Below are 72,089 nucleotides of genomic sequence, written 5' to 3' on the forward strand. Positions count from 1 at the left end.
TCTAGACATGATCAACAAAAATTTAAAACGTCTAAGTACAAAAATTGAGCGTTGGAATCGTAATTGGAGAGATAAGATTGATCAACCTCATCTTTGTGCAAATAATGCTCGATGTGTCTCTCGTGTAAATGATGAGACTTTGGTTAATAATGACTGTAGGCAACATTTTTTAGCTAAACCAAAGTTCAACATTCCATCATTTCGAGGGAAGTATGATCTCGAAGCATATTGTGAGTGGGAATTAAAAATTGACCTTATGTTTCATTATTATCAATGCCGAGAAGAGGAAAAAATCCAATTGGCGTCCCTTGGATTTTTAGGCTATGCGTTGAGTTGGTGGATTCAACTTGGAATTGATCGTCAAAGAAACCACGAAAGGGTAATTGAAACATGGGATGAGTTGAAGCAAGTAATGCGAAAGCGTTACATTCCTTCTCATTACTATAGAGAGGTCTCAACGAGACTTCAATGCCTTGCTCAAGGTAATCGATTTGTTGATGAATACTTTAAAGAGATAGAGATGCATATGGAAAGAGCAAATATACAAGAGAATAAAGAAACTACCATGGTGCGATTTGTAGATGGCTTGAACTTTTCGATAGCTAGTGCTCTTAATCTTCACACCTATATTGATCTTGAGAAGATGGTACACATGGTAATTGAGATTGAGCAACAATTTTAGCAACATCAATCTTATCCATTTGGCGCATCACACTATTATCGAGGTAAAAGTTCTAATTCTACTTTTAAGAATTCGAAACCTCCTTATGCTACTAATAAGTTGCTGCCAAAACATGTTGAGATTAAACCTTTTGAGTGGAAAGGTGGGGCTCCTACAAAACATTCTTCTAAATCTTTCAAGTAGCCCATTTCTACTAATTTTTCACCTAAACAACAAAGAGCTCGTGACATTGAATGTTTTACATGTAAAGGGTGTGAACACTATAGTAGTGATTGTGCCAACACGAGACTTTTGTTGATCAAAGAAGATGGCAAACTTTGGGAACCGAAAAAAAATGATAATGAGAATTCTTTCCTTGAATCTATAGAGTTAGATGAAATAGAAATGTCATCATGTTCTCCTACAGAGATATATTGTACTGAATTGAAAATTCATAATACTTGTGAAGGGAATATGGGAAGTGAGGAAAAATTATGTGAAAAGACAGAGAGAAAAGAGACCTTTAGTGATAAAAGTCTACTTATGGTCCAAAATTGGTGAGTGAAAATCTATATGAGGTAAAATTGGAGAGTTCTCAAGTGGAAAAAGAAAATGAAAAGCAAGAAAATACCCATACAAAAGTGAGGAATGATTATGTTTTAACTAACTCTAACTTAAATTTGTTTAGTGGTGTTTCTTCATTACAGGACTTCAAGGATCCATTGACGAACTTTCAATTATATTACTCTACCATCGATAGACGATTTTACTTGTAGGAAAAAGGGAATTTAAATATTCATAATTCCCTACAAGTGCTACAAGGTAAAGAATGTAAGGAAACAATAGAAATTAATTTAAGAAGGCATACCTTGAATGTTTTTGATAAGTATGCTACTGATTTTGTTTGTCAAATTTTTCCTTACAACATGTTTTCTCGTTGGTCAAATTTCATTAAACCCTGGTCTAAAAGTTTAACTGATTTGATGGGTTTATCTACCTTTGTAAAGGTTAAAAATAGTAAATCAGTTGCATCAGATAGTTTTTTTAAAGCATTTTATATATTTCCTCCTGCAATAAAATTTTCTTTCTTGACTAAAGGTGCTCATGGGCCGGGCCGAGCCGAGTTCGAGTCGGGCCCAGAAAAAAATTTTGGCCCGGGTCCTAGGCCCGGGCTCGGCCCGGCCCGAAATATGGGCCTTGAATTTTGCCCAGGCCTGGCCCGGGAAAAAAATCATAAGCCCAGGCCCAGCCCGGCCCATTTTTTAAATAAATACCAAAAATTTATTTTAAAAATTAAAACAAAAATTTTAAAAAAATATTTTAAAAATATTTTAAAATTAAAAAAATTAAAAGTATTTTAACAATATTTTAAAAATATTTTAAAAATATTTTAAAATTAAAAAATTTAAAAAAAGTATTTTAAAAGTATTTTAAAATTAAAAAAATTTAGAAATAAAAATAATTATTATATTCGGGCCGAGCCGGGCCCGGGCCAAAAAAGTGGTGCCCGAGGCCCGGCCTGTTTTTTAATCGGGCCTCGTTTTTTTGCCCAAGCCCATATTTCGGGCCTATATTTTTACCCAAACCCTCCCATATTTCGGGCGGGCCGTCGGGCCGGGCCGGGCCGCCCGGCCCATGAGCACCTCTAATCTTGACCTTGAACGATGAATTTTTACATAATAATATTAATTACTTTTACCTTTTATAATTATGTGAAATTCTTGACTTATCGTTTGAAATTCTTATAGATAACCATGTATATTCAAAAAAAAGTTATAGGTTATTTTTTACTTGAACACTCAGGTGCCCAATATATCTCTATCTAGTGTTGATGGTTTGTTTTTCAAGGAGAGATACTTGGTCCATACTGATTCGAGATATCAAAATAATATCTTTGATCCTGGAGATACTTTTGGCGCAGAAGAATACTTGATCCATACTGATTTGGGATATCAAAATCATATCTTTGATCTTAGAGATAGTTTTGGTGCACAAGAAAGCATAGGTAAGTATTTTATTCATTTTATTGTTATTTATTCTAATCCATTTTCTTTTTGTGCAACTAAAGATTCAGGGACGAATCTTATTGAGGAAGGGGGAATGATGCGAGTATTAAGGCACAGTTTCAGACCCATGTATGTGATGGGTTCACACTACCTCAAGGCCCAAAAAAAATGTCAAAAGCTAAGCAAATCAAATCAGGATTCAATCAAAGACAAGATTCGAGGATGAATTTTTTTGAGAAAAGGGAGAATGATACATGTACGAATGGTGTGAAATTTATTAGATTCCTATCACCAAAACTGCCAACTTTTAGGCTTGGGAAATCAGCAGACTTACGATGACTTTTTGGATGAGATTTTGGCATTTCTTGTAACGCCCCAAAATTCTAGTATTTAATTTTTGAATGTTTTGGCACTGATTGCTTGTTTGCTTTAATGGCTAAGTGATTTGGGTATGTTTGGGAGTGTTTGAGAAGCCTGGGTTAAAGTCTTGGCTCTTGCTAAAATTTTAAATTTTTCCCTTAAATGAACTTCGACACTAGCACTTAGGCTTTATTAAAATTAACGTTTGGTTTAAGACACAAAAAGATCTTGTGGTCTAGTGGCAACTGGTGTGTGGTGTACCTATGAGATCTGAGGTTCGAATCTTGGGATAAGCAATGAAGTGTTTATTTTGTAGATGAGCTAGGAAAGTGTAACACCCCTAACCCGTATCCATCTCCAGAATAGGGTTATAGAGCATTACCGAAGTTTACAAATTAATTTACGGACATTTCCTTTCATCAAACATTCATATTTAAAACCAATCAAAATCAAAACATTAATGAGCTAACGTTGGCCAATTTAACTCATACAAGTCATTATAACCAGAATCAGAACATCCAAAATTACCGATAGAATTAATGGATAGTGTGATAAACATTCATACATCTACTCAATGCATTATTCCCCTTTTTATCAAATATATCAATGTTTGATCAATTTTCATACAATGAACATTCAAATCATATTCACATCAATAAAATACATTTCAAGAATTTAAGAATATAATTCAAGTTACACGAACTTACAAGACTAAATTGCAGAAATACCAAAAATTCAGGGACATTTTGGTAATTTTCTATTTTCCTTGAATTTCCACCCAATAATGATCTAAATTAATATTTCATTCAATCTACTAATTTAAATAATAAATCAATTCATTTCATGCAATTTGGTCACTTTTTGACATTTTTACCAATTTACCCTTAAAATAATACTTTTATTCAATTTAGTCCTTGAACCTATGCAAATTGACCATTTTTAATGAAAACTCATTCTAGTTGAGTAATCATTTATTTTCCTCCTCCTCCTCTCCATTCCCCATCCTTAATGTATAATATGCTTATATGTAACATTATCTATAATTCCATCATTTATTTATATATTAATTCAAAGTTGTCCACTTGCGTTATAGTCACTAAATCATTTATATCTTGAGCTACGGAACTCCGTATTAAGATCCGCTCAATTCTTATGAAACTAGACTCATATATATTCTTACCATAAAATTTTCAAAATTTTTGGTTTAGCCAATAAGTACAGTTTATTCTTTAAAGTTTCTCCTGTTTCACTGTTTGACAGTTCCGACGCCTCTTCACTAAAAATTAATTATCTCTTTGTACAGAATTTGGATAATATTTTCCTTTGTTTCTATTAAAAGTAGACTCATTCAGGATTTTAAAAATATAAATTTAATCCTCTAATTATTTTTAATCAATTTTTGATGATTTTCCAAATTCATAGTAGGGGAACCCGAATTCATTCTGACCTTGTCTCACAAAATTTATTATATCTCATTTTTTAAAATTCCATTACTTACACAGTTTTTCTATGAGAAACTAGACTTAATAAGCTTTAATTCAATAGCTTTTTCATTCTCTAATTCGATTTCCACAATTTATGATGATTTTTCAAATTTAGCATACTGCTGCTGTCCAAAACTGTTTTAGTGCAAGATGTTGATTACTAAATTTATAACTCCCTTATTCCCTTTCTCTATAATATTTCCCATCATTTTCACTTATTTCCCTTCACTAATATATCAAGATCATAAGACTTTATTTAAGAAAACTATACTACAACATCATTTCCATACTTTTTGAACAATAACAAACTTAAAAATATATTGAAATCTTGATATTCTTACCTTAGGGCCTAAACATTAGGGCCGAATCTGGTGATGTCACATTGTAACACCTCTTACCCATATTCATCGTTGGAATAGGGAACGAGGCATTACCAGAATAAGTACACTTATAGACATATTAAACCGAGTTATAAAATTTCATCCAAATTAAAAACTTTCAAATTATTATCTTCGAGTCGCTAATTAGGGTATACGAGGCCCAATACATACCCATTCATATGCTCAACATATTCGTTAAATCAATCTAATATTGAAGAATCCACTTTATGTGAGAATCAATATTAATAACAATCATAAATCTTTTCATGTTAATTTCATATATCACTTACCGAACTTCGAATGTTAATTTACAAATATGTAATTCACTAACACATTCTGGTATACACAATGTTTAATTGAGCTAAATTTCATGTTCATTCCAAATTTTCTTCTAAATTTATAAATGCTTCCACTTACCATTTACCTAATTAATTTCTCGAACCAAGCTATCACACAACAATAATACATCACCTGCGCTTCATGAATTCAATATTCGATTCTTATCACCATCAAATCCATGTCATTCGAATACTTAAAGTTTATTCAAGCATATATTATTAGGTTTCATATACCAAGCATACGTCGAAATTACGAATACGCAATCAATTTTTTTGTCATTTATTTGACTAGCAAATGAACCTCAAAATTTATAACATTCCGTTACTTAAGATATGCCATAAAACACTCCGTTAACATAAACTAGCACCATGGCCGAATTTTCATTATGCTATTTATTACTCCTTTTCTGAATCACATAGCAAAATATTACAAATATATATATATATATTTGAATACTATAATTATGCATCAACTTACCAACATCAGTTAATTCATGAGTCACTCATGACAGCACTTCATGCCAAATATACCACACACATATGCTATGAAACTTTATTTTCTCTCATGAGCTTACCATGACCAGTAATGCACCAATATAAACATCACTTCTATTTCAACGTTTATCGATTATAATCAGGCATATAACCAATTATACACAATTCATTCATATACTTTATTGTCGTCCTCCTCCTCTCCATCCCACATCCTTTCTGTATATAACATGCTCAAATAACATTATACATAATATCGCTATTCACTTATATTTAAATTCAAAGTTGTCTATTTGAGTCATAGTCACTAAATCATTTTTATCCGGAGCTACATAGATCCAAATTAAGATCAGTTAATTTTCCCCAAAACTAGACTCACATATTTTCTTACCATAAAATTTTCAGAATTTTTGATTTTGCCAATTAGTACAGTTTATTCTTTAAAGTCACCCCTATTTCACTGCTCAACATCTCTGACCTCTCTTCACTAAAATTGAATTATCTCATCGTAAAGAATTCGGATGTTATTTCCATTTGTTTCCTTTGAAAATAGACTCATTAAGGATTCTAAGCATAAAAATTATAACTCATAATTATTTTTGTACAATTATCTTATTCACTCTCTAATTCAATTTTCACCATTTTTATGTAAAAATAGACTCATTAAGCTTTCATTTCATATCTTATTCACTCTCTAATTCAATTTTCACCATTTTTGGTGATTTTTCAAAGTCACACAACCGAAATGGGTTGTGTGGGCTCACTGGGCTTGTGGGCCCCACATGGATGAAACCCATGATTTATGGCAAATACTGGACGGGGCTTAGTAGATCTCATAGCCGTGGCAAAATTTGGGCTAAACAGGGCGCACAAGCGCGTGGGCCCACTTGGGCCGAGTAATAGGCCTGGGGTTCATTTTCACTGTTATGACCATTTAGGTTACCTAAGTCGCTCGAGGTGACTGCGGACCTTTCGAGATGTCAATATTTGCACCGAGACCCCAAAATAGGTAAAATGACCAAAATACCCCCATAGGGTAAAATGACCAAAATATCCCCAGAGGATAGAATGACCGAAATACCCCCATAGGGTAAAATAACCGAAATAGCCCCATAGGGTAGAATGACCGAAATACCCTCATAGTGTAATGACCAAAATACCCCCATAGGGTAAAATCACCGAAATACCCCCATAGGGTAGAATGACTGAAATACCCCCATAGGGTAGAATGATCGAAATACCCTCATAGGGTAAAATGATCGAAATACCCTCATAGGGTAAACTGATCGAAATACCCCCATAGGGTAGAATGATCGAAATACCCCCATAGGATAAAATGACCAAAATACCCGTATAGGGTAAAATAACCGAAATGCCCCCATAGGGTAAAATAACTAAAATACCCCCATAGGGTAAAATGATCGAAATACCCCCATAGGGTAGAACGACTGAAATACCTCATAGGGTAAACTGATCGAAATACCCTCATAGGATAGAATGACCGAAATACCCTCATAGGGTAAAATGACCAAAATACCCTTATAGGGTAAAATGACTAAAATACCCCTATAATGTAAAATGATTGAAATACACTTATAGGATAAAATGATCGAAATACCCCCATAGGGTAAAATGACTGAAATACCCCCATAAGGTAGAACGACTGAAATACCCCATAGGGTAAAATGATTGAAATACCCCCATAGGGTAAAATGACCAAATTACCCCTATAGGGTAGAATGATCGAAGTACCCTCATAGGGTAAAATGACCAAGATGCCCCCATAGGGAAAAATGATCGAATTACCCCCATAGGGTAAAATGACCAAAATGCCCCCATAGGGTAAAATAACCAAGATGCCCCATAGGGTAAAATGATTGTTATACCCCTAGGAGATGAAATGACTGTTATGGCTTTATGTTATGTATGATTGATTTGCTCTATGATATGTATGACTATGATTGAGCATGATATTTTGCATACACGTATGATATTATGTCACGATATATTGAATAGGGATGGGTTGTTATATTTGGAGGAAGTGTACTGTACTAATAAGGTTGCACGGGTCGCCTAAGACGACTGTGGACCTACTGATGGCTATATGCCGTTTATTTTACTGGCAATTTTGCTGCAATACTGTTTAGTGTCGTAACTGGTGCTAATCTTGGTGTGTCTGGCTGGGTGGGTCGATTTTATCCCCACATGGTGTGTTTGGCGGGACAGAGTAGTGTGTAGAGGATGGATTGGGTAGGATTTCTAACTACATATCTATAATGATTTTATGCTGTTATTGCATCAATTAATGATATTACATACTGTTCATTGCATGACTGATATCCTTTACAATTATGGGCTAAGGCCCTACTGATAATATTACTAAAATTGGGCAAAGGCCCTATTGATTACTGGCATTGTGATGGGTTCAAGTGCAACTGTTTACTGTTATGAGAAAGGGCTTAGGCCCACATTGAACTAGACTATTACTGTAATGGGCTTAGGCCCAAACTGCGTTTATCTATTGTTTAATTGACTGTTTGCTTATTAAGGGATTACAAACTGAGTTATTGTAAACTCACCCCTCTGTTTAACTGTACAGGTAATCCTCAGCCATAGGCGATTCAGTGCTGCGAGGGACTCGGAGGTGGCCACACAACTGCTGTTGTTTACACTTGCCTTCAATTTTATTTAAAGTTTGTGTTGCGTATGGTTTATGTAAAAAGGCCATTTATGTTTGTTAAAATTTTAATTGGGCGTTTGCTTACTTATTTTAAACTACTAGCTTAGGAGAAGACGTATTTTCAAAATAACTACTGTTTTCCAAGACATGAAATTTAAAATTTAGAGTATTCAAAAGCTTCCACGATTTTAGATCAACCTACTAAAATAGTATCAGATAACAAGACAAACGTTTTGACTAGTTGATTTGATAATTAATAATAAAGGGGTTTATTTTAAACTTAGAAACAAAATTTTACAACAAGTCCAATTTTCGAAAGACACTTCAATGTGACACGCCAGATCTGACCATAACGTCTAGGTCAGGTTTGGGGGTGTTACAGACATAGTCTACTCCTCTTGTAATTATTCAAATTCGATATAGTGAATTTTCTTCTCCTCTGCCCGTGGTTTTTTCTCTAAAGGGTTTCCACGTAAAAATCTGTGTGTTCTTTATTTTTATTTCTCTTTTCTTTACGATATATTGTCATTACCGAAGTTCTATTTTTACATTTGGTATATGTCCAAAATTGATATGTTTGATCTTTTTTATATATATATATTTGAATAATCATACTTATATTAATATCTGAATATATGTTGAAACGAAATAAAAATTCAGGTGATATAAAGGGTTAAATTGCTTTTTGAGATCTAAACTTGACAAATTTTCCCATCGTATGGAACTTTAAGTCTTAAAGTTGACAATTAATTCTACTTTAGCGCTTGGATTTTTTATATAAATTAAACCTTGAATTTTGCAATTGTTCTGACAATGAGGTTTAACTTTTTTTGTTCAAGTTAGTCCTTAAAAACCCTAGAGTTTAAGCTCCAATGTGAGAACAATTGTCAAGTTTAAGGACTAACTTGGACAAAAAAAATTTCAAGCCCCAAAGTGGGAACGATTACCTAATTCAAGTCTCAATCCGAGAACAATTTACTAAGCTCAAAACCTAACTTTGGCCAAAAAAAAGTTCAGACTCCAATGTAAAAAAGTTATTATATTAGATCCAAATAGTGATTTAATCTTAAAATATATGATACTTAGTGCAGGAAAATTTGGAGTAGTGTTTGCATCCATACCTTTCCCCATCTTTACAGCACTTTATTGTATACTTTTCGGCCTTATAGGTATGTATTAATTTTAACCATAGCTACCCATTTTTATCCCAACCTTAGACTGTTACTTCCTGGAAATCGGGTCGATAGTATTAACATTAAATTATAGATTAAAAAAAGAGTAAATAGAAATCACGTTACGAATTAGGACTAAATAGGAATAATAACGAAAGTAGAGAAATTAAATAGGTAAATTAGGACTAATGGTTAGTGGTGGATTTATTAAAACAAAGGTAGAGTTAGGTAGGATCTATAGGATAAATAAGCAAACTTTATAAATGAATTTAGCTATATAAGCCATCATTGCTCATTTGCTTCTTATGTTTTAATTTCTTTTTTTATTATTTTTTCCTTTTACACTTTCTTCATTTCAAAAGCTGTTGCATCTGGTAGTTAATTTTCCTTCAAAAAAATTTTTGTGCATTACATTTTCTAAGCAACCAAGCACTATTTTCTTCTTTAAATTCTCAAGTAAAACACCAACTTTTTCTTCTTAAACTTTGGTTCAGTTATTGGGCAAAATACTCAAGAGTCACGAAGGATAGCAAGATCGAAGGTAAACAATCTATTTTCATATCAAATCTGCATGAAATGCTTTTGATTAAAGTATCTACAGTTTATTTGTGGAATATAAATAATCTTTGTTGTTTTTATGATTTGGCTTCATGAAAATGGTGGATTGAAGTTCGCAAAGCTAAGAAATGTTGTTTAAAATGGTTTTGTTATTGAGGAAGAGGATAAACAGTGACTGATTCTTAAAGGAAAAAGTTAGGTGAGATTAACATTTAATTAACAGTCTAGATCTACAAAGAAATGTAAGTTAGGAGGGTTAAAAGTTAGGAAATAGGGTAAGTATTAGAACAATAAAAATCTGCAAGAGATAACGTAAGTAGTGGGTTGTTGAGTAGAGAATGAATTAAATTATTTTAGACAATATGTGATGTGTATTTGTTCATGAGAAGCTAAAAATACCAGACGAGCATTGACTAGCAGAGACAAAGGCAAGGAAAAGGTCACAGAATCGACATTGTGGTGAACAAGATGAGTACACTATATACTGTGCATGAAAACGGGGTCGCGCTTTACTAAAAGCAAGTAAGATGTGCGAACCCCATCTTCATGTTGTGAATTGAACATGTGCATGTGCGGATCTCTTTCATGCATTGTGCAAACCTAATTTATGCAGTGTGTGAACTCTTAGCATGAATCTATGTGTGTGTGTTTTTACATGCTATGCAAACTTTGAGTAAAATGTATACAAGCGTCCAGGGTTAGGTTAAATATATAATATATATATAGGCGTCTAAAGTTTGTTATACAATATAATTTGTGTGTATTGTTATATATTATATATAGGTTTGTGGCTTTTAATTTATGTAATATATATACATTGATGTAAAAGGGAATTGTTATATACAATGAATGCATGCGCCAAGGTTATTATAAATAATATATGTGCATATCTTTGCATTAAAAGGGTTTTCTATTATATGTATGCATGCATGGGTTTTAATATAATATATATACATACCTTTGCATTAAAATTTTTTGTTCTATCAATTATATATAAATGTGTATATATGTGGTGTGCGAACCCTAAGTCTACTATGATGTTGTTTTATGCATAATGTTCTATATATGCGAGCTTAATGGTTTGCAAGCTATTCTATGACGTGTTGTGGTATTGTGAGCTCTATTAAAAATTGTGAGCCTAAAATGACGTGATCTGTAAATGTGTATTACTATGATATGTAGGCATTGTGAATTTTTGGAACCATTGTGAGTGCTCACCTATGTAATGTAATAGGGCATTGTGGGCTGATGATTTGATGGACAAATAAAGGAATGTCAAGCAATGCTCCATTCACCGGGGATTGTAAGGGTGTGTTTTTTGGAGAGTGTGAGCATTCGTGCTACACTTATATGGCGATTTGAGTGACTCTATGATTCTTATGGTGTGTTTTAGGTGAACCGTTTGTCCAATGAGTATATTATTGAATTATGTTTCATTTTCACGAATTGTCTGTATATCACTAAACTAAACAGGGTTGATTATATGTGAATTAATGACATGCGAACTGATTATATGCAAACCACCTACTTGTAGAATTGTTTATGTGTGAACTGTTATATGCGATTTGTCTATAAATGAGTTGTTTAGTATGTGAATTATTAATCTGTTTTCTTGTGTTCTGTACATGTGTATTCACTGAGCTTTCCCAAGCTCATTCTCTTTTAGCAGCGGAAAAGTGATAATAGTATGTATTTTTAATAAAAACCAAGGGTTTATACTTGACTATATAGTGACATCCTTAAATTCAATTTAATTTTCATGCAATATAAAAAACAAAACCTAAAACCTAAATTCCATGCCATAGTTCAAAATAAAATATATTCAAACTTTGAATAATTAAATAAATTGAATAATAAGCCTAAATAATTCAATAAATAAAAATCGAGTCGAGACCCTCCAGATGCCGCGTCCACGTTCTAACTTGGTAGGTTATCTGTAAGGATAGAAATAAATAGGGGATTGAGCTATGACACTTAGTGTGAGTCACTTCATAAGAAAATTAGTGCAAACAATTGTTAAGACATATTAAATAATAACACATAAAATAATCGCATTCATCTAACAATTCCAAGTATCAAGTTTTCAAATTAACTATCAATAGGACAACATATTTCACACTAGCAATTTCAAAATATAAATATTAGAGTTTACTCATCCATATATATATGTATTTAAGTCATCTCAGACATTCCGATTGAGTATACACATACTTTCATAAATGTCTAACATTTCCTGTTTTAACATAAAAGATCCTACCCCACTGCTATACAGCATAATGGGAGTTTCCCAAAACTCCAACCACCAACACAATGGATTGTGGATTAACCATCGATGGTTTGCAGAATAACTGCCAATGGTTGTGGACACATATAGGTGTGGGTAGACAGCAAAATGATACAAGTAAAATCTACCAATGGCCATGGACGTACAACATGTTTGCAGGTAATAGTTGCCAAAGGGTTTTGGATGCACAAGAAAAACATCGCAGGTGGAATCTGTCTATGGCTGTGGGTACAAAACAAAATAAATGCAGATAAACTGTCAATATATCCTCTGTTCATAACGTCTCACCCTATACAATGCAATATGACATGCTCAACAAATCAATACAGTACCATTTAATATGCTTTTAGTAGAACAATACAGTAGCAAACATATGCTCATAATGGTTCGATTTAGTAGCAATTAATATGCTTGTGATAGATCAATTCGGTAGCAAAAATCATGATATTTATTTGTTCGATTTAACGGTGACATACGTCATACTTTACATACAATCACAAACTCTGAAGAAATAAACATATGTATTATTCACAAGTGAATCAAATTATAGATTCTAACATAATTCATACTATTAGGGGCTCAATTGAATAAATTAAATTACTAAAAATAGTTTGAAAATAATTTAGGGACTAAATTGATCAAATCTTAAAATATCTAGGCAAAACTATAGAATATGAGAAACAAGGGACACACGACCATGTGGCTAGGCCCTGTGACAAACTGTGGTCGTGTCGTATTTGCAAAATCAACCTACAAGGGAGACACAACCGTGTGGAAGGCCGTGTGAAAGGTTGTGTGAAAGGTCCTAGGCACAAAGGGGACATGGCCGTGTGGTCCACACATATGGCTCACACGGTAGTGTGGTAATTTGTGTGCCCTATCTTAGGCATGGTTATACCCCGATTCACTTGTAAAATAACACACACCTGTCACCAAGATCTTGAGCAATGTTCCTCACATTCAAATCTGATCCAAGATACCTAAATGGGTCTTTCAAACAAAATTTAGACAATAATTAATAATGAATTTGAATATTCTTCAATATTATCAAGAGTTTTGAGGAAAACTGAGAAAGATTGTTTAATAGATTGCAAGATTATCATCAGATAGAAAATCTACAAATTTTGCAGATCAACTTCAGGATTTAAAGCATACTTACCGCTTCTTGGCAAATATTGGGGGGTTTCTAAAAACGATTACGATTTTGGTTGAAAACAAGTTGAAATCAGGGACTGACCTTGATTCGAGAGCAAAAGTAAATTTCAACAATGGGGAAAAATTATTTGCAAAGAAGAGAATGGAAAAGAAAGGGGATAGAAACATGGGGAAGGGAAAAAGAATTCTAATTAATGTTTGGAAAGAAATAAAAAACTATGTCTAATTAAGAAAGACTGAACTAAATAGCTAGATTTTACAAACTTTAAATAGGTCCATTGGTAATTTACCCATGCTACCGAAATTAAAAGAAAAATGAAGATTGACATGACTTGAACTTAGGAATTTAAGAGGGAAATGAAAAGGCTTAACCATTGCGCTTCTACCCATACTTGTTAAGTTTTTGCTCTAATTAATATTTATTTTAGAGTGAATTTCATCCTAGTTTGCTAAAAATAAAAAGAAAAGAAATGAGAAAGGAGTGGATAGAACCGAGGACCTTTAGGGAGTGCATTAACTACATAACCACCAAGGCTAAGTCATTTCTTGCATATTTATTTCATCTAACACTATATATTTTAAGGTGTTACAGTCCTCAAATTTTACCTGGTTCAAATAGGTGAGGATATTATTGACGAAATACGTCTTTTGATTCTCATGTGGTGTCCTCCGTGCTATGGTTTCGCCACAGTACTTTCACTAGAGGGATTCATTTCCTTCCTAGATTCTTTATAGCATGATCTAGAATTTGCACAAGTTCCCGTCAAATGAAAAATCTGGTGGTACCTCATTCTCTTCGATTGGAACAATGTGGGAAGGGTCGGATCTGTATTGTCTCAACATAGAGACATGGAAGATGTCATGTACTCGATCTAGCTCCAGCGGTGATTCTAAATGATAAGCAACTGAACCGACTCTTTTAAGGATTTTATAAAGTCCTATGAACCTAGGACTTAACTTGCCATTTCTTTAGAATCTTAGCACCTTTCGCAATGTGACAACTTTTTGGAAAACTTAATTACCGACACTGTACTCAATGTCTTTCCTTTTAAATCCGCATATGATTTCTGTCTATCTTAAACCACTTTTAGTCTATCCTGAATCAGTTTGATTTTCCCCTCAGACTTTTGCACTAACTCAGGACCCAAAACTTTCCTTTCACCCAATTCGGTCCAACACAAAGGTGTTTGGCATTTATGACCATATAAGGCCTTATAAGGTGCCATTTGGATACTCAATTGGAAACTATTATTGTAGGAAAATTCGGCTAAATTCAAATTCTCTTCCTAACTGCTTCGAAATTCGATAATGTAGCCTCTTAACATATCTTCGAATATTTGTATAACACATTCAGATTACCTGTCAGCTTGTCGGTGGAAAGCAGTACTAAAATCCAAATGAGTACCTAGTAATTCTTGTAGCTTATTCAAGAATTGAAATGTAAAATAAGGATCTCGATCGGAGATAATCGATATGGGCACCCCATGAAACCTCACTATCTCAGAAATATAGAACTTAACCAGGTTATTCAATAAGTAATCTTTACGGATAGGTAAAAAGTGTGTTGACTTAGTTAATCGGTCTACTATTATCCAAATTGAATCTTTCTAAGTGGGTGTTAAAGGTAACCAACTAATAAAGTCCATCGTTATTCACTCTCACTTCCACTAAGGTATTTTGATAGGTTGTAACAACCCAGAAGGGAACTGGTGTTCTGATAACCAATCCATAGCTACAATTAAATTAAACTCCCCAAAAGGTAACTCCATAAGGTGTCTTGAAAACACTACCCCTTAAACCTCCAATGGACACCTCCTGCAAATTTTATTTACAATAACTAACTATCTTAAGGGCTTGCTACGGTTATATCAATAGTGGTTTCCTCTACCACAACACCTAATTTATCAAACATATTACAAGCGATATATGAATGGGTGGATCCTATTTCAATTAAGGCAAAGTATGAGATTGAATTAATGGTAAAAATACTTGTGATGACATCAGGTGCATCCCTTTCCTCACGACATTAAAAAAGAGTTGGTTGCTGTAATGCTGGGGTTTGTGCAAATGTACACAGTCGTTATCAAGTAATAAGTACGTATAGACTTATCGTCTCCACAAGGATTGTATTTGTGCTAAGTCACTTAATTTGTAAAATCATTTTAACAATTTGATAAATAAAAACAAATTATAGTTGAGAAGTGGTGATTAAAATATATTAAACTGAATGCAATGATGCCTAATGCAAATTATCCTAAGTATGCAATCTATATGAATGAAATAGATTTTAGTAAAATTAAACACAATTTGTAACAATTATAACATAAATAAACTAGGACAATTACTTTAATTAAACTTAATTTATTATCATCATGCTTAATAACATTCGGAAAAACATTCCATAGTAACTCAATCTTTCATGAGTTTTGGAAACCAAATTAGGTTTTTTTGGAATCATTTACTTAGTAAATACACATTTTACTTATCCTTATTTACTAAGGGTTTCTTAGCATTCGTGTGAGGTAACAGGGACGTGTTAGATTTGAAACAATTTAATCACACAAATCTAAAAACTATGCAAATAATAGAGCCTGGTTAAGGTTGTTATGCAACCTATAATTTAATCGGGTTAGGATCTAAATTGAGCATGCACATTTGAATTATGTGTCCATTAGCCATTGTTTGGTTAGGATCACTCAGCTAATTCAGGTGCATTTCAATCACGTATGAATGAAATACAGATTTGGTATTAACTGAAACATGATCGATTGAGGCACAAACATTATAAGCATGAATCACACAAATATTATTTAATCAAAATAATCATCCTAGCTTAAATAAAATTTAAGCTATCATTGTTGTAAACAAGAACATAGAACACATAGCAAACATCTTTAAATTAAATTAAAGAAAAGAAAGATTAAACCGAATTCAGAGTGGCTGTCACCCAAGACTCTGACTGACGAGGCTCTTTCGCTTCTTTGCTTTGCTCCTTTGCTAATGGCTCTCCAAGGTGGCCTGGCCAACCAAGGGCCTTTTAAGAGGCTAATTTGCGAAAATCCTTATGCAAGGAGGGTGATAGGCGTGAGTGATAAGAGAGTTGAGAGAGAGGATGAGAGATGAGATAGATGAGGGATGAGGGATGAGGGATGCTTGAAAAAGTGAGAAATGAGCTCTTATTTGTATGTAAGGTAAGGGAGCTAGTTTTCTAAAATTAGGAGTGTCCATCCTTTGAAACCTCCTCCAAGAGTGGTCGGCCATTGATTGAGGAAATCTGGCTGATTTTTCCTTGATTTTTGGTCAATTTGAATGCCACAACAACTAAGGACTAAGACTCAGTCTCCAGCAAATCTTCAGGTAAATCTTTGATTTCTTTAACTCTTCAAGGGCCTTATGTAATTAAAGCAAAAATTGGTTTATAATCAGCCATGTGAAGCCAAAAATTGGGTTGACTTGGTCCCCCTTTGGACAGTTTTGCAATTAGAAGAAAACTCTCAGACCTATCAAAAATAACAGATAGTTTAGAGGACCAAATGAATTAATTTAACCACTTTAATTAATCAATTTACTTAGTTAATTAAACCCAATTTTATTAATAAAATATTTAAATGAATTATTAAAATATAACATTATATTTTATTATTTAATTTAATCATGCATGACCCATTTCATAGCTTAAAGAAATAATATGCTTAAATTAATATAAAATAAGTCATTTTATGCATGAAAACTGTATAATAAAACATAAAATCTTATTTTAATAATTTCTATGTCCTAATTTCATGTTTTCACATATTTCATTAATTTATTAAATAATTACTTGGTTTTAACAACAATTTTATTTAAAAAGGTGATGAATTATATAGGAAAAATCCTATATATTTTTCTGTTTACACACCCCCAAACTTAACTCATTGCTCGTCCCGAGTAATGTTCATACACAACACAAGGTCTTGCTAAGGAAAATTTTTGCTAAGAGTGTAAGTAGGATCAATCTTCGTCTCATAATTATGCATCAACAAATTCATGCTCATAGATCTTCTTTATTAACAAGTAACTCATATACAAACATTTTGAAAATTTTATTCTAAGGCTCAAGATATGCCAACATGAATCATAGTTTGCATGTATGTCACAGCCATAGATAATATTCTTCATTCAACACAATTTCTCATTATCTCCTAAAATCGCTCCCTATTAACCCACTAAAACACGACTACTCAGAATTTTTCCCCAACACAACTCTTAGCCGAAATTGGAGGAAAAATACTGTCTCCACGCCATCATAGAGAATTGAACACAGGACCTCCGTCACACCAACACTTCACTTATCCACCAGACCAGTAGGCCCATTTTGTTAATTATTTTCCAACTTTTACTTAAAAGCCTACTGACCAAAGATAAGGTTTATTCATAAAAATACCAAAATTTGCCCAAGTATTGGCTTGAACTTGGGACCTCTCACACACCCAGAACACTTAACCACTAAAGCAGATACACACTTGTGTCACACATTTGCAAGAACAAAAATAAAAATTCTGGGGCGTTACAAGATAGGTTAGGTAGCATACCAGTTTCATCAAAAACAACAACTCTACTAATCACAACTTTTTTAATGGATCTTGGTTCCAATTTTTCATTATTAACATGAGCATACGTAGGACACCCAAAAATATTTAAATTAGAATAGTCAGCACGATTACCAGACTATACCTCTTGTGGAGTATTTTTCTCAATGGCAACGGATGGAGGTCGGTTGATCAAAAAACATGCAGTAGAGGTTGCTTCAGCCCAAAATGACTTTGGTAAGTTAGCAGTCGACAACATACATCAAACTTTCTCCATGATTGTTCTGTTCATTCATTCTGTAATGTGTTTTGTTGTGGAGTATGGCGAACTGTCAAGTGTCTCACAATCCCTTCTGACTTGCATAGGTCATTAAACTCATCAGAACAGAACTCTAAGCCCTTGTCTGTGCGGAGGTGTTTTATTTGTTTTCTTGTCTTTTTTTTCAATCATAGTTTTCCAAGACTTAAATGCAGAAAACTGATAACACTCTAGAATAACGTATTTTTATATATTTATTCTGAGTATGATCCTACTAATTTGAGCTATTTATGATCTTTTATCTCATAGGGACTAAATTTGAGGCAAAAGTAAAGTTAAGGGCCAAAAGCGTGAATTTAGATATAAAATGGGTCAATGTACGACACAAGGAAAAGTTGGTGTCAAAAGTGCAAGCATGGTGGACACAAGGCTTGAAATGCAAAAAGAAGAGATTTTATTCTATTAAACTCTATTTTAATTATATTAGGATAATTAATATTGAGATAATTATTAAGGATTATTTTTTAGGATTTTATTTTATCTTTATTTATCTTCAATTAAATGTATTTATCTTTTAGGAATTTAAGTAGGATTAGACTATCTCCCCTGGCCCTATAAATAGGGGTGAAGTAACTCAAAAAGGGATCCCATCTTTTTACTGTAAACACTCTCTCCCCAAAAGTCTAGGCTTTTGTTCTTCTCATATTTCTTTTTAATAAAATTATAATTTTTATTTTATTTATTTTCTTTTCTACCACAACCATGAGCCACTAAACCCATCTAGCCGAAGGTTGTGGAAAATCCCCAAAAGGGTTCTTGAGGCTTAGAATCTGTACTTAGCCTTCTCAACTAGTATTCATTGTTTCTCCACACTACGGGATGACGCTTCCGTCCATGTCCCTTAAGAAGCAAGCTTTTCAACGTATGCAAAGGCGGGCGCTTTGTATGTTTTGGAAAGGTTGCACATTTGGTTCGTTAGCTTACTACGTCAGAGGTTGGCGAGCCCAAGAGACAAAATGGCGTGGGATTCGCCATTGAGAAGCATTGATCTAGCATAAGACGATCCCACAGAAGCGATTGTTGGCTAAAGTCAGGTTCCACCAAATCTTAAGTCTAAATCATTGGAGCTGGTGGTCGTAGGCGTCCTCTTCCACTATAACTGGCTTATTCGGTTTGGGAAGGATCATCTAAAAGCTGAGGATTGAACCCAAGGTGGAACAAGACAACTTAAGGCTGGAATCTCCCATAAGAAATTCCTTTCTCTCAATTCTATTTTTAATTTCTCTAATTTTCAATTCAATATTCTTAAATTTGTTTTTATTTTATTTTTCATTTTCAAATCCAAACATTTAATTCTATTTTTTTTATTTTTTCAGGCACGCAAGTTTTCTTAGGTAAGATTTTGCTTAGGATTTCACAGAACAAGATATTTTACAAGTCCAGTCCCTGAGGATTTGGCCCTACTTCCCTTTTACTATTCTTTTTCATTATTTATTAGGGATATGATATTTTTGGTGCTTTCAATGACCGCTTCAAATTTTGGCGCCGTTGCCGGGGACTGGTAACGTACTAATCTTGTTTTTGGTTTCTTATGACCAGATCTGCTCCAGGTACTCTTGCGTTCGATTTAGAAATTGAGAAGACTGCTAGAGTCAATCCAAAGGAGACAAAGTTACGGAAAAAGTAGTCAGCGGTGGTTGGAACTCAAAGTAATCCACCGCTAGAAATTGAAGTCGATGACAAAGCTGAGTTTAGGGTTAACGAAAACCCTACTCGAACACTTAAAAGCGAAAAAGTAGAAGTCGACTCACCAGAAGAAGTGCTTAACACTAGGGTTAACGAAAACCCGAATCTAGTACACCAACCAATGGCTCAAACGATTCTGCAACTGGCCCAAGCTCTGACAGAACAACTGCCATTGTGCATCGCGTTTCTACTATGGATATTGATTTTGAGTTGAAGTCAGGTTTAATCCAATTACTGCCAACTTATCGTGGGTTGAAAATGAATATCCCCACAAGCATCTGAAAGAATTTATATGGTTTGTCTTAGCATGAAACCTCAGGGGGTAATTGAGGATTAGATTAAATTGCGTGCTTTCCCTTTCTCCCTAGTAGATTCTGCTAAGGAATGGTTATTTTATTTACCCCCTGGATCTATTACAACTTGGGCTGACCTATCTCATTTGTTTCTGAATAGATTTTTTCCAGCATCTCTAGCAGCTAAGCTAAGAAGAGAGATCATTGGAATAAGGCAAAAAGAAGCTGAGTCCCTTTACGATTATTGGGAGCAGTTTAAGAAGTTGTGTGCAAGCTGCCCACAACATGGTATAACAGAGCAATCTCTCCTCCAATATTTTTACGAAGGTTTGAAGCCCATGGAGATGAATATGGTAGACGCTGCTAGTGGAGGAGCATTGGTCAATTTGACTCCCCAACAAGCGAGAGACTTGATCTCCACGATGGCTGCAAATTCTCAGTAGTTTCGAACTAATACTGAACCCCCTAGAAGGGTTCACCAGTTAAGTAATTCAACCTTAGAGGATAAAGTTGATAGACTTACTAATATGATGAACTCTCTTATTGTAGAAAAAACGAAGACAGCTCGGTTATGCAGAATATGTGCTACACCTGATCACGCAACTGATGCATGTCCCAGTTTGTATGATGATACCATGGCCCATCTGGATGCTGTTGGAAATTTCCCTGGGCCGCCACAAAGGCAGTACAACCCCTACTCTAATACCTACAACCCAGGGTGGAGGGACCATCCTAACTTAAGCTATAGGGCCAATCCACGAAGTAACCAGCCATACCAAAACTGATTTTCGCAACAGCCGCAAGGTTTAGGTAATTTTCTAGAAACCGTGGTCAATAAGTTAGCAGCTAATGTTCTTGATTTTCAACAACAAAATCTTAATTTCCAAAAAGAGATGAAGGATTGCCAACAGAAAATCGAGGCGTCCATCAGAGTGTTTACCACATCGATCGAGAAATTGACCTCTCAAGGGAAGCTACCATCACAAACAGAACAAAACCCTAGACAAAATGCAAATGCAGTGACGTTGTGAAGCTAAAAGGTACTGGAACCAATTCCTGACAGGAATTTTGCCCAAGAAATCGCCCAAGAAAAACTCGAGAAAGACGAACAGGTCCGACCAAAGCCTCCATTGCCTAAAATTCAACCTCCATTTCTAGAACAATTCAACCAGTGTCGAAGAGGTAAAGAGGACAAAGAAATCCTCGAAACATTTAGGAATGTCGAGATCAACATTCCGCTGTTGGACGCCATCAAGCAAATACTGCGGTATGCTAAATTTCTTAAAGAGCTTTGCACCAACAAGCAAAAATTAACAGGTAATGAAAGGGTGAATGTTGGTGAGAATGTATCTACAGTGTTACAGCGGAAAATGCTGGCAAAATGCAAGGATAGGGGCATGTTTGCAATACCATGCAAAATAGGCCATCTGGGAATTAAGAAGGCTATGTGTGATATAGGGGCTTCTATAAATGTAATGCCGTATTCTATTTATGAATCACTTAACGCGGGTTTTTGACAAAAACAGGTGTTATCATTCAATTGGCGGACAGGTCTGTTGTGCATCCAGAAGGAGTCCTCGAGGATGTTCTGGTAAAATTTAATGAGCTTATTTTCCCTGTAGATTTTTATGTGATCAAAATGGAGGAGGATAGCACTCCTGGATCTTCAGATCTCCTACTGGGTTGACCATTCCTTAGTATAGCTAGTACTAAAATTGATGTTCGAAGTGGAACTCTTACGATGGAGTTTGATGGGGAGATTGTAAAGTTTAATGTCTACGACGCAATTAGCCATCCAAGCGAAATATTGAGCGTAAATTGCATCGACATAATTGACTCTTTGGTGGAAGAGAATTTTGAGACAATTTATGGAGATAATTCTGAACTTAATGAAATTGAATTTGTTAATAAGTTATTATCTCCAAATACTAAACTGTTACCTTCTGTTATACAGGCACCAGAGTTGGAGTTAGAACCCACCGGAAAGACAAGGAAATTAGACATCCAAGAGTTAGAAGAAATTCGCAATGATGCCTACGAAAATGCTCACATTTATAAAGACAAGACAAAGTTGTTTCACGATAAGAGAATAGGTCAGAAGCATTTTTTGGTAGGACAAACAGTTTTACTTTATAATTGTGTTAAAGTTATTCCTAGGTAAGCTTCGATCACGATGGCAGGGACCTTTTATTGTTACTAAAGTGTTCACACATGGAGCGATTGAAATAGAGAGTGAAGAATCTAGAAAGCGGTTCGTAGTCAATGGCCAGCGGTTGAAGCCATTTTTTGAGAATTTTCAAGCCCACATGATTAAGAAAATCCATTTGGAACCACAATAGAACCAATAACGGCATCGAGCTAACGACGTTAAACAAGCGCTTGTTGGGAGGCAACCCAAATTGTTTTCTTTACTATATTTATTATTTTATTTTATTTTATTTTACTTATTTTGATATTAATAATTTTTTCTTCTTTTTCTTAGATAAAATAGAGCGAAAATGCGAAGAAAACCGTTAAGCAACGCTTAGAGCGCATTAAGGCCTGACTTGAAACCTTTGGCAAGCAACTGACCAAGCTCATTGCCATAATTTGTGATCGACAGTAACAACACGGGGAGTTTTTCTAAACTTTTCTACCTATTTATTTCTTTTCGTCCACATTGAGAACAATGTGCTTTCAGTAGGGGGGAGGTACTCTTCGTTATTACTATCATTTTCTGCTGTGATTTTGGTTATTATTGCTGGTGTTGCTGCTTGAGGCTTTATTTTGTCCATATTTTTTTTGGAATCTCCTACCTCTTTTCATGCCCAAGATTTTTACCAAGAATTGCCTACTGTTTGACCTACAAGCATGATTCTTGTTTTCTGAGAAAATTACGAATTTTCCATAATTGATGCCATCTCCATTGTTTTATTCTTATTAGACTAAAAATAATTGTGATTCATAAAGTTAACTTTATCTTTCTTTTCGTAAAATTGATCAAGTTTAAATACAGAGTGGACACTTAATATGTTTGCATGCTAAAATATGTTGATGACTATTAAGTTAATTACTGAAACTTATTTTTGACACTTGATTATTATTTTTTCTCTAAAGTCCTCATAAAAAATTATTATTAAATGTTGTTTAATGTGTCCGTGGTTATGAGTGCAGCTTAAAAACGTGACTGACTGAGTAACTAGGGTAGGCTGCTTGGGTTGTCATCCTATTTCGCGTCAAAAGGTTGTGACGTAAAACTCCACTAACCGGAATTAAATTTTAAGAACATGTTGGGCTGAGTAACCGGGGTGGGGTGTCAAAAGGTTTGATGTGTTCTTAAGAAAAATTATAATAAATTAGGAGTTTGCTGGGCAGAGTAACCGGGGTGGGGTACTTGGCTGTCATCTCTCTTCACGTCAAAAGGTTCAGTATATTCCTAAAGCATAATAATAAAAAGAAAAAAACAAAAAAAAATATAATTTGAGGACTAAAGGAGGAAACAAATAGTGTGTCTTGGTCGGTTTGGTAATTTACCTAATTTTCATCAAATAATTCAAGTTGATTCTAATTTTTGTGTTTATTAATTGGAAAACTTTTTCTGTTTTACTTAAAGCAAGCTTAGGGTTCTCTTTATTTTTCATATGCATTTTTGACTGATTTTTATAAAACTTTGGAGTTGTATTTCTTTTATGGCAAAATCTAACTTTCACAGTAGATAGGAATCATACTTGAGGGCAAGCATGGGCTAAGTAGGGGGATTTGATAACACTCTAAAATAACGTATTTTTATATATTAATTATGTATTTATTCTGAGTATGATCCTACTAATTTGAGCTATTTATGATCTTTTATCTCATAGGGACTAAATTTGAGGCAAAAGCAAAGTTAAGGGCCAAAAGCGTGAATTTAGAGATAAAATGGGCCAATGTGCGACACAAGGAAAAGTTGGTGTCAAAAGTGCAAGCATGGTGGACACAAGGGTTGAAATGCAAAAAGAAGAGATTTTATTCTATTAAACTATATTTTAATTATATTAGGATAATTAATATTGAGATAATTATTAAGGATTACTTTTAGGATTTTATTTTATCTTTATTTATCTTCAATTAAATGTATTTATCTTTTAGGAATTTAAGTAGGATTAGACTATCTCCCCTAGCACTATAAATAGGGGGTGAAGTAACTCAAAAGGGGATCCCATCTTTTTCCTGTAAACACTCTCTCCCCAAAAGTCTAGGCTTTTGTTCTTCTCATATTTCTTTTCAATAAAATCTTTATTTTTATTTTATTTATTTTCCTTTCTACCACAACCATGAGCCACTAAACCTATCTAGCCGAAGGTTGTCGAAAATCCCCAAAAGGGTTCTTGAGGCTTAGAATCCATACTTAGCCTTCTCAACGAGTATTCATCGTTTCTCCGCACTACAGGGCTGACACTTCCGTCCATGTCCCTTAAGAAGTAAGCTTTTCAACGTATGCAAAGGCGGGCGCTTTGTATGTTTTGGGAAGGTTGCACAGTCGGTTCGTTAGCTTACTGGGTCAGAGGTTGGCGAGCCCAAGAGACAAAATGGCATGGGATTCGCCATTGAGAAGCATTGATCTAGCATAAGACGATCACATAGAAACGATTGTTGGCTAGAGTCAAGTTCCACCAAATCGTAAGTCTAAATCATTGTATTTGGTGGTCGTAGGCATCCTCTTCCACTATAACTGGCTTATTCGGTTTGGGTAGGATCATCTAAAAGCCGAGGATTGAACCCAAGGCAGAACGAGACAATTAGAGGTTGGAATCTCCCATAAGAATTTCCTTTCTCTCAATTCTATTTTTAATTTCTCTAATTTTCGATTCAATATTCTTTAATTTGTTTTTATTTTATTTTTCATTTTCAAATCTAAACATTTAATTCTATTATTTTTTTATTTTATTTTTTTCAGGCACGCAAGTTTTCTTGGGCAAGATTCTACCTAGGATTTCACGGAACAAGATATTTTGCAAGTCTAGTCCCTGAGGATTTGACCCTACTTCCCTTTTACTATTCTTTTTCATTATTTATTAGGGATAGGATATTTTTGGTGCTTTCAACCATCGCATCAAAAACACGTCACTTCTCTTCTTCAGGAAGAACGCCCAAAGTTTTCTAGAAAAATCATCAATAAAAGTTAGCATATAATTAGCTCCACCTCTCAAAGGCACTCTGGATGGCCCCCACAGATCAGAATGAATACACTCCAACGTTCCCTTCATGTTATGGATTCCTCTGGTGAATCTAACTCTCTTTTGCTTCCCAAAAACGCAACGCTCAAAGAACTTTAGTTTACAAATTCCTTACCCATCAATAAGTCCTTTTTTGGTCAATTCTGCCATGCCATTCTCACTCAAATGCCCTAGACGCATATGCCAACGTTTAGTAATATCATCATCTGATAAGGAAGAGGAAGCAATAGCTGCATCACCAATAATAGTAGAACCCTACAAAACATATAACTTGATAGTTTTTCTTTGCCCTTTCATCACAACAAGGGGACCTTTGGAAATCTTCAAAACCTCTCTTATAGATGTGTATTTCTACACTTTTGAATCAAGAGTACTCAATGAAATTAAATTTCTCTTCAATTCTGGAACATGTCGCACGTCACTAAGTGTTTTGACAACTCCATCAAACATCTTAACTTTAATCGTTCCAACACTTGCAATTTTACACGAAGTATTATTTCACATCAAAACAACACCTTCAGACACTGTTTCGTAAGTTGTAAATTGATCCCGATTGGAGAATATAAAGGGTAATATAAAGGGTTAAATTACTTTTTGAGATCTGAACTTGACAAATTTTCCCATATTGTGGAACCCTAAACCTTAAATTTGACAATTGATTCTACTTTGGGGCTTAGATTTTTTATCTAAATTAAACCTTGAATTTTGCAGTTGTTCTCACAATGGGGTTTAAAATTTTCTGTTCAAGTTAGTCCTTAAAAACCCTAGAGTTTAGGCCCCAATGTGGGAACAATTATCAAGTTCAACGACTAGCATGGACAAAAAAATGTTCAAGCCGCAAAGCATCCATACCTTTCCCCATCTTTGCAGCACTTTATTGTATGCTTTTCGGCCTTGTAGGCATGTATTAATTTTAACAATACCTGCCCCTTTTTATCCTAACCCTAGATTGCCACATCCTAGAAACTAGGCTGATGGTATTGACATTAAATTATAGATTAAAATAGAGCAAATAGAAATCACATTAGTAATTAGGACTAAATAGGAATAATAGCAAAGTAGAGAACTTAAATAGGTAAAATAGGACTAATTGTTAGTGGGGGATTTATTAAACAAGAGTAGAATTAGGAGGGATCTATAGGATAAATAAACCAAGTTTATAAATGAATTTAACTATATAAGCCGTCACTACTCATTTGCTTCTCATGTTTTAATTTCCTTTGTTATTATTTTCTTTCTTTTTACACTTTCTTCATTTCAAAAGCTGTTGCATCTGGTAGTTAATTTTCCTTCAAATTTTTCTTACGCATTACATTTTCTAAGCAACCAAGCACCATTTTCTTCTTCAAATTCTCAAGTAAACACCAACTTTTTCTTTTTAAACTTTGGTTCGGTTATTAAGCGGACCACTCGAGAGTCACGAAGGATAGCAAGAACAAAGGTAAACAATCTATTTTCATGTCAAATATGCATGAAATGCTTTTGACTAACGTATCTACGGTTTAGATAGAAGATATAAATAATCTTTGTTTTTTTTATGATTTAGCTTCATGAAAATGGTGGATTGAAGCTGGTGAAGCTAAGAAAAGTTGTTTAAAATGGTTTTGTTCTTGAGGAGGACGATTCTACAGTGATTGATTCTTAAAGAAAAGAGTTAGGTGAGATTAATTTTTAATTAATAGTCTAGATCTACAAATATATGTACGTTAGGAGGGTTAATAGTTAGGAAATGGGGTAAGTATTAGAACAATAAAAATCTGCAATTGATAATGTAAGTAGTGGGTTGTTGTTGAGTAGAGAATGAATTAAATTGTTTTAGAGAATATGTAATGTGTATTTTTTCATGCAAATCTGAAAATACAGGAGGAGCATCGACTAGCAGAGACAAAGGGAAGGAAATGGTCAAATAATAGACATTGTGGTGAACAAGGTGAGTACACTATGTACTACACTTGAAAACTAGGTCGCACTCTACTGAAAGTAAGTAAGACGTGCGAACCCTATCTTCATGTTGTGAATTGAACATGTTCATGTTATGCGAACCTTGAGTAAAATGAATACATGCGTCCAGGGGTAGGTTAAATATATAATGTATATAGGAGTCTAAAGTCTTTTCTATAGTATAATTTGTGTGCATTTTTATATGTTAGATATAGGTTTGTGGCTTTTAATTTATGTAATATATATAAATTGATGTAAAAGGGAATTGTTATATACAATGAATGCATGCGCAAAGGTTATTATAAATAATATATGTACATAACTTTTCATTAAAAGGGTTTTGTATTATATGTATGCATGCGTGGGTTTTAATATAAAAAATATATATACATACCTTTATATTAAAAAATTTTGTTCTATATATTATACATAAATGTATATATATGCGGTGTGCGAACCCTTAGTCTACTATGTTGTTATTTTATGCTTAATGTTCTGTATATGCGAGCTTAATGCTTTGCAAGCTATTCTATGACATATTGTTGTACTGTGAGCTCTATTACAAATTGTGAGCCTAAAATGACTTTATCTATAAATGTGTATTACTACGATATGTTGGCATTGTGAATTTTTGGAACCATTGGATGTAGTTGGCATGCTATAGGATTATGAGTGCTCACCTATGTAATGTGATAGGGCATTGTGGCCCAATTATTTGATGGAGAACTAAGGGAATGTCGAGCAATGTTCCATTCACCGGGGATTATAAGGGTGTGTTTTTCAGAGAGTGTGAGCATTCATGCTACAGTTATATAGCGATTTGAGTGACTCTATGAGTCTTAGGGTGTGTTTTAGGAGAACTGTTTATCCAATGAGTATATTATTTAGATATGTTTCATTTTCACGAATTTCCAATATATCACTAAACTAAACGGGGTTGATTATATGTGAATTAGTGACATATGAACCGATTGTATGCAAACCACGTACGTGTAGAACTGCTTATGTGCCAACTGTTTTATGCGATTTGTCTGTAAGTGAGTTGTATGTGCATTATTGATATGTTTTCTTATGTTGTGTACATGTGTATACACTGAGCTTTCCCAAGCTCATTTCTTTTAGCAGTGGAAAAGTGATAATAGTATGTATTTTTAATAAAAACTGGGGGTTTATACTTAACTATATAGTGACATCCTTAAATTCAATTTAAGTGTCATGCAATATAAAAAATAAAACCTAAACCTTAAATTCCATGCCATAGTTCAAAATAAAATATATTCAAACTTTGAATAATTAAATAAATTGAATAATAAGCCTAAAGAATTTAATAAATAAAAATTGAGCCAAGACCCTCTAGATGTCGTGTCCGCATTCTAACTTGGTGGGTTATCTTTAGAGGTGGAAATAAATGAGGGATTGAGAGATGATGCTTAGTGTAAGTCACTTCACAAGAAAATCTGTGCAAACAGTCGTTAAGGCATATTAAATAATAACACCTAGAATAATCGCATTAAACTAACAATTCCAAGTATCGATTTTTTAAATTAACCATAAATAATACCACAGGTTTCACATTAGCAAACTATCAATATCAATATCACAGCTTACTCATCCATATATATATATGTTTTTAAGTCATCTTAGACATTCTGGTTGAGTATGCACATGCTTTCATAAATGTCATACATTTTTGGTTTTAACATAAAAGATCCTACCCCACCGCTACAGACCACAATGGGAGTTCCCCAAAACTCCAACCACCAACAGACTGGATTGTGGATTAACCACCAATGGTTAGCAAAATAACTGCCAATGGCTATGGACACATAGCAAAAACACCACAGATGGAATTTGCATATGGCTGTGGGTAGATAGGAAAATGATATAGGTAAAATCTGCCAATGGCCATGGACACGCAACATGTTTGCAGGTAATAGTTGCCAAATGGTTGTGGATGAACAACAAAAACATTGCAGGTAGAATCTGTCTATGGCTGTAAGTACACAGTAAAATAAATGCAGATAAACTATTAATACAATATCATTTAATATACTTTTAGCAGAATAATACAGTAGGAAACAATATAATTATAATGATTCGATTTAGTAGCAATTAATATGCTTCTGACAGATCAATTTGGTAGCAAAAAATTATGACATTTATGTGTCCGCTTTAAAGGTGACATATGTAGTACTATACATACAATCACAAACTCCAAAATAATAAACATATGTATTGTTAACAATTCATGCAAATATATATAGATATCATATTAAATCAGTCCATGAAATAATTGATTCTAACATAATTCATACTATTAGGGGCTCAATTGAATAAATTAAAGTACTAAAAATAGTTTGAAAATAATTCAGGGACTAAATTGATCAAATCTTCAAATTTTTGGTCAAAACAGTAGAATCTGTGAAGCAAGGGACACACGTCCCTGTGGAAAGCCCTAGACCATGTGGCTAGGCCATGTGACAGACTGTGGTCGTGTGGTATTTGCAAAATCAACCTACATGGGAGACACAATTGTTTGGAAGGCCGTGTGGAAGGTCCTAGGTCGTGTGAGAATCGAAATAACAATGGGGACATGGCCGTGTTGTCAACACATATGGCCCACATGCCAGTATGGAAATCCATGTACCTTATCTTAGGCGCGATTTTAAACCGATTCACTTGTAAAATAACACACACCTATCACCAAGATCTCAAGCAACGTTCCTCACATTCAAATCTGATCCGAGGTACAAATGGGTCCTTCAAACAAAATTTACATGGTAATTAATATTGAATTTCAATATTCTTCAATATTATCGAGAGTTTTGAAGAAAAACTTAGAAAGATCATTTAATAGATAACAAGATTATCGTTAGATAGAAAATCTATAAAGTTTGCATATCAACTTTGGGATTTAAAGCATACTTGTAGCTTCTTGGAAATATATTGGGGGGTTTCTAACAATGATTACGATCTAGAATTTGCATAGGTTCCTCCTCAACTGAAAATTTTGGTTGTACCTCATTCTCTTCGATTGAAACAATGTGGGAAGGGTCATATCTGTATTGTCTCAACATAAAAACATGGAAGACATCATGAATTTGATCTAGCTCTGGGGGTAATTATAAATGGTACGCAACTGAACTGACTCTTTTAAGGATTTTATAAAGTTCGATGAACCTAGGACTTAACTTGCCCTTTCTTTAGAATCTTAGCACCTTTCACCATGGGGCCACTTTCAGGAAGACTTGATCGTCGGCACTGTACTCAATGTCTTTCCTTTTAAATCTGCGTATGACTTCTGTCTATCTTAAACCACTTTTAGTCTATCTTGAATCAGCTTGATTTTCCCCACAAACTCTTGCACTAACTCGGGACCCAAAACTTTTCTTCAACTTAGTTCGGTCCAACACAAAGGTGTTCAAATTTTACGACCATACAATGCCTCATAAGGTGCCATAAGGATACTCGATTGGAAGCTATTATTATAGTAAAATTTAGCTAAAGCCAAATGCTCTTCCTAACTATCTTGAAATTTGATAGTGTAGCCTCTTAACATATCTTTGAATATTTGTATAACCTATTTGGATTGCCTGACAGTTTGCCAGTGGAAAGCAATACTAAAATCCAAATAAGTACCTAATGACTCTTATAGCTTATTCAAGAATCAAGATGTAAAATTGGGATATTGATTGGAGATAATCGATATGGGCACCCCATGCAACCTCACTATCTCAGAATAGAACATAACTAGGTTTTTCAATGACTAATATTTCAGACAGGTATGAAGTGTGTTAACTTAGTCAATCGGTCTACTATTACCTAAATTGAATCTTTCTTAGTGGGTGTTAAGGGTAACCTACTAACAAAGTCCATCGCTATTCGCTTCCACTTCCACTAAGGTATTTTGATAGCTTGTAACAACCCAGAAGGGAACTAGTGTTCTGATAACCAATCTATACCTATAATTAAATCAAACTCCTTAAAAGGTAACTCTATAAGGTCTACTAGAAACACTACCCTTTAAACCTCTAATGGATATCTCCTATAGATTTTATTTACAATAACTGACTATCCCAATAGGCTTAATATGGTTACATCAATAGTGGTTTCATCAAATGCTCCATTAATCCGCAATTCAAACAAGCACCCATTTTCTTCCAACAGTCTCCCGGGTGGCACTTTCCATAATATTTACAGTGGTAAACCTTACCCCTAGAGTTAGTTATCACACCCTTTGTCTGCAGTCTACCCTCTCTAGCTCGTTTTATAGGATGAGAGTTTGAACTAGTGGAACCCAAATCTATTTTAATCAGGACCTTACTTTTCTCCCGTTGTTCGTGATTCACTAGTTTAATCTCTTCCACTATTTTGGCTTTCTCCACTAGGGTCTAAAACACCTATTGTTAGTGTGGAGCAAATTGAATCTTGAGGTCTAAACACATCCTATTTTCAAACCTCAAGCATTTATCCTGCTTCGTAGTGACCATACCTTGAGCATATTAGTTGAGCCTTAGGAATTCAGCCTCATATTCTGCCAAGGACTTGCCTCCTTGTTTTAGCTCAATAAGTATGAGCCTACGAGCCTCCGCATACCTAGTGCCCACATACTTTTTTTGGAAGGCCTCTTGAAAGTATTCTCAATTTATGCAGTCAACTTGCATACCTCTTAGGACAAACTGCCACCAACAATATGCCTCCTCTTTTAGCGAAGACATAGTGCTCTTCAACTTTTGCTCCGGAGTATAGTCTAAATCCTTCACAATTCTTTCCGTCGACTCCATCCAGTACTCAGCCACCGTTGGATTCATTACAACAAAACCTTTGAACATTTCTAACCCATTTGATCGGAGCCTCTTCGCAACAGATCCTTGATCCAGTTTGGGTCCAAAAACCCTTTGTTAAACCCTCAACTTCACCTGGTCATCGTGTCGTCACTATTTTCTTTCTCAACATAGTCCTCCTCTAGTATTGACTTTTCTCCCTAGACAATGGGTCACTCTATAGGTGGAGCCCTACGTGGCCTACCCCTACCACGTCTGCCTTAGGTGTTCATAGTGATCTTTTGAAAGTTTGAAATCTAAAGAATATCTACAATTTTCAAACAAAAGTTCAAGCATTATTTATCCTCCTAAATGCTCACAATCTAAAGTTTACAAATTATCTAAAGTTTTAACAGTAATCTCAGATTTAATTTCCTACAGAAAAATATTTTTTTAAAAAATCTTGTGGCATAGTAGTTTGCAGGATAACGAGGAGGGTTGTAGTTCAATGATCAATCGCACAAGCTTTCTTTCTATAGTATGTGTGTCGAGCTTATAAAACCCCATTAAGGCAATGTGGGACATTTCCAGGCTAGAGACTTGGAATGGGACTTAGATAATTTTAGACAATGTAAAAACTATTTTTTAAAGGGTTGTAATTGGATATTTTGGTCTATTTTAAAATTTAGGATTTTTTTAATCTTTGTGCTTGCTTGTTTGGCTGAATTTGCTATTTGAATTATATGATACTGCCCATATGAGCTAACAAGACATTTTGCAACTAGTAGAGCTTGCCAAAATCCAGGTACGCCTTATTCCGCTTATTATATGACTTATAGTTTGATTTAGAAAAGCATGCTCTTACGAGTAAATGCTTGTATCAAATATTTTATATATGCATGGTGAGTATGGATGGCTGGTGTGATTTATGGTAGTTTTTTAGAGAGTCACCTCGGTGGCTAATGTGTCGCTCGAAATTCGGGTTGGACCACTTCGACCGTGTTTGGGGTGTCATACAGACATTTACTTGACTAATCCAAATTCGAGCCTGATTTATTTATTTTACCATAAAATGCCATATTAGTTTAAGAAATAGCTTTTCTCAATTTAATCCTTAAATTTAGATTCCATTAAAGTATACTAATATGTATTAAATTCTTCTATGCCATCACCTAATTTTTTAATTAATATTTTAATATATTTATTGTATTTTTAAGATTTTAAAATTTTAGGTGATGGAGTCGTAGATTAAAAGTGTTACATCATTCGAATCCAAGTTCCTGACAAAATTTCCCAATTTTGCCAAAGACAAATGTGGACCAAGATGAAGAAAATTTATTTCATTTAGAACTAAATATTGGGTTATACCATCTTAGATTATCGTGTCTACAATTCAGAAAGATGAATTGCATGAGAAACCTTATCATAATAGGATCATCACTCTTCTTAGGGATTTCCATCCCACAATTCTTCAACCAATATTGGAACTTATCCCATCATGGCCTCGCTCACACTGATGCATCCTGAGTAAGTGTTTTTATTTAAAAAAAACTCCAATCCCATAATCTTCAATGATAAAATAGGGTAAAACAAAGTGAATGAGTTTTGTAGTTCAATGCATTTGTGAACACAGTGTTCTCATCACCGATAATGGTGGGATTTACGGTGCCGGTGATCTTAGACAACTCGATAAAAGTGGAGAAATCAAAGAAAGATAGAGGGATGCATTATAACTACACTTGTAGACCATTGCTAGTACATGAAATAATTATATGAAACTGCAATGAGACTTTGAATTCAAGTAATCTACCCATCTAAGTTGGTGCCCCTTGGCTTGTGCAACCAACTCAGTCAAGGCAGGCTTTGTTTGTTTCATTGAAAATGGTTTTCAAAAAATATTTTCTACATTTTCCTCTGTTTGTTTCATGGAAAACAATTTGGTTAATGGAAAATAACTTAGAAGTCAACGACAAATAAGCCCACTTTTTCCTCTAGAATGACTTACCCTTTACAGGTGATTTTATTTTTATATAAAAATTAACTTAAGTCAAGCTTAATATTATTACATTATTAATAAATTTTTATTTTTAAAAATAATAAAATATTATAATTTTCAATATTATTAAACATACATATTTAATTATCTATTTGTAACCATATAATAAATTATTAATATAATAAAGAAAATAAATTAATAATGGATAATTTTATTCATCGTTTTTGTATACAATGCCTAGAACTACTCATAACTCTACCCCAACCCTTAATATAGGAGAGCATTAATGCCCTTCAACATGCTCGAACCCACGGTCTCCTGCATGTGCAACAATGTCAATGCCAATTGAGCTAAGTCGAAAATTTTATTCGTCATTTTCATTTATATATAGAAACCTTAAATAGATATATTAAGTCATGTGTTAGTTAATTATTTTTACCATATCAAGTTTGTTGGCAAAGAACGAGCAAATTCCCTTCCAAAAAGAAAAAAAAGTGCTAATTATAGTAACTAAAACTTGCTCATATTACTTACCCATGCTAGTTAAAATAGAAAATGTTTATTTGGTTGTAATTCGACCTTACTATCTTTATATAAGATGGTTTGAAACAAAATAAAAGACAGAAATCATTCTCTCTTTGAAGTAAATAAAAATAAAGTATGGCTATTCAATTTAATTGTGTTTCATCCATGTTAATACTAGTACTTTTATCCATATCATCCGTTGAAGGTCAAGGAGGAGGAGGTGGTGGTGTTATTGATGTTGTTGCAAAGTTTGGTGCAAAGGCAGACTAGAAAACATATTTGAGTAAGGTAAGCAAAATATCATATAATTTTATAGTCAGTGGATAAAAGTATGCACAACTATTTTTCAAATCTCTTATATTTATATGTATCTTTTTTATTTTTTTTATTTTGTTTTAGCCATTGTTGGATGCTTGGAAAGAAGCATGTGCCTCGACACCTCCGGCAAAAATTGTGATTCCTAAAGGGATATATTTTTTAAGTACAGCTACCTTAGATTGTCCTTGCAAGGCTCCTATTGAGCTTCAAGTTGAAGGTATTGTGAAGGCTCCAGCAGACCCTGGTGCTTTTAAGGAGCCTAACTGGATTGCCTTCAATAGAATTGAAAATTTCAAATTGTCTGGCAGAGGACTTTTCGACGGCCAGGGAACCACTACTTACAAAAGGGAAGGCTGCAAAAACCATGATTATTGTGGTTCACTTCCAATTTTAAGTAATTTTCTTATTGAGAAGTTATGACTTTTGTTTTTATAAATAGAATTAAGTAATAATAATTTTTTGTTTCATTCTGGAGTTAAACAGAACCTAAGGTTTGATTTTTTAACCAACGCAATGATACAAGATATAACTACCAAAGACAGCAAGCAGTTCCATGTTAATGTTCTAGGATGCAAAAACATTACTTTTGAACATTTTACTGTATCTGCACCTGATGAAAGCCCAAACACAGATGGGATTCACATCGGGAGATCAGATGGGGTAAATGTTCTTAACTCGGAGATAAAAACTGGTGATGATTTTGTTTCAATTGGGGATGGTTCCAAAAATTTGGTTATCAATGGAGTAACTTGTGGACCTGGACCTGGACCTGGACCTGGACCTGAACTGGACTTGCAGGATCACAATGTTTGAATGTGAAGCCTAAAGTTACTGGCAAACAAAATCCAGCTCCATGTTCCGCCCCTATCCCAGCAAAACCTACCCTGACCGCTTAATCAATAGCATAGTTATAAATTTTTTTGGTGAGGTTGTAACTACTATAATTATATTTATTTTGCAAATAAATTTTGTTTTGTTTTACATTCTATGTTATTAAGAATATTTTTCTGAAACCTAATTATTTTTAAAAATAGACTTCAACAAAAAAATATTGCAATTTGATAACATTTTGTGCATTTAGGCTTATGATATAATTATTTTTAAAATACTATTGAACCAGATACTATTTAATTATTTTGTTATTTACTTATATAAATTTGTTTTTTTCTTTATAAATTAGCATAATAAAAATGTTAATAACCAATATTTATACATTGTATCAATTTAGTTTTGATTCTAAAAATAACCTTTGACTTTGACACCTTTATAATTTGATTTTTTTATAGTTCTATTTTTTTATGACTCTTTCACCTTAAAAGCTAAAAAATAAATTTATCAATTAAATTTTGATCCAAAATATATTAAAAAATAAAATCTAAAAATTTAATATGATAATTTTATCTTTTCTTTTTGTTTTAAATTTAACCTTGAATGTTACAAATACAAACAAAACTGTAAAAGAATACAAAATTGCACTATATAAATGTTAGGGGGTTGAATTTTTTAGAATGAAGATTAAACTGACATAATGTATAAACGATGAGAGCTAAAATTACTATTATGTCAATATTAAAAGCTGTCAAAGTTTTATAAAATGTTTGGTGATGCAATCCATCAAACTGGTTGAATCAAAAATTGATGGTTTAACATGTTCAACCACTTGTTCAATTATTGACACTGAATGTAATCATCGCTTGAAAATTTATATAAAACTTTTAAATTTTAAATGATAATACCTTAAATTCAAAGACAAAAAGGAATTTAATTGTTAGATTCAAGTGACGAAGTGGATAAAAAAATAAACCTAATAGCCAAATTTTTAAATGATACCACGATTCTCCAAGCACTTTTTGGAACAAGGTTGCCAACAGTTATTGGAGGGTCTTATGCTTATTTTATCCCAATAGCCTATATAAAAAATGACCCATCATTTCAACGAATTAGTGACTCCTCCTCTGGCTTACGTACTAAGCCGTGGCATTGGCTGGTAGGTACAATAGTTTAACATAACTATCAATCAAACAAGCCCTTCTCGAGGAAAAACCGAGAACAAGTTACCCAAAAACCATCGTTTAACCGAAGAAAATCCTCCCTAGATTAAACTCAAATATTATGAAACTCCAACTTAAGGCCTCGTTGGCCTTACAATAAAGACCAATCCCTCATTGGCAATATCATAGTTATGTTTCAGGGAAAACGTTAGACTCCTAGGATTGCCCGGATTGGAAGTCACTATAACGCCCCGAAATTTGGGCCGAAAATTATTGGGCCTTGAGCAAGGGAATGGTTTGGAAACTATGTACCAAAGTATGTCAGCTTTAGTGGTAAAGGGTCTTGAGAGGAGTTGGAATAGTCCTGGGTTCAAACTTGGGCTTTAGTAAAAATTTTGGTTTTAAGTGGATAAAAACCTGGATGCTTGGATGTAGGCCTTTTAAATTGTTGTGTTAAAAAAATATCATAAGGAAGCATGTGGTCTAGTGGTTGTGGCATTATTAAGGTTGCAAGGGAGTCTGGGTTCAAGTCTTGGCTCTTGTAATTTATTTTTGTTTTTCTTTTAAAGGAACCTAGACTTTGTCCTTTAGACCTTTTAGGTAATTGAGGACAAAATGTAACACAAAAGAGTTTGTGGCAAGGAGGCAAGTGGCATGTTGAGATATTGAGGGGGGCTTGGGTTTGAATCTTATTGCAAGCAAAAAAGATATTTATTTTGCTAGCATGAGGCGGCAGGAGTTTGAGGTGGTTTCGAACACTGTTGGGTGAGAGTTTGAATGGGTCTTGGAGAGATTTGAGGAGAGAATATTGGGGATTTGTGGAGGTTGTTGTGGAGAGCTAAATATCCATCTCATTTGTTCCTTGTAGGGTAAAATGACCGTAACACCCTTGTAGGGTAAAATAATTGTAATGCCCCTGGTGGGTAAATGACTATTTTTGCCCCTCTTGGTTAAATGATTGTTTTGTCTGTGGTTGAATGACTGATTTGTCTGTGTTTGGTATGACTGATTTGTCTGTGATTTGAATGACTAATTCTGAGCATGGCATTCTCCATACACGACTGGTGGGTAAATGACTGCATGGGGTTGGGATACTGTTATGGAGGAAGTACTGTATTGGTGGCTCTGCGACAATCACTGTTACTGGTGGCTTGGCCATATATACTATTATTGGCAGCTTTGCTGCGATGCTACTGATGGCTTTGTGCTAATCATAGTACCATTATTGATGGATTTGTCCCGATCATATTACCATTATCGATGGTTGTGTGCCGGTAATGTTACCGTTATTGATGGCTTTGTGCCGATCATATCACTGCTACTGATAGCTTTGTGCCAATGACATTATTGTACTTATGGCTTGTAGCCATTTTGTTTATAGCTTATAACTATCCTGTTTATAGCTCTTAGCCATTCTAATTACTGGCAGCTCTACTGCATTATTACTACTGGTAGCTATGCTGCGATATTGGTGTAAGGGTTGGGTGGGTTGAATCTGTCCCCACATGGTGTGTTGGGTTGGTACGGGTGGTGTGTTGGCTGGATTGGGATGGTTTTGCATACTTGCACCACATTGATACTGTATCGAGCTTAAGCCCACACTGTTTTTGTATTGGACTAAGGCCCACACTGTACTGTTACTGTTAAAGGACCCTGGCCTAAACTGATTCTGTTTCTTTAATAAGGGGATTACACACTGAGTTTTCGTAAACTCACCCCATATTTAACCTTTCAGGTAATCCCCAATGTTAGACGGTTCAAAACTGCGAGGGACTCGAAGAAGGCTACAGAACTGCATTTTTTATTCTATTTTGCTCATTTATTCAAGAAATTTGATTTTGATTCGGGTTGTAATGAAGCCTTTATAATCTCTAGATTTTAAAATTTGAGATTTGATGTGATTGTGATTTAAATCTGCTAGAAGTAGAACACGATTTTCCAAAACAATAACTATTTTCAAACGCTACGTTTTCGCAACTCAATTTTTAAATAAGGTTTTTGAAGGTAACAATGTTCTTTAATAAACCTCGATTGAAAATAAATAAATGCAAACTGAGGTTTTGTACAAGTTTTAAATGGTAAGAAGTTTGAAATTTCAAATAAAACCATGATTTTCGAAAAACACTTCAATGTGACACGCCAAATTCGGTAATAACGTCTAGGCTGGGTTTGGGGTGTTACAGCCACAAAGTTGATCAGATAACTGCTGGCTTCATGATGTTTTTCTCTATATTTGGTATATGTCCAACATTGACACGCTAGATCTTTTTATACATATATTTTAATAATCATGTTGTGAGAAAAATGTCGGTAATGACAATATATTGCAACGAAAAGAGAAATAAAAAATAAAGAACATACAGATTTTTACGTAGAAACCCTTTCAGGAAAAAACCACGGGCAAAGGAGAAGAAAATTCACTATGTCAAATTTGAATGATTACAAGAGGTGTAGACTATATCTATTTATAGGTTTGTAAAACCATATTCTAATAGGAGTGTAGTAAGATTGAAGCACCTTATTCTAATCAATATCAAATAGATGAAGTTTAATAAGGTTTAAAAAACCTTATTCTAAAGTAAAATAAAAGGAGTGTAGTTCTATTGGGATTTTACTTTTATTTTATTTTACCACTGTTTTTTATTTAAATAAGGATTCGGGTCACTTAATTCTAACAATCTCCACCTTGACCCAAATTCTCAATGAACAAGTTCTTTATCCCGAACTCTCAACGAACAAGTTCTCCACCTCTCCCATAAAACCCTTTAAGGGTTTAAATTCAACAATGAACACAAACCAAGTCTAAGAAAAGCTCAAACTTGGTTATAGGAAGTGACATAGTCATCATATCTGCAGGATTTTCATGAGTACTAATTTTTCTCCAAATAATATCACCACGAGCAATAATATCACGAACAAAATGATACCGAACATCAATGTATCTTGTTCTCTCATGAAACATTTGATCTTTTGTAAGGAAGATGACACTCTGACTGTCACAAAATACTGTATTGATTTGAAGGTCTTCATTGAGTTCATTAAAGAGTCCCTTCAAGCAAGTAGCTTCTTTACAAGCCTCAGTAATTGCCATGTACTCAGCTTTAGTGGTAGACAAAGCGATTGTAGTTTGCAAAGTGGCTTTCCAACTGATTGCACAACCTCCAATCGTAAAGACATAACCTGTAAGAGATCTTCTTCTATCAAGGTCTCTAGCAAAATCAGCATCAACGTACCTAATGACTCCAACTCTAGTTCTTCCAAACTGTAAGCAAAAATCAGTAGTACCTCGTAAGTATCTTAAAATCCACTGAACTGCTTTCCAATGTTCTTTACCAAGATTTGTCATGTATCTGCTAACTGCACTGATTGCATATGACTTGTACTAAATCTCATCATCTGCTTGTGGAGACAAAGTAGATTAAAGTCTAAAATGGGTTGCTAAAGGAGTACTAACTAGCTTAGCACTCTGCATATTAAACCTATAATGAACTTTCTCAATGTACCCCTTTTTAATTCGGTACAATTTACTTATTTTTCTATCTCTGAGAATCTCCATACAAAGTATATTCTTTACAAGTCCCAAATCATTCATCTCAAATTCTTTACTTAGTTGGGCTTTGACCTTTCTTATCTCTCATTTATCTTTCGCTGCTATCAACATGTCATCAACATAAAGGAGTAGATATACAAAAGAACCATCGCTATTTTTCTTAAAGTACATACAACTGTCAAAGCTACTTCTTTTGAAATCATGAGAAGTCATAAAGGAATCAAACCTCTTGTACCATTGTCTTGGTAACTGTTTCAAACCGTAAAGGGACTATTTCAGCAAGCAAACATAGTCCTCTTTTTCTGAGACTGTAAACCCTCTGGTTGTTGTATGTAAATATCCTCCTCAACACCTCAACATGTCCTTCAAAATTTGAATCTCCCTCTCAGACTGACCATCTGTCTGGGGATGAAATGCAGTACTAAAGTCCAGTCTAGAACCCAAAGCCTCATGTAATTTCTTCCAAAATGAGACGTAAAGCGAGGATCTCTATCCGATATTATGGAAAACAGTACCCCATGTAGTCTTACGATCTCAGCCACATACAGCTTAGCCAACTTCTGCAAAGAGTAATCAATACGGACTGGTATGAAATGGGAAGATTTAGTCAGTTGGTCTAAAATAACCCATGTCGAATCCTTCTTGGTAGGTGTTAAGGGCAGCCCACTCACAAAATCCATGGTCACTCTCTCCCACTTCCAAAATGGAATCTTAACTGGCTGTGGTAACCCTGAAGGTAACTGATGTTCAGCCTTCACCTGCTGGCAAGTTAAACACTTACCCACAAAATCAGTTCCTTCACGTTTCAAACTTGGCCACCAGTATAACTCATGCAGATCTCAATACATTTTATTCCCACCTAGATGCATAGCATAAGGACTACTATGCGCCTCTCGCAGTATAGACTATCTCAAATCATTATCCCTCGGTACACAGATTCTTCCACGGAAACACAACACTCCTTCATTATTCAACCCAAAATCTGAGGTTTCCCCATTCTCAACCTGTCGAAAACGAGAAACCAGTGACTCATCCATCAACTGTTTACCCTTAATCTACTCAGTCTACATCGATCTAACTTCCAACTCAACCAACAAGCTACCATCATCAAATAGGTTGAGACGAACAAACATCGCTTTCAATTCAGATACAGCCCTATGGCTCAAAGCGTCAGCTACCACGTTAGCCTTACAAGGATGGTATTTAGTCGAGCAATCACAATCATTAAGTAGCTCTATCCATCTTCGCTACGTAAGATTCAACTCTTTCTGAGTGAGGAGGTACATAAGACTTGTGATTTATGTAGATAGTACACTTTTCACCGTAGAGATAGTCCCTCAAAATTTTAAGTGCGAATACCACCACCGCTAACTCCAAGTCATGTATAAAATAATTTGCCTCATGAGGCTTAAGCTAACGAGGCGCATAAGCAACCACCTTACCCTCCTGCATCAGCACACAACCCAAATCGACGTGTGATGCATCACTATAGATAGTGAATTCCTTTCCAAACTCTGGTTGTATTAAGACAGGGGCCTCAGTTAAAACTTTCTTCAGTTTCTCAAAACTTTCTTGCTGCCTATCACTTCAGTTAAACGGTATCCCTTCACACAACAACTTAGTCAGAGGTGCAGCAATTAAGGAAAACCCCTCAACAAAATGTCTGTGATACCCTGCTAGACCCAGAAAGCTTCGAATCTCAAATATGGTCTTAGGTGGTTTCAAATCCAGTACAGTTTCAAATTTTCAAGGATCAACCCTAATCCCCTCAACAGACACCATGTGACCTAGAAAAGTCACTTCTCGCAGCCAGAACTCACACTTGCTAAACTTAGCATACAGTTGTTTCTCCCTTAAAATCTGCAGAATAGTTCAGAGATGTGCATCATGTTGGTCCTCGGTTCTCGAATACACCAAGATATCGTCTATGAATACCACTACGAACCGATACAAGTAAGGCTAGAATACTCGATTCATTAGGTCCATGAAGGCAGCTGGTGCATTAGTCAGCCAAATGGCATCACTAGGAACTCGTAATGACCATAATGAGTCTTAAATGCAATCTTATACACATCAGCCTCCTTAACTCTCAACTTATGGTACCCAGAACAAAGATCTATTTTAGAGAAAACCAAAGCTCCTTGCAACTGATCAAATAAATCATCTATTTTCAGTAAGGGATACTTATTCTTGACAGTCAATTTATTCAATTGTCGATAATCGATACACATACGCATAGTCCCATCATTTTTCTTTACGAACAACACTGGTGCTCCCTACGGAGACACACTAGGTTGAATGAATCCTTGATCCAACAGTTCTTGGATTTAAGCTTTTAACTCCACCAACTCCTTCGGTGTCATCCTATAAGGGTCGATGGACACTAGAGCCGTTCCTAGCAAAAGCTCAATTCCAAATTCAATTTCATGGCTCAGAAGTAAACCTGGGAGCTCATTAGGAAATACATCTGAAAAATCCCTAACCATTTTGATATCTCCAACAGAAGGACCCAAGAATCAGATACACTAACATAGGCTAGAAACGCCTCACAACCCTTGCGAACCAGTTTTTTAGCCCTTAATGCCGAGATCACATTAGAAAGAAAATCTCTTCGCTCCCCAATCATAGCAATCTTATCATCCCCATTAGTCTTTAATACCATCCGCTTAATAGCACAATCTAAATTTGCACGATGCTTAACCAACCAATTCTTCCCCAAGATTAGGTCAAATTCACCAAACGGTAGCTCCATCAAATCTGCTAAAAATATAACTCCTTGAACCTCTAGGGGCACATCTCTAAACAACTTGTCTACTCTTACTGATTGTCCTAGTGGACTTAACACAATCATCTCATTAGCAGTACTTTCACACATGATACCCAAGGTGCTAGACACAGTGCATGCAATGTATGAATGTGTAGACCCTATATCAATTAAAGCAGTGTAAGGTATATTATAAATTAGGAACATACCAGTTATAACATATGGAGCGTCACAATCCTCACGGCGATGAGCAGTATAGACCAGTGCTGGCTGTCTTACCTCACTATTACAAACCAATCTACCATATGTTCCATGACCTCGTCCCACACCATTTCCACCTTTAACTGGCCCACGACCCCTTGGTGGCTGCTGACCACCTGTCACTGGTTGAACAAAACCCTAACCTGCAGCTTGCCTCTGAGGACAATCCTTAACTTGATGCTTTTTTGACCCACATCTGAAACATGCCCCAATCTTCTTCCAACACTCACCCAGATGATGTCTGTAACACCCTCTGGCGTGTCACATTGAAGTGTCTTTCAAAATATTAGACTCGTTGGTAAAAATTTGTTTCCAGGTTTAAAAACCCCTTTATTATTATTTAACAAATCATCTAGTCAAAAATGTTTACCTTGTTATCTGCTATTGTTATAAAAGGTTGATCAAAAATGGCGAAAGCTTTTGAAAACTCTAATGTTTAAATTTTGTGTCTTTGAGAATAGTTACTATTTTGAATCCTCTCCTAAACTAGCAGTTTAAAATAAGTAAGTAAAAACCCAATTAAAAATTTAGACAAAATTAAAGGCCTTATTAAATAGACAAAACCCAATATAAACTTTAATTTTAAATAAAAGTAAGGGTAGCGCTGTTGCTGTTCTGTGGCCACCTCTAAGTCCCTTGCAGCACCGACCCGCTTACAACTAGAGATTACCTGTACAGTTAAATAGAGGGGTGAGTTTACGAAAACTCAGTGTGTAATCCTCTATCAGTCAATCAAAATGCAACAAGCAGTGACAGTATTGGCCTGAGCCCTATTCAGTAACAGTATAGTGTGGGCCTTAGCCCAATACAGTAACAATGTGGGCCTTAGCCCAATACAGTAACAATGTGAGCCTTAGCTCCCAATACAGTATCAGTACAGTGCAATAATGAAACCCATCCCAATCCAACCAACACGCCACTCTGTACCACCAACACACCATGTGGGGATAAAATTGACCCACCCAGCCAACACACCAATATCGCAGCAAAGCTGCCAGTAAAATAAACGGCATATAGTCATCAGTAGGTCCACAGTCGTCTTGGGCGACCCGTGCAACCTTATCAGTACAGTACACTTCCTCCAAATATAACATCCCATCCCTATGCAATATGTTGTGACATAATATCGTACGTGTATGCAAAATGTCATGCTCAATCACAGTCATACATATCATAGAGCAAATCAATCATAACATAAGGCCATAACAGTCATTTCATCTCCTAGGGGTATAACAGTCATTTTATCCTATGGGGGTAATTCGGTCATTTTACCCTGTGGGGGTAATTCGATTATTTTACCCTGTGGGGGTAATTCGATCATTTTACCCTATGGGGGTAATTCGATCATTTTACCCTGTGGGGTTAATTCAGTCATCTTACACTGTGGGGGTAATTCGATCATTTTACCCTATGAGGGTAATTCAATCATTTTACCCTGTGGGGCTAATTCGATCATTTATTAACCTCTCGAAAGGTCCGTAGTCACCTCGAGTGACTCAGGTAACCTAAATGGTCAGAACAGTGTAAATGGGCCCAAGGCCTAGTACTCAGCCCAAGTGGGCCCACACACTTGTATTTTCCACAAATCGTGGATTTCATCTCTATGGGGCCTACAAGCCCAATAAGCCCACACAGCCTATTTCGACCCAACGTGGCCTATTACGGCCTAAGCCCATGGAAATGCTCATGCATGCCTCTACAGCTTATCGCCCATGATTCGTAGGTTTGGCTTTCCACACGAGCGATCGCACACTTGTTTGGTCTCAATGCCGTATTTTGACTTTTTTCGTTCTACAATTACAGTGGGGTGGTTACACACTTGATGCGATTTGTAGATTCCATTTGTTCCGAACACTCTTATTCTGAAAATCAATGATCATCGTACATTTGGTTCCAAGGCAATGTGTCAATCAAACTCGACCACCACCAGTTAGGAATGGAAGCAATGCAGGTTGGAGAAAGTGACAAAAACCTTGAAAAGCTCGCCGATCTCCTAGATGATATATATCTCTTCACAGTAACAACCTCCCCAAATCCCAATATTCTCTCCTCAAATCTCTCCAAATATCCTTCCTCAATTCTCTCTATGATCAGTTCAAACTCCATTTAGCAGTATTTCAATCCAACTCTACCACCCACACGAATTAGGCAGCAAAATAAATGCTCCCTTTTTGATGTGCCACCACTCGAACCTTACACCCCATGTACACTCCACACGCTCCTTACCACTAGTCCAACAACTCCTTTATATCATATTTTAACCACAATAATTTAATAACCTACTATCTAGATCCAAGGATTTTATTCATTTAAAATAAAAACTATGCATAAGCCAAGGCTTGAACCCCTCACTTGTTAAAGACTTCCAAGCACTCCTAAATTACTTAACCACTAAAGTAGACATTCACTTATGTCACTTCCTAGCACAACTAAATATTTATGTGCAGTCTCCTAACTGTTCCCTTGTTAAAAACATATTTCTTCTAGGCCCAAAATTTGAGGTGTTACAATGTCTCCCACAATCAGCACAAGACTGTGGTCTTGCCATAGAAACCACAGCTCGGATTGGCCCATCAAACTTGGCCTTCTTTATAGGCCTTCCTAAAGAACTTGAGGGCTTTGGATCCCTCCTAAACCTACCCCTATCTTTCTCACAGTTTTGGCACTCAAAGCGATTCACATCCTCGGCTATTTTTGCCTTTTCAACTAGGGCAGCAAAATCTCGCTCCCTCTGCGGAGCTATCAATACTCGCAACTCATCCCAGAGGCCGTCCTCAAACTGTACATAGCATTCATACTCAGTTGCCACTATTCCATGAGCATAATGACTCAATTGCAGAAACTCTGCCTCATATTTAGCCACAGTTTTATTCCCCTAGGCCAAACTTAAAAATTCCTTTCTTCGAGCGTCCACTAACTTGCCCCCACATACTTTCCTTCAAATGCCGACTTAATGAAGTCCCACGTTAATCGATCGGCCTAAGTACATTCTCTTACAGTAAGCCACCACTGATAGGCTTCATCTCGCAGTAAAGACACTGTACCTTTTAGTTTTTGCTCAGAAGTGCAATCAAGGTCATCTATTATTCTTTCTGTGGCTTCCAACCAGTATTCAATTACATTAGGGGCTACTCCAAAAATACCCCTAAAAATTTTTGTTCCATTCGACCAGAGTCGTTCTGAAATTGACCCACGGCCTATAGCACTTGTACTGGTCCCTGCGACCCTTTCCAAAATACGGAGCATAGCTTGGGATAGTGCATCATCCCCAGTTGCTCGATCATATGATCTTGACTTAGTCACCGGTGAAGGTGGTGCCTCCCTAACCTCAGCATTAGGCATGTGGCCTGATGCCGAAGACCCAGCTTTAGCACTTTATCGGCCTCTACCACGACCTCATGTACCCCTTCTGCGAGTACCCCTTCCATCGAGTACTTGTGTACCTCATCTACCACGGTCTCTACCACGGCCCCGTGCACCCCTTCCATCCAGTACTTAGCCACCGTTGGATTCGTTACAACAACACCTTTGAACATTTCCAACCCATTCGATCGGAACCTCTCCGCAATGGATCCCCAGTCTAGTTTGGGCTCCATGTAACACCCCAAACCCGGCCTCGACATTATGGTCGTATCTGGTGTGTCACATTAAAGTGACTCCCAAATCTTAGACTTGTTGATAAAACTTGTTTCTTAAGTTTGGAAACCTCTTTAGTAATGTTTAACGGAACACTTAACCAACTGTTTGCCTTATTAACTGCTATTATTATATTAAGTTGATTTAAAACAAAGAAGCATTTGAAAACTCTAATGTTTAAAGTTCGTGTCTTTAAAAATCATAATTATTTTGAAAATTCATTTTCACCTAACTACCAGTAAAGGAAGATGTAAGCAAATCCCAACTAAAGTTAAAAACCCAATTAAAAGCCTTATTACAAAAACAAACCCCAACAAATTATTAAAATTAAAATAAAGGCAAATGTAAACATCAGCAATAGTTGTGTGGCCACCTCTGAGTCCCCCGCAGCCCCGAATCATCTATGGCTGAGGATTACCTACACAGTTAAAGGAGAGGGTGAGTTTATGAAACTCAGTGTGTAATCCATTTCTAAACAATCACTAAGCAACATTCAAAATCAGTCTGGGCCTGAGCCCTATACAGTATCAGTATAGTGTGGTCCATAACCCAATACAATAATAGTGTGGGCCTTAGCCCAAAATAGTAATCAGTACAAATGCAGTAATGGAACCCATCCCAATCCAGCCAACACACCACTCCGTACCACCAACACACCATGTGGGGATAAAATCGACCCACCCAGCCAACTCACCAATATCGCAGCAAAGCTACTAGTAATAACAAACGCAGCAAGGCTGCTAGTAACATTATCACAGTATAGCTGCCAGTACCAGCATATGTGGCATAGCCACTAGTACAGTACACTTCCCTTATATCGAAATCCCAACCCCATGTAGTATGTCATGTCATAAATAATACGTGTATGCAGTATGTCATACTCAGTAACAGTCATATATACCATAAAGCAACGCAATCATACATAGTATAAGGCCATAACAACCATTTCATCTCCTAGGGGTATAACGGTCATTTTACGCTATAGGGGTATTTCAGTCATTTTACCCTTTCAGAGTATTTCGGTAATTTTATCCTTCTAGGGTATTTCGATAATTTTACCTTTCAGGGGTATTTTGATAATTTTACCCTTTAAGGTTATTTCAGTAATTTTAACCTTCGACAGTATTTAAGTAATTTTACCCTTCGAGGGTATTTCGATAATTTTACCCTTCGAGGGTAATTCGGTAATTTTACCCTTCGACAATATTTCAGTTATTTTTTGGCCCAAGCCCATGGAAATGCCCATGGAAGCCTCTACAGTCCAACACCCAATTTCATGGGCTCGATTTTCTGCACGAGCGATCGCACACTCATATGGCATCGATTGTCGTGCTTCATCTTTTCGGCTTTTACCGATTTGCGGTAGAGGTGGTGTGGATACACACCTGATTGTGAAGACGCGTAAAATCCACAGATGCCGAACCTATATTTGGCAATCAAACTTCGTTAATCGATTACACAGTTATACAACTATTTAAACTTAAGCGAAGAAGAACGGTTCGCTTACTCAAGTATTCGCCAACCCTCGTCCCTTCATGAGATTCTTAGGCACCAACTATAATTGGTAAGCAGTTAAGTTGATTTGTTAAGGGGGAATCACTTAATTTGCTATACTTACCCAACGAGCGAGAGTACGACGACGAGAAGTAGCCTGACGATTGGCCCCATAAAGGACGGGGAATTCGGCGATCAAAGGAAATAAGAGGGGGAGGAGTTAATTAGGGAGAAACCAAATAAGTGAGGAGGAAAAAGAAAAAGGAAGGTGGGGGAGGATAGTTGTGAAATTTGGCCACAAAGAGAGAGAAGGGTTCGGTCAAAAGGGAAGAAAGAATCGGGTTGGGAAGGAAGGATGAGAGAAGAAGAACAACTAAATGAATAGGGGAGGAGAAGAGGAGCTTTTAGCTGCATAAAAAGAGAAAAGAGATGAGAGTTTTGTCTAAAACCAAGAAAAAGTGGAGATGAGCAGAAACGAGTTTGATACTTGCCAAAATGTACACTTAATGCGAAAAGAGAGTAACACGAAGTTTACGAAAACTTCCACAGAAAAAGGCAAACACTCCCGAAACCGAAAGCTTCTACTGGCCAGTGACAAATTCGGCACAAGCCTAGCTGAAACCTTGAGTACTAGTGCCCCAAATCGGTACAAATCTCCCTCTCAACCACCTCTCGATTTTCTCCACAATTCTCTCCGCTTATCACTCCACCGTTTTCTCCTCAACTTCCTCCATAACCAATTCAAACTTCCTTCGACAGTATTTCACTCCAACTTTGCCACTTGCACAGCTCAAGTAGCAAAATAATAATTCATTGCGCACCCCAAGACTTGAACTTGAGACTTTAAGAATACTTTACACGCCACCTACCACTAGACCACAGGCTCATTTTGTGTCATAAAACAAACAATATTATTTTTAAAACCTATCTCCTAGCGTCCAGGTTCATTAAAGAGAAAAAAATTAAAATTCTGCAAAAGCCACAACTTGAACCTAAGCTTCTCAAACACTCCCATACACACCCAAATCACTTAACCATTGAAGCAAACAAGCAATTGCAACAGAACATGAAAAAATTAAAACTTGAATTTTTGGGGCATTACACTCCAACAACCCTTTATAAAACCCTCAACATCATCTGGGTCATCGTGTCGTCATCGTTTTTTTCTCAACATAGTCCTCCTCTGGTATTGGGTTTTCTCCCTGGACAATGGGTAACTCTTTAGGTGCAGCTCTACGTGGCCTACCCCTACCACGTCTGCCTTGAGTGTTCATAGTAATCTTTCGAAAGTTTGAAATCTACAGTATATCTGTAGTTTTCAAACAAAAGTTCAAGCATTATTTATCCTCCTAAATGTTCACAATCTAAAGTAAACAAATTATCTAAAGTTTTAACAGTAATCTCGAATTTAATTTCCTACAGAAAAATAAAATTTTCAAAAATCTCGTGGCATCATTTTTCCCAAAATACCCCCTTTTTAATGCATGCATGCAAACATATTTCAAAATTTTACGGTCCAAGTTTAGAAAACCTACTTGAAATGGGACTTAGATAATTTTAGAAAATTTAAAAACAATTTTTTAGAGGGTTGTAATTGGATATTTTGCTCGATTTTAAAATTTGGAATTTTTTTAATCTATGTGTTTGCTTGTTTGGCTGAATTTGCTATTTGAATTATATGACACTGCCCATATGAACTAACGAGACATTTTGCAGCTAGTAGAGCTTGCCGAAATCCATGTACGCTTTATTCCGCTTATTATATGACTTATAGTTTGGTTTAGAAAAGCATGCTCTTAGGAGTAAATGCTTGTATGAAATATTTTGTATATGTATGGTGAGTATGGATGGTTAGTGTGATTTGTGGTAGTTTGCAGAGAGTCACCTTGGTGGCTAATGTGTCACTTGAAATTTGGGTCGGACCGCCTCGACCGTGTTTGGGGTGTCATACAGACATTTACTCAACTAATCCAAATACAAGCCCGAGTTAACTTTTTTTTACCATAAAAGGTCATATTAGTTTAAGAAATAACTTTTCTCAATTTAATCCTTAAATTTAGATTCCATTAAAGTATACTAAAATGATATTATTAAATTCTTCTATGCCATCACCTAATTTTTTAATTAATATTTTAATATATTTATTGTATTTTTAAGATTTTAAAATTTTAGGTGATGGCGTCATAGATTAAAAGTGTTACATCATTCGAATCCAAGTTCCTGACAAAATTTCCCAATTTTGTCAAAGAAAAATCTAGACCAAGATGAAGAAAATTTATTTCATTTAGGACGAAATATCGGTTTATCCCATTTTAGTAACCTTAATGAAAATATTGTTGCTTTGTTGATTGCAGGTTCCGTTAGATTATCGTGTCTACAATTCTGAAACATAAATTGCATAAGAAACCTTATCATAACAGGATTATCACACTTCTTAGGGATTTCTATCCATCAATTCTTCAACCAATATTGGAAACTATCCCATCAAGGCCTCGCTCACACCAATGCATCCTGAGTAAGTGTTTTTATTTAAAGAAAACTCCAATCCCATAATCTTCAATGATAAAAGAGGGTAAAACAAAGTGAATGATTTTTGCAGTTCAATGCAGTCGTGAACACCGTGTTCTCATCATTGATAATGGTGGGATTTATGGTGGCGGTGATCTTAGACAACACAATAGAAGTGGAGAAATCGAAGAATGATAGAGGGATGCCATGGTGGGTTAAGTTTAGATCATTTAGAGGAGATAATATGATTTAATAATTTTATACTTTGCCTTTTAATCTTAATAGGTTTTTTCCACCAACCTAAATTTTCCAAAATTAGGCTTGGTAAATGCATATATTTTACTAGTTTTTCCTTTGATAAATATGGGTAGCAGTAGACGACAATTCGTGTAATTTTTCAAAATAATTTATTTATTAATTTATATTATTTAAATTATCTTTTTATAAATATTTTTGTCTTAGTGGCAAGAGTAATTTAAATATGAATTTTTAAAGTTGTCAAAATTGGTATTAAAGTAAGGCCTTAACCTTTCGGCTGGCAGTGTGGTTGTTGACAATTATATGGCTAAAAATCAACCCTCTCTTCTCGATTTATCTTCCTTCTCATTAAATTTTATATTAGCCGACATAGTACCAACCTGTGGACGCCAATGAGACGCGAATGAGCATCCTCTTTTCTGACATAATAATGGATTGCTTGGCTCCTCTGCTAAGGGTTCGATTTCCCATTTTTTGGAGCTTTTGGGCATCTTTAGTTTGCCTATTTTTGCTCAAGCTTTTCACATTTATTGGGTGCTTGAGTTGTGTCCATTGTAACAGCAGTGAGGGCATGACAAAACTCTCCACATCAAGGTCTAACCTTCTTAGCCCTAATGGCTAAACACCAACATATGATAGAGTTTTCAACTCGATTCAAACAGAGTATGATTTTCTTTTGGAATTCATTTTTTATTTACATCTTATTTTGTACATTTATCCGAGATTTCATCCTCACTTGTAATTTCTTTCGTTGAATGGATATTATTTTTTTTAAAAACCTTACCATTGAATTGAAATAAAATAAAAGCATACTTGCATATTATGTTTATTCTTTAAAAAATGAAAAACAAAGGTACTTAATAGCATTATAACTACACTTGTAGACCATTGCGGGTACATGAAATAATTATATGAAATTGCAATGAGACTTTGAATTCAAGTAATCTATCCAACAGAGCTGGTGCCCCTTGGCTTGTGACACTTTTGTTTCATTGAAAATGGTTTCAGAAAAATATTTTCTACATTTTCCTGTGTTTGTTTCATGGAAAACAGTTTGGTCAATTGAAAATAACTTAGAAGTCAACGAAAAATAAGCCCTCTTTTCCTCTAGAGTAACTTACCCTTTACGGGTGATTTTATTTTTATATAAAAATTAACTTAAGTAAAGCTTAATATTATTATATTATTAATAAATTTTTATTTTTAAAATTAATAAAATATTATAATTTTCAATATTATTAAACATACATATTTAATTATCTATTTCTAACCATTTAATAAATTATTAATATAATATAGAAAATAAATTAATAATGGATAATTTTATTCATCGGTTTTTTATACAATGCCTAGAACTACTCATAACTCCTCCCCAACCCTTAATATAGGAGAGCATTAATGCCCTTCAGCATGCTCGAACCCACGGTCTCCTGCATGTGCAACAAAGTCGATGCCAATCGAGCTAAGTCGACAACTTTATTCGTCATTTTCATTTATATATAGAAACCTTAAATAGATATATTAAGTCACGTGTTAGTTAATTATTTTTACTATATCAAGTTTGTTGGCAAATGAACAAGCAAATTCCCTTCCAAAAAGAAAAAGAAGTGCTAATTATAGTAAGTAAAACTTGGTCATATTATTTATCCACGCTAGTTAAAATAGAAAATGTTTATTTGGTTGTAATTCGGCCTTACTATCTCTATATAAGACGGTTTGAAACAAAACAAAAGACATAAATCATTCTCTCTTTGAAGTAAATAAAAATAAAGTATGGCTATTCAATTTCAATTGTGTTTCATCCATGTTAATACTAGTACTTTAATCAATATCATCCGTTGAAGGTCCAGGAGGAGGAGGTGGTAGTGTTATTGATGTTGTTGCAAAGTTTGGTGCAAAGGCAGACGAGAAAATAGATTTGAGTAAGGTAAGAAAAATATCATATAATTTTATAGTTAGCAGATAAAAGTATGCATAACTATTTTTCAAATCTCTTATCTTTATATGTATCTTTTCTATTTTTTTTATTTTTTTTAGCCATTGTTAGATGCTTGGAAAGAAGCATGTGCCTCGACATCTCCAGCAAAAATTGTTATTCCTAATGGGATATATTTTTTATGAACAGCTACCTTAGATGGTCCTCGCAAGGCTCCTATTGAGATTCAAGTTGAAGGCACTGTGAAGGCTCCGGCAGACCCTGGTGCTTTCAAGGAGCCTAAATGGATTACCTTCAATAGAATTGAAAATTTCAAATTGTCTGGCGGAGGTCTTTTCGACGACCACGGAACCACTGCTTATAAAAGGGAAGGCTGCAAAAACCATGATTATTGTGGTTCACTTCCTATTGTAAGTTATTTTCTTATTGAGAAGTTATGACTTTTGTTTTTTATAAATAGAATTAAGTAATAATAATTTTTTGTTTCATTCTAGAATTAAACAGAACCTAAGGTTTGATTTTTTAACCAACGCAATGATACAAGATATAACTACCAAAGACAGAAAGCAGTTCCACGTTAATGTTCTAGGATACAAAAACATTACTTTCGAACATTTCACTGTATCTGCACCTGATGAAAGCCCAAACACAGATGGGATTCACATCGGGAGATCAGATGGGGTAAATGTTCTTAACTCGGAGATAAAAACTGGTGATGATTGTGTTTCAATTGGGGATGGTTCCAAAAATTTGGTTAGCAATGGAGTAACTTGTGGACCAGGACATGGTACCAGTATTGGCAGTCTCGAATTGTTTAAAAATGAAGAACCCGTTGATGGAGTTACAGTAAAAAACTGCACCTTCACTAACACTTCCAATGGTGTTAGAATCAAAACTTGGCCAGGTGCTGAACCCGGCACTTGTTCGAACATTCACTTTGAGGATATTACCGCGACCAATGTCAGTTCTCCTATTATAATTGATCAGAAATATTGCCCACGGAACAAATGCAAAATAAATGTATGTACATATTTACCAAAATCGTAAGAGAGCAAAAATAGTTAATTGGTCATTGAATCATTATTTTGTTGATGCAGGAAGAATCAAAAGTTAAACTAAGAAACATTAGTTTCAAAAACATTCACGGCACTTCTGCGCTTCCAGAAGCTGTCAAGATTATTTACAGCGCTACTTTACCGTGTGAAAATGTGGAACTTGCCGACATTGAAATTACACACAGTGGACCGACTGGACCTGTAGTATCACAATGCTCGAATGTGAAGCCTAAAGTTAGTGGCAAACAAAATCCAGCTCCATGTTCCGCCCCTATCCCAGCAAAACCTACCTCGGCTGCTTAATCAATAGCATAGGTATAATTTTTTTTGATGAGGTTGTAACTCATATAATTATATTTATTTTGCAAATAAATTTTGTTTTGTTTTACATTCTATGTTATTAAGAATATTTTTTCTTAAACTTAATTATTTTTAAAAATAGACTTCAACAAAAAATATTGCAATGTGATAACATTTTATGCATTTAGGCTTATGATATAATTATTTTTAAAATACTATTAAACCAGATACTATTTAATTATTTTGTTTTTTATTTATAAATTAGCATAATAAAAATTTTAATAACCAATATTTATACATTGTATCAATTTAGTTTTGATTCTAAAAATAACCTTTAACTTTGACACCTTGTATAATTTGATTTTTTTATAGTTCTGGTTTTTTTTATGACTCATTCACCTTAAAAGCTAAAAAATAAATTTATCAATTAAATTTGACCCAAAATATATTAAAATTGAAAATCTAAAAATTTAATATAATAATTTTATATTTTCTTACTGTTTTAAATTTAACCTTGAATGTTACAAATAAAAGCAAAACTGTAAAAAAATACAAAATTGCACTATATAAATGTTAGGGGGTTGAGTTTTTTAGAATCAAGATTAAACTAACATAATGTATAAACGATTAGAGCTAAAATTACTATCATGTCAATATTAAAAGCTATCAAAGTTTTATAAAATGTTTGGTGATGCAATCCATCAAACTGGTTGAATCAAAAATCTATAGTTTAACATGTTGAACCACTTGTTCCATTATTAACACTGAATGTAATCATCGGTTGAAAATTTATATAAAATTTTTAAATTTTAAATGATAATACCCTAAATTCAAAGACAAAAAGGAATTTAATTGTCAAATTTAAGTGACGAAGTGGATAAAAGAATAAACCTAATAGCCAAATTTTTAAATGACACCACGATTCTCCAAGCACTTTTTGGAACAAGGTTGCCAGTAGTTATTGGAGGGTCTTATGCTTATTTTATCCCAATAGCCTATATAAAAAATGACCCATCATTGCAACAAATTAGTGACTCCTGCTTCGGCTTACGTACTAAGCCGTGGCATTGGCTGGTAGGTGCAACAGTTTAACATAACTGTCAATCAAACAAGCCCTTCTCAAGGAAAAATCGAGAACAAGTTACCCAAAAACCATTGTATAACTGAAGAAAATCCTCCCTAGATTAAACTCAAATATTATGAAACTCCAACTTAAGGCCTCGTTGGCCTTATAATAAGGACCAATTCCTCATTGGCAATATCATAGTTATGTTTCAGGGAAAGCGTCAGACTCCTAGGATTGACCCAGGTTGGAACTCACCGAGTTGATCAGATAACTGCTGGCTTCATAATGTTTTTCTCTATATTTGGTATATTTCCAACATTGATACGCTCGATGTTTTTATATATATATTTGAACAATCATGCTGTGAAAAAAAATGTCGGTAATGACAATATATCGCAAAAAAAAAGAGAAATAAAAATTAAAGAACACACAGATTTTTACGTAGAAACCCTTTCGGGAAAAAACCACGAGCAGAGGAGAAGAAAATTCACTATGCCAAATTTGAATGATTACAAGAGGAGTAGACTATGTCTATTTATAGGTTTTTAAAACCATATTCTAATAGGAGTGTAGTAAGATTGAAACACCTAATTCTAATCAATATCAAATATATGGAGTTTAATAAGGTTTAAAAAACCTTATTCTAAAATAAAATAAAAGAACTGTAGTTCTATAGGGATTTTACTTTTATTTTATTTTACCACTGTATTTTATTTAAATAAGGATTCAGGTCACTTAATTCTAATAATCTTAACCTTGACACGAATTCTCAATGAACAAGTTTTTCATCCCGAACTCTCAACGAACAAGTTCTCCACCTCTTCCAAAAAACCCCTTAAGGGTTTAACTTCAACAATGAACACAAACCAAGTCTAAGCAATGCATAAACTTGGTTATAGGAAGTGACTTAGTCATCATATCTGTAGGATTTTCATGAATACTAATTTTACTCTAAACAATATCACCACCAGCAATAATATCATGAACAAATTGATTCTGAACATCAATTTGTTTTGTTCTCTCATGAAACATTTGATCTTTTGTAAGGAAAATGACACTCTGACTGTCCCAAAATTCTATATTGATTTGAAGGTCTTCAGTGAGTTCTTTAAAGAGCCCCTTCAACCAAATAGCTTCTTTACAAGCCTCAGTAATTGCCATGTACTCAGCTTTAGTGGTAGACAAACGATTGTAGTTTACAAAGTGGCTTTCCAACTGATTACACAACCTCCAATTGTAAAGACATAACCTATAAGAGATCTTCTTCTATCAAGGTCTCCAGCAAAATCAGCATCAACATACCCAATGACTCCATCTCTAGTTCTTCCAAACTGTAAGTATCCTAAAATCCACTGAACTGCTTTCCAATGTTCTTTACCAAGATTTGCCATGTATCTGCTAACTGAACTGACTGCATATGACTTGTACTAAATCTCATCATCTGCTTGTGGAGACAAAGTCGATGAAAGTTTGAAATGGGCTGCTAAAGGAGTACTAACAGGCTTAGCACTCTGCACATTGAACCTATAAAGAACTTTCTCAATGTACCCCTTCTCAATTAGATACAATTTACTTGTTTTTCTATCTTTGAGAATCTCCATAAAAAGTATATTCTTTGCAGCTCCCAAATCATTCATCTCAAATTCTTTACTTAGTTGGGCTTTTACCTTTCTTATCTCTCCTTTATCTTTTGCTGCTATCAACATGTCATCAACATAAAGGAGTAGATACACAAAAGAACCATCGCTGTTTTTCTTAATGTACACACAACTGTAAAAGCTACTTCATTTGAAATCATAAGAAGTCATAAAAGAATCAAACCTCTTGTACCATTATCTTGGTGACTGCTTCAAACCGTAAAGGGGCTATTTTAGCAAGCAAACATAGTCCTATTTTTTTTGAGACTGTAAAACCCTCTAGTTGTTGCATGTAAATATCCTCCTCAAGTTCTCCATGCAAAAATGTAGTTTTTACATCTAACTGCTCAAGATCCAAATCATGCATGGCCATAATACCAAGCAAAGCTCGAATAGTAAAACCCTGCAAAACATATAATTTGGCAGTCTTTCTCTGCCCTTTCATCACATACTTTTTTCTAGAAGGCCTCTTGTAAATGTTCTCAATTTATGCAGTCAACTTGTATACCTCTTACGACAAACTACCACCAACGATATGCCTCCTCTCTTAGCGAGGACATAGTGCTCTTCAACTTCGGCTCCGGAGTACAGTCTAAATCCTTCACAATTCTGTCTGTCGACTCCATCCAGTACTCAGCCACCGTTGGATTCTTATAACAACACCTTTGAACATTTCTATACTATTCGATTGGAGCCTCTCTGCAACGGATCCCCAGTCCAGTTTGGGCTCTATGTAACACCCAAACCCGGCCTAGACGTTATGAATGTATCTGGTGTGTCACATTGATGTAACTCCCAAATCTTAGACTCGTTGATCAAACTCGTTTCTTAAGTTTGGAAACCTCTTTAGTAATGTTTAACGGAACACTTAACCAACTGTTTGTCGTATTAACTGCTATTATTATATTAAGTTGATTTAAAACGCGAAAGCATTTGAAAACTCTAACATTTAAAGTTCTTGTTTTTGAAAATCATAATTATTTTAAAAAATTGTTTTCATAAGCAAAGCCCAATTAAAGTTAAAAACCCAATTAAAGGCTTTATTACAAAAAAACCCAACAAATTATTAAAATTAAAATAAAGGGAAATGTAAACATCAGTAATAGTTGCGTGGCCACCTCCAAGTCCCTCGGAGCCCGGAATCATCTATGGTTGAGGATTACCTGCACAGTTAAAGGAGATGGTGAGTTTATGAATCTCAGTGTGTAATTCCCCTTCTAAACAATCACTATGCAACATGCAAAATCAATTTGGGCTTGAGCCCTATACAACATCAGTATAGTGTGGGCCATAGTCCAATACAATAACAGTATGGGCCTTAGCCCAAAATGGTAATCAGTACAAATGTAGTAATGCAACCCATCCCAATCCAGCCAACACACCACTCCGTACCACCAACACAGCATGTGGGGATAAAATCGACTGACCTAGCCAACACACCAATATTGCAACAAAGCTGCCAACAATAGCAAATGCAACAAGGCTGCTAATAACAATATCGTAATATAGTTTCCAGTATCAGTATATGTGGCATAGCCACCAATACAGTACACTTCCCCTATATCGGAATCCCAACCCCATGCAGTATGTCATGTCATAAATCATATGTGTATGCAGTATGTCATACTTAATAATAGTCACATATACCATAAAGCAAATCAATCATACATAGCATAAGGCCAAAATAATCACTTCATCTCCTAGGGTATAACGGTCATTTCAACCCATAAGGGTATTTCGGTCATTTTACTTTTCAACGGTATTTTGGTAATTTTATCCTTTGAGGGTATTTCGATAATTTTACCTTTCGAGGGTATTTCAATAATTTTACCCTTCGAGGGTATTTCAGTAATTTTACCCTTCGAGGGTATTTCAGTAATTTTACCCTTCGAGGGTATTTTAGTAATTTTTCACCCCAAGCCCATGGAAATGCCCATGGAGGCCTCTACAGTCCAACATCTAGTTTCGTGGGCTCAATTTCCGTACGAGCGATCGGACCCTCATGTGGCCTCAATTATCGTGCTTCGGATTTTTGACTTTTACAATTCACGGTAGAGGGGGTGTGGATACACACCTAATTATGAAGACGCGTAAAATCCACGAATGTCGAACCTATATTTGGCAATCAAACTTCGTTAATCGATTACACAGTTATAAAATTAATTAAACTTAAGTTGTTACGATCGCTGACTTACCCAACTTCGATTGAGCGAAGAAGAACAGTTCGCTTGCTCAGGTATTCGCCAACCCTCATCCCTTCACGAGATTCTTAGGCACCAACTGTAATTGGCAAGCACTTAAGTTTATTTGTTTAGGGGGAATCACTTAATTTTCTATACTTACCCAGCGAGCGAGAATACGACGACGAGAAGTAGCTCGACGATTCGCCCCAAAAAGGAAGGGGAATTTGGCGATCAGAGGAAATAAGAGGGGAAGGAGTTGATTGGGGAGAAACCGAACAGGTGAGGAGGAAAAAGAAAAAGAAAGGTGGGGGAGGATAGTTGTGAAATTTGGCCACAAGGAGAGAGAAGGGTTCTACCAAAAAGGGAAGAAAGAATGAGGTTAGGAAGAAAGGATGAGAGAAGAAGAACAACTAAATGAAGAGGGGAGGAGGAGAGGAGTTTTCGGCAGTAGAAGAAGAGAAAAGAGAGGAGAGTTTTGGCCAAAACAAAGAAAAAAAAAGATGAGTAGAAACAAGTTCGATACTTGCCGAAATGTACACTTAACGCGAAAAGAGAGTAACTCGAAGTGGGCGAAAACTTTCACAGAATCGAAAGCTTCTACTGCCCAGTGACAAGCCTAGCCGAAACCTTGAGTACAAGTGCCCCAAATTGGGACAACTCTCCCTCTTAACCACCCCTCGATTTTCTCCACAATTCTCTCCCCTTATCACTCCATCGTTTTCTCCTCAACTTCCTCCATGACCAATTCAAACTTCCTTCGGCAGTATTCCACTCCAACTCTACCACTTACACGACTCAAGCAGCAAAATAACAATCCATTGCATACCCCAGGACTAGAACCTGAGACCTCAAGAATACTTCACACGCCACCTACCACTAGACCAAAGGCTCATTTTGTGTCATAAAACAAACACTATTATTTTTAAAACCTATCTACTAGCGTCCAGGTTCATTTAAGAGAAAAAATTAAAAATTGAGCAAAAGCCTAGACTTGAACCCAGGCTTCTCAAACACCCTCATACACACCCACATCACGTAACCATTGAAGCAAACAAGCAATTGCGAGAAAACATGCAAAAATTAAAACTTGAATTTTTGGGACGTTACAACTCTACCCCCTAAAAAAATTTTGGCCTCGAAATTTACCTGGTCAGAAAAGATGAGGGTATTGTTGTCGCATCGCCTCCTCGGGTTCCCACGTGGCTTCTTCTAAACTATGATTACACCAAAGCACTTTAAATAGAGGAATGGACTTCTTCCGTAGTACTTTAACCTCACGATCCAAAATCTGTACTGGCTCCTCCTCGAAGGTCAGATCCGGCCTAGCCTCGATCTCCTGAACTGACCCTATGTGAGTAGGATCAGAGAACGTCTTAGCATGGAGACATGGAATACATCATGAATTCAATCTAGTTCTGAAGGCAACTCAAGCTGATATGCAGTTGGTTCCACACGCTTTAGTATCAGGTAAAGCCCAATGAACCTAGGGCTAAGCTTACCCTTCCATCCAAACCTTAGTATCTTTTTCCATGGAGAAACTTTGAGAAATACATAGTCCCCTACAGAATACTCAATCTCTCGGTGTTTAAGATTCGCATAGGACTTTGCCTATCAGATGCTTCCTTCAACCGGTCTCGAATCAATTTCACCTTCTTTTCGGTAACAAATACTAACTCTAGCCCCAGAACTCACCGCTCGCCTAGCTCAGTCCAACAGGTAGGAATACGACAGCTACGACCATATAATGCCTCGTACGGTGCCATTTGGATACTAGACTGGTAGCTATTATTATACGCAGACTCTGCTAACGGCAAATAGTCTTCCCAACTGCCTCGAAAATCCATTATAGAACACCTCAACATGTCCTCTAAAATTTAAATCGCCCTCTCAGACTAACCATCTATCTGGGGATGAAATGTAGTACTAAAGTCCAGTTTAGAACCTAAAGCCTCGTGTAATTTCTTCCAAAATCGAGACATAAAGCGAGGATCTCTATCCGATATTCTAGAAGTCGGTACCCTATGCGGTTTTACGATCTCAGCCACATACAACTTAGCCAACTTCTGCAAAGAGTAATCAGTATGGACTGGTATGAAATGGGCAGATTTAGTCTGTCGATCTAAAATAACCCAGTGCCAAATCTTTCTTGGTTGGCGTCCACTTCCAAAGTGGAATCTTAACTGGCCATAGTAACCCTGAAGATAACTAATGTTCAACCTTCACCTGCTGACAAGTTAAACACTTACCCACACAATCAGTTACTTCACGTTTCAAACCTAGCCACTAGTATAACTCACGAAAATCTCGATACATTTTATTGCCGCCTGGATGCATAGCATAAGGACTACTATGCGCCTCTCGCAGTATAGACTATCTCAAATCATTATCCATCGGAACATAGATTCTTCCACGGAAACACAACACTCCTTCATTATTCAACCCAAAATCTGAGGTTTCCCCATTCTCAACCTATCGAAAATGAGAAACCAGTGACTCATCCATCAACTATTTACCCTTAATCTGTACAGTCCACGTCGGTCTAACTTGCAACTCAGCCAACAAGGTACCATCATCAAATAGGCTGAGACGAGCAAACATCACTCTCTATTTAGATACAAGCCTACGGCTCAAAGCGTCAGCTACCACGTTAGCCTTACCAGGACGGTATTCAATCGAGCAATCATAATCCTTAAGCAACTCTATCTATCTTTGCTGCCTAAGATTCAACTTCTTCTAAGTGAAGAGGTACCTAAGACTCTTGTGATCTATGTAGATAGTACACTTTTCACCATAGAGATAGTGCCTCCAAATTTAAGTGCGAATACCACCGCCGTTAACTCCAAGTCATGCATAGGATAATTCGCCTCGTGTGGCTTATGCTAACGAGATACATAAGCAACTACCTTACCCTCCTGCATCAGCACACAACCCAAACCAACGTGTGATCAATTGCTATAGATAGTGAATTCCTTTCCAGACTCTGGTTGTATTAAGATAGGGGCCTCAGTTAAAACTTTCTTCAGTTTCTCAAAACTTTCTTGCTTCCTATCAGTCCAGTTAAACATTACCCCTTTACGCAACAACTTTGTCAGAGCTGCAGCAATTAAGGAAAACCCCTCAACAAAACGTCTGTAATACCCTGCCAGACCCAGAAAGCTTCGAATCTCAGATACGGTCTTAGGTGGTTTCCAATCCAATACAGTTTCAATTTTTTGAGGATCAACCCTAATCCCCTCGGCTAACACCACGTGACCTAGAAAAGTCACTTCTCACAGCCATAACTCACTTGCTAAACTTAGCATATAGTTGTTTCTCCCTTAAAATCTGTAAAATAGTTCAGAGATGTGCATCATGTTCGTCTTCGGTTCTCGAATACACCAAGATATCATCTATGAATACCACTACGAACCGATCCAAGTAAGGTTGGAATACTCGGTTCATTAGGTTCATGAAGGCAGCTGGTGCATGAGTCAGCCCAAATGGCATCACTAGGAACTTATAATGACCAGAACGAGTCCTAAATGCAGTCTTATACACATCAGTCTCCTTAACTCTCAACTGATGGTACTCAGAACGAAGATCTATTTTGGAGAAAACCAAAGCTCCTTGCAACTGATCAAATAAATCATCTATTCTCGGTAAGGGATACTTATTCTTGATAGCCAGTTTATTCAATTATCGATAATCGATACACATGCGCATGGCCCCATCCTTTTTCTTTATAAACAACACTGGTGCTCCCCACGGCGACACACTAGGTTGAATGAATCTTCTATCCAACAGTTCTTGGATTTGAGCTTTTAACTCCACCAACTCCTTCGATGTCATCCTATAAGGGGCGATGGACACTAGAGCCGTTCCTGGCAAAAGCTCAATTCCAAATTCAACTTCGTGGCTCGGAGGCAACCCAGGGAGCTCATCAAGAAATACATCCGAAAAATCCCTAACTGTTTTGACATCTCCAACAGAAGGACCCCAAGAATCAGATACACTAATATAGGCTAGAAACGCCTCACAACCCTTGCAAACCAGTTTTTCGGCTCTTAATGCAGAGATCACATTAGACAGAAAATCCCTTCACTCCCCAATCACAGCCACCTCCTTATCCTCATTAGTCTTTAATACCATCCACTTAGCAGCACAACCAGATTTGCACGGTGTTTAACCAACCAATCCATCCCCAAGATTAGGTCAAATTCACGAAATGGTAGCTCCCTCAAATCTACTAAAAATATAACTCTTTGAACCTCTAGGGGCACATATTTGAAAAACTTGTCTACTCTTACTGATTGTCCTAGTGGACTTAACACAGTTATCTCATTACTAGTACTCTCACACATGATACCCAATGTGCCAAACATAGTGCATGAAATGTATGTATGTGTAGACCCTATATCAATTAAAGTAGTGTAAGGTACATTATGAATTAGGAACGTACCAGTTATAACATATGGAGTGTCACCATCCTCATGGCGACGAGTAGCATAGACCAGTGCTGGTGGTCTTGCCCCATTGTTACCAACCCATCTACCATACGTTCCACGACCTCAACCCACACCATTTCCACCTGTAACAGGCCCACGGCCCCTTGGTGGCGGCTAACCACCTCTCATTGGTTGAACAAAACCCTGACCTGCAACTTGCATCTAAGTAGGCCTCTGAAGACAATCCTTAACTTGATGCTCTTTTGACCCACATCTGAAACATGCCTCAATCTTCTTCAAACACTCACCCAGATGATGTCTGTAACACCCTCAACCCGACCTAGACATTACGGTCGGATCTGGCGTCTCACATTGAAGTGTCTTTCGAAAGATTGGACTCGTTGGTAAAAATTCATTTCTAGGTTTAAAAACCCCTTTATTACTAATTAACAATCATCTAGTCAAAAACGTTTACCTTGTTATCTGCTATTGTTATAAAAGGTTGATCTAAAATGGCAAAATCTTTTGAAAACTCTAATGTTTAAATTTTGTGTCTTTGAAATAGTAATTATTTTGAAAGTTCATCCTCTCCTAAACTAGCAGTTTCAAATAAGTAAGTAAAAACCCAATTAAAAATTTAAACAAAATTAAAGGCCTTATTACATAGACAAACCCCAATATAAACTTTAAATTTAAATAAAAACAAGTGCAGCATTGCTGCTGTTCTGTGCCCACCTCCGAGTCCCTCGCAGCAACGACCCCCCTATAACTCGGGACTACCTATACAGTTAAATAGAGGGGTCAGTTTACAAAACTCAATGTGTAATCCCCTATCAGTTGATCAGTATGCAACAAGCAGTAACAGTAGCCCAATACAGTAATAATGTGGGCCTTAGCCCAATACAGTAACAATGTGGGCCTTAGCCCAATACAGTAACAATGTGGGCCTAAGCCCAATATAGTATCAGTACAGTGCAATAATGCAACCCATCCCAATCTAGCCAACACACCACTCCATACCATCAACACACCATGTGGGGATAAAATTGACCTACCCAGACAACACACCAATATCGTAGCAATGCTGCCAGTAAAATAAACATCATATAGCCATCAGTAGGTCCATATTCGTCTTGGGCGACCCGTGCAACCTTATCAGTACGGTACACTTCCTTCAAATATAACAACGTATCCCCATGCAATATGTCGTGACATAATATCGTACGTGTATGCAAAATGTCATGCTCAATCAGAGTCATACATATCATAGATCAAATCAGTCATAACATAAGGTCATAACAGTCATTTCATCTGCTAGGTGTATAAGAGTCATTTTACCCTATAGGGGTATTTCAGTCATTTTACCCTATGAGGGTAATTTGGTCATTTTACCCTGTGGGGGTAATTCAGTCATTTATTAACCTCTCAAAAGGTCCGCAGTCGCCTCGATAGACTCAGGTAAGCTAAATGGTCATAACAGTGTAAATGCGCCCAAGGCCTAGTACTCAGCCCAAGTGGGGCTGCACAAACCCACACGCTTGTGCGGCCCGTTCAGCCCAAATTTTGCCACGGCTATGATATCTACTTATCCCCATCCAGTATTTTGCACAAATCGTGGATTTCATCTGTGTGGGGCCCACAAGCCCAATGAGCCGACACGGCCCATTTCGGCCCAACGTGGCCCATTACGGCCTAAGGCCATGGAAATGCTCATGCAGCCTCTATAGTTTACCACCCATGATTCGCAGGTTTGGGTTTCCACATGTGCACCGCACACTCGTGTGTTCTCAACGCCGTATTTTGGCTTTTCAGCTTTTTCTGTTTTATAGTTACAGTGCGGTGGTTACACTCTTATTCCAAAAATCAATGATCATCACACCTTTGGTTCCTAGGCAATGTGCCAATCAACCTCGACCACCACCAGTTAGGAATGGAAGCAATGTAGGTTGGAGAAAGCAACGAAAACCTTGAAAACCTCACCGATCTCCCATTAAGAACAAGAAACAAATGAGATGATATATATCTTTTTGGCAACAACAACCTCCCAAAATCCCAATATTCTCTCCTCAAATCTCTCCAAATATCCCTCCTCAATTCAAACTCCATTTAGCAGTATTTCAATCCAACTCTACCACCCACACGAATTAGGCAGCAAAATAAATAATCCCTTTTTGATGTGCCACCACTCGAACCTTAGACCCCATGTACACTCCACATGTCCCTTACCACTAGACCAACAACTCCTTTGTATCATATTTTAACCACAATAATTTAAGAACTTACTATCTAGATCCAAGGATTTTATTCACTTAAAATAAAATTTTTGCATAAGCCAAGGCTGGAACCCCTCACTTCTCGGACACTTCCAAACACACCTAAATCACTTAACCACTGAAGCAGACATTCACTTATGTCACTTCCTTGCATAATTAAATATTTATGTGCAGTCTTCTAACCGTTCCCTTGTTCAAAACATATTTCTTTTAGGCCCAAAATTTGGGGTGTTACAATGTCTCCGACAATTAGCACAAGACTGTGGTCTTGCCACAGAAACCACAGCTCAGACTGGCCCATCAAACCTGACCTTTTTTTAGGCCTTCCAAAAGAACTTAAGGGCTCTAGATCCTTCCTAAACCTGCCCCTATATTTCTCATGGTTCTAGCGCTCAGAGCGCTTCAAATCCTTGGCGATTTTCGCCTTTTCAACTAGGGGAGCAAAATCTCGCTCCCTCTGCGGAGCTATCAGTACTCGCAACTCATCTCGGAGGCCGTCCTCAAATCGCACATAGCGTTCATACTTATTTGCCACTATTCGATGAGAAAAAGGCTCAATCAGAGAAACTCTGCCTCATATTCAGCCACAGTTTTATTCCCCTGGACCAAACTCAAAAATTCCTTTCTTCGGGCGTCCACATAAGTTGCCCCCACATACTTTCCTTTAAATGCCGACTTAAAGAAATCCCATGTTAACCAATCTGCCTGAGTACCTTCTCTTACAGTAAGCCACCACTGAAAGGATTCATCTCGCAGTAAAGACACTGCACCTTTTAGCTTTTGCTCAGAAGTGCAGTCAAGGTCATCCATTATTCTTTCCGTGGCTTCCAACCAGTATTCAGCCACATTAAAGGCTACTCCAGAAATACACCTAAAAATTTTTGTTCCATTCGGTCGAAGTCGTTCTGAAATTGACCCACGGCCCACAGCACCTATACTAGTCCCTGCGACCCTTTCCAGAAACAAAGCATAGCTTGGGATAGTGCATCATCCCTAGTCGGTCGATTGTATGATCCTGACGCAGTCACCGGTGAAGCTGGTGCCTTCTTAGCCTCAACATTAGGCATGTGGCCTGACGCCGAAGACCCAACTCTAGCACTTTCTCGATCTCTACCACGGCCTCGTGTACCCCTTCCATCCAGTACTCGTGTACCTCATCTACCACAGCCTCCACCATGGCCTCGTGTACCCATTCCATCTAGTACTCAGCCACTGTTGGATTCGTTACAACACCTTTGAACATTTATAAGCCATTCGATCAGAGCCTCTCCGCAACAAATCCCCATTAATTGGTAAGCAATTAAGTTGATTTGTTAAGGGGGAATCACTTAATTAGCTATACTTACCCAACGAGAGCGAGTATGACGACGAGAAGTAGCCCAACGATTCGCCCCAAAAAGGAAGGGGAATTCGACGATCAGAGAAAATAAGAGGGGGAGGAGTTAATTGAGGGGAAATCGAATAGGTGAAGAGGAAAAAAAAGAAAGGTGGGGAGGATAGTTGTGAAATTTGGCCATAAGGAGAGAGAAGGGTTTGGCCAAAAAGGAAAGAAAGAATCGGGTTGGGAAGGAAGGATGAGAGAAGAAGAACAACTAAATGAAGAGGGAAGGAGGAGAGGAGCTTTCGGCTGAAGAAGAATAGAATAGAGAGGAGAGTTTCGGCCAAAACAAAGAAAAAGAGAAGATGAGCAGAAACGAGTTCGATTCTTACCGAAATGTACACTTAATGTAAAAAGAGAGTAACCCGAAGTTGGCGAAAACTTCCACAGTAAAAGGCAAACACTCCCAATACCGAAAGCTTCTACTGCCAAGCGATTAATTCGGCACAAGCCTAGTTGAAACCTTGACTACCAATGCCCGAAATAGGCATAACTCTCCCTCTTAGCCACCCCTCGATTTTCTCCACAATTCTCTCCCCTTATCATCACTCCATGATTTTCACCTCAACTTCCTCCATGACCAATTCAAACTTCCTTCAACAGTATTTCACTCCAACTTTGCCACTTACACGACTCAAGCATCAAAATAACAATTCATTGCGCACCCCAAGACCAGAACCTAAGACCTCAAGAATACTTCACAAGACACCTACTACTAGACCACAGGCTCATTTTGTGTCATAAAACAAACACTATTATTTTTAAAACCTACCTACTAGCGTCCAGGTTCATTTAAGAGAAAAAATTAAAAATTCTACAAAAGCCAAGACTTGAACCCAGGCTTCTCAAACACCCCCATACACACCCAAATCACTTAACCATTGAAGCAAAAAAGCAATTACGACAAAACATGCAAAAATTAAAACTTGAATTTTTGGGGCGTTACACTCCAGCAAACTTTTGTAAAACCATCAACATCATCTAGGTCATTAGGTCGTCACCGTTCTTTTCTCAACATAGTCCTCCTCTGTTATTTTGTTTTCTCCCTAGACAATGGGTAACTCTCTAGGTGCAGCTCTACGTGGCCTACCCCTACCACATCTGCCTTGAATGTTCATAGTGATCTTTCGAAAGTTTGAAATCTAAAGTATATCTATAATTTTCAAATAAAAGTTCAAGCATTATTTATCCTCCTAATTCTTCACAATCTAAAGTTTACGAATTATCAAAAGTTTTAACAGTAATCTAGAATTTAATTTCCTCCAGAAAAATAAAAATTTCAAAAATCTTGTGGCATAGTTTTTCCGAAAATACCCCCTTTTTGATGCTTGCATGCAAACATATTTCAAAATTTCACGGTCCAAGTTTAGAAAACCTAGGCTCTATTGCCACCAAATGTAACCTCCCCAACCCGGCCTAAATGTTGAATTGAATTTGAAAGATTACATTAGCCACCAAAATAGCCTAGTAAGCTATCGAAGTTGTGAAAACAAATATTTTTAAACATATGTTTAGCTTTAGAACAAAACTTAGTTTATAATCGATTTATTTATTACTCAAAATTTCAGTATTGTTTAGCATGTGAATTATTGATGTGTGTTATATTGTGTTGTGTACATGTGTATTCACTGAGCTTGCCCAAGTTCATCTCTTGACTTTCTTCTCCCTTCACGGTAAGTAGTGCGTGGGATATCGAGGATGGCAGCAGTTCAATGATCCATCGCACAAACTTTCTTTCTACAGTATGTGTGCCAAGCTTATAAAATCCCATGAAGGCAATGTGGGACATTTCTAGGCTAGAGACTTGGAATGGGACTTAGATAATTTTAGACAATTTAAAAACAATTTTTTAGAGGGTTGTAATTGGATATTTTACTCTATTTTTACATTGGGATTTTTTAATCTATGTGTCTGCTAGTTTGGCTGAATTTGCTATTTGAATTATATGATACTGCCCATATGAACTAACGAGACATTTTACAGCTGCCTTATTCCGCTTATTATATGACTTATAGTTTGATTTAGAAAAGCATGTTCTTAGGAATAAATGCTTGTATGAAATATTTTGTATATGTATGGTGAGTATGGATAGCTGGTGTGATTTGTAGTAGTTTTTCAGAGAGTCACCTCGGTGGCTAATGTGTCACTCGAAATTTGGGTCGGACCGCCTCGACTGTGTTTGGGGTGTCATACAGACATTTACTCAACTAATCTAGGTTCGAGCCCGATTTAACTTTTTTTACCATAAAAGGTCATATTAGTTTAAGAAATAACTTTTCTCAATTTAATCCTTAAATTTAGATTCCATTAAAGTATACTAAAATGATATTATTAAATTCTTCTATGCCATCACCTAATTTTTAATTAATATATTAATATATTTCTTGTATTTTTAAGATTTTAAAATTTTAGGTGATGGCGTCGTAGATTAAAAGTGTTACATCATTCGAATCCAAGTTCCTGACAAAGTTTCCCAATTTTGTTAAAGACAAATGTGGACCAAGATGAAGAAAATTTATTTCATTGAGGAATAAATATTGGTTTATCCCATCTTAGTAACCTTAATGAAAATATTGCTGCTTTGTTGATTGCAGTTTTCGTTAGATTATCGTGTCTAAAATTTAGAAACATGAATTGCATGAGAAACCTTACCATAACAGGATTATCACTCTTCTTAGGGATTTCCATCCCTCAATTCTTCAACTAATATTGTATCTTAATCCATCATGGCCTCGCTCACAACAATGCATCCTGAGTAAGTGTTTTTATTAAAGAAAACTCCAATCCGTAATCTTCAATGATAAAGAAGGGTAAAACAAAGTGAATGATTTTTGCAGTTCAATGCATTCGTGAACACTGTGTTCTCATCACCGATAATGGTGGGATTTATGGTGGCGGTGATCTTAGACAACACGATAGAAGTGGAGAAATCGAAGAAAGATAGAGGGATGCCATGGTGGGTTAAGTTTAGATCATTTAGAGGAGATAATAGGATTGAATAATTTTATACTTTGCCTCTTAATCTTAATAGGTTTATTCCACCAACCTAAATTTCCCAAAATTAGGCTTGGTAATTGCATATATTTTACTAGTTTTTCCATTGATAACTATGGGTAGTAATAGACGACAATTCATGTAATTTTTCAAAATAAATTATTTATTAATTTATATTATTTAAATTATTTTTTATTAATATTTTTGTATTAGTGGAAAGAGCTATTAAAGTAAGGCCTTAACCTTTCGGCTGGCAGTGTGGTTGTTGACAATTATATGGCTAAAAATCAACCCTCTCTTCCCGCTTCATCTTCATTCTCATTGAATTTTATATTAGCCGACATAGTACCGGCCTGTGGACGCCAATGAGACGCGAATGAGCATCCTCTTTTCTGAAATAATAATGCATTGCTTGGCTCTTCTACTAAGGGTTCGATTTCCCATTTTTTGGAGCTTTCAGGCATCTTTAGTTTGCCTATTTTTGCTTAAGCTTTTCACATTTATTGGGTGCTTGAGGTGTGTCCATTGTAACAGAAGTGAGGGCATGACAAAACTTTACACATCAAGGTCTAACCTTCTCAGCCCTAATGGCTAAACACCAAATATGATAGAGTTTTCAACTCGATGCAAAGAGAGTATGATTTTCTTTTGTAATTCATTTTTTATTTACATCTTATTGTGTACATTTATCCGAGATTTCATCCTCACTTGTAATTTTTTTCGTTGAATGGATATTTTTTTTCAAAACCATACCATTGAATTGAAATAAAATAAAAGCATACTTGCATATTATGTTTATTCTTTAAAAAACGAAAAACAAAGATATTTAGTAGCATTATAACTACAATTGTAGACCATTGTTGGTACATGAAATAATTTTATGAAATTGCTATGAGACTTTGAATTCAAGTAATCTACCCAACAGAGTTGGTGCCCCTTGGCTTATGACACCAACTCGGTCAAGGCAGGCTCTGTTTGTTTCATTGAAAATGGTTTCAGAAAAATATTTTCTACATTTCGCTATGTTTGTTTCATGGAAAACAATTTGGTTAATGGACAATAACTTATAATTTTCAATATTATTAAACATACATATTTAAGTATCTATTTCTAACCATGTAATAAATTATTCATATAATATAGAAAATAAATTAATAACGGATAATTTTATTCATCGTTTTTTTATACAATGCCTAGAACTACTCAT

The 72,089-nt window shown here is 35.8% G+C and overlaps 2 protein-coding genes and 1 non-coding gene across 5 annotated transcripts; 2 read left to right on the top strand and 1 right to left on the bottom strand.

Annotated features, from left to right (window-relative positions):
* Window positions 1-20,621: 20,621 nt before the first annotated feature.
* On the bottom strand, window positions 20,622-20,728 carry LOC121215817 (small nucleolar RNA R71). The gene has a single exon (XR_005911788.1). It is a non-coding gene; the product is annotated as a small nucleolar RNA R71 (small nucleolar RNA).
* Window positions 20,729-22,177: 1,449 nt separating this feature from the next.
* LOC121215397 (polygalacturonase-like) lies at window positions 22,178-36,163 on the top strand. Its single transcript, XM_041089861.1, has 4 exons — window positions 22,178-22,529; window positions 35,062-35,117; window positions 35,256-35,568; window positions 35,650-36,163. The coding sequence occupies exons 1-4, from the start codon at window positions 22,178-22,180 to the stop codon at window positions 35,985-35,987; spliced, it is 1,059 nt and encodes a 352-aa protein (XP_040945795.1). The 3' UTR covers window positions 35,988-36,163.
* Window positions 36,164-53,375: 17,212 nt separating this feature from the next.
* LOC107950809 (polygalacturonase-like) lies at window positions 53,376-55,015 on the top strand. Of its 3 annotated transcripts, none has more exons than XM_041089809.1 (4): window positions 53,376-53,563; window positions 53,674-53,982; window positions 54,067-54,592; window positions 54,670-55,015. In XM_041089809.1, exons 2-4 carry the CDS (start codon window positions 53,957-53,959, stop codon window positions 54,928-54,930), a joined length of 813 nt encoding a protein of 270 aa, XP_040945743.1. In that variant the 5' UTR covers window positions 53,376-53,563; window positions 53,674-53,956; the 3' UTR covers window positions 54,931-55,015. The 3 variants fall into 3 exon arrangements, with proteins under 3 accessions (XP_040945743.1, XP_016741251.2, XP_016741252.2); XM_016885762.2 differs by having other exon boundaries at window positions 53,762-53,982; XM_016885763.2 differs by having other exon boundaries at window positions 53,762-53,982; window positions 54,077-54,592.
* The last annotated feature ends 17,074 nt before the right edge of the window (window positions 55,016-72,089 follow it).

This window comes from Gossypium hirsutum, chromosome D03, assembly GCF_007990345.1.
Source record: "Gossypium hirsutum isolate 1008001.06 chromosome D03, Gossypium_hirsutum_v2.1, whole genome shotgun sequence".
Taxonomy (NCBI): Eukaryota; Viridiplantae; Streptophyta; class Magnoliopsida; order Malvales; family Malvaceae; genus Gossypium; species Gossypium hirsutum.

Bases quoted from the DNA above. Each gene is read 5' to 3' on its own strand.
- LOC107950809 (XM_041089809.1), top strand. From the start codon at position 53,957: ATGATTATTGTGGTTCACTTCCTATT. The intron at 53,983-54,066 runs GTAAGTTATTTT...GTTTCATTCTAG, and splicing joins ATTGTGGTTCACTTCCTATT to AATTAAACAGAACCTAAGGT. The intron at 54,593-54,669 runs GTATGTACATAT...TTGTTGATGCAG, and splicing joins GGAACAAATGCAAAATAAAT to GAAGAATCAAAAGTTAAACT.
- LOC121215397 (XM_041089861.1), top strand. From the start codon at position 22,178: ATGGAGTTTGATGGGGAGATTGTAAAGTTTAATGTCTACGACGCAATT. The intron at 22,530-35,061 runs GTCAGAAGCATT...CATCCGTTGAAG, and splicing joins GTTTCACGATAAGAGAATAG to GTCAAGGAGGAGGAGGTGGT. The intron at 35,569-35,649 runs GTAATTTTCTTA...TTCATTCTGGAG, and splicing joins TGGTTCACTTCCAATTTTAA to TTAAACAGAACCTAAGGTTT.